Here is a 72,089-nt window from a genome sequence, read left to right on the forward strand (position 1 = left end):
TGTACACACTACAATATAACTTTTGGTGACAAAACTCTTCTGTGTTGCTGACAAAATAAAACCACCTCAATGAGAAACATGGAGAATTTTGTGGCAAACTTTTTTTGACGACGTGTCAGTGTAGACACTGTGCTTGGCTTTGTCACTGTAAATGGTTTCCAGGAGGTATCCCATAATTCTGATCCTGACCACTCTCATCAGCAGTTGGACCTCCACTGCCCTGCAGCCAGGTCAACAAACATCCACCCCTCCCCCTTTAAAAGCCAGGGGAATTTTTGAAAGCCACTTCCTGTTTGCTCTGCATGGAGAGAGATCATCACATTTTCCCAGCTGACCATGGCGGCTCCATTTGGCAAATGCTCTCCTTCTTGGACCATTGTGGAGCTGTTGGATCTGCTGAGTATATGGGGAGAGGAGGCTGTCTAGTCCCAGCTCTGCTGTAGTCATAGGAACTTAGATACCCACAGTCATATTTCTCTTGGGTTGGGTGAAAAGGGCTATTAATGGGACATGGTGCAGTACAAAGCAAAGATAAATAAACTGAAGCAGGCATACCTGAAGGCAAGGGAGGCAAACCACCGCTCCAGTGCAGCACCCAAGATGGAGATGGAAGCCATCTTTGGCGGCAACTCCACCTCCACCGCCAAGAGCCCTGTGGACACTTCAGGGGGCTGGAGGCAGCAGACAGTGGACCTAACCCTGAGGATGAAGTTGTGGATGAGGAGGTCAAGTTGGAGGGTGATGTGGTGCACATGGCAAGGCTATCAGGTGGCGCAGCAAATCAGGAACTCTACTTCACTCTGGAAAGGTCTAGCCAGTCACAGCAGTCCATCTCTGGTATGCATGATGCTGGAGAGGAGATCCCTGGTAAGTGACCTTTATGAGTTGATGCTGCTCAGTCATATGAGGTAGGGCTGTGCTTTTCTCTGTATATTCTAGAAGTGGGTGAAGGGATAGAAATGTACACAACTAGCTATGTTTGCATGTGCTTCACAGTCCCCTGTGCAGCTAGGCAGTGCGGCAGAACAGTGTGTTAATGCACAATGAGATTTCACAAGAATCCTCCAGAGAGATCTCTAGGAAACTTTCCGAAGGTTCCTTGGCAGAGCTGCTTTATTCCTTCCCCCATCGTAGGAACCCTGAGCCACTCTGGTCCCTGCACAAGGGATTGCTAAGAAGCATACAGGTGAGCAGCATAGGGACCAGGTCTGAAGCCACACATGTGCAGGAGATGCATGCTTGCATCCTTGCTTACCCTCAAGAGTGAGATATTGGCTTCAATGACACCCCCCCCCAGTCCCGCCTGTGTAAAATGGTAGCAGAATTTACAATATTGTCCCTACTCACCTTTGCTAATCCCCTGAAAACATCACCTACACCCCTTGCCCCATCTTGAATGACCACCCCCCCAACCTGGGCTGAACTCACCATGTTTCGGGTGTTCGCCGAGCTATGTGCTTGCCAAGGGTCAGTGAAAAAGTGTTTGTTATGTTACAAAAGACGTATTTTACTGTAATGATTCAATGCTGTGCATGAACTGACAAACATTCCTCTGTGTACTGCTTCTTGTGCTTCTGTGGATGTGGCCTTCAGGGGATCCCCCTATACACTAGTGAAGCGCCTTCACCAGATAAGGAAGCAACCAAGGCATTACAAGGAGGACATGTTCCAAGAGAAGAAAAGGAGTACTTGTGGCACCTTAGAGACTAACCAATTTATTTGAGCATAAGCTTTCGTGAGCTACAGCTCACTTCATCGGATGCTACAGCTCACTTCATCGGAAAGCTTATGCTCAAATAAATTGGTTAGTCTCTAAGGTGCCACAAGTACTCCTTTTCTTTTTGCGAATACAGACTAACATGGATGTTCCGAGAGGTGCTCCAATCCTCTGTGTCAGAAAAAAAGAGAACACAGGGAGTGGAGAGAAATGGAGAGGTGGGACAGAAAGGACAGTGAGGAGTGCATTCTCAAGTTGCATGAGAGGATGATAAAAGTGATGGAGGACACTGCAGTCAGAATGTGCTCCTCCTGCCGGCAGCTGATACAGATCTGTTTTCCATTCCCTCCCTAAACTCCTCCCACACATTCCTTGCAAATTCCCAGAACATCTCAGAATCCCATTCACTCCACCCGTTTGGACACCTTCCAAAACGATAGCTGGACTTACACACAGCTATGAGATCCTACACTGCCCTCCACTGCTACTTTCCTGTCCACCAAGCCTTTTGTGTGTGTTAACTGGTGTTTAATAAAAACAAATTCTCTGAAAGATAACCAATCTTTATTTTGTGTCCTACATATACTGATTGCTGCTGATAGTAAAACATACATGCAGTTTAATCATTTGCTTACTACAAATCCCACTCAGGAATCATCTCAAGTTTTAGGCAAAATAAGATAACAGAAATTAATGAAGTATGACTGAAGCATGCTCGTTATCAAAAAGCTGCCTCAAAGCCTCCCTGATTCCAATTGCCCCCCTTTGTGCCCCTTTAATAGCCCTGGTATCAGGCTGCTCAAAATCATTAGCTAGGTGATCTGCGTCAGCACTCCACCCCAGGGGAAAATTTCCACCCTTACCCTCAGAAAGATTATGGAGTGTGCAGCAGGCTGCTATGACCATGAAAATGTTTTCCTCATTTAGATCTAACCTGCCATAATGGTAGCGCCAGCACACTGTTAATCTGCCAAATGCACATTCCATGCTCATTCTGCACCATCTCAGCCTATTGTTGAAGCTCTCCTTGCTGCTATCCAGTTTCCCATGTAAGGCTTAATGAGCCATGGGAGTAAGGTGTGCTCTAGGTCTCCCAGGATCACTACGGACATTTCAACATCATAGAATCTCAGGGTTGGAAGGGATCTCAGAAGGTCATCTAGTCCAACCCCCTGCTTAAAGGAGAACCAATCACCAATTTTTGCCCCAGATCCCTAAATGGCACCCTCAAGGATCCCACCACTCAAGGATTGAACTCACAACCCTGGGTTTAGCAGGCCAGTGCTCAAACGACTGAGCTATCCCTCCCCCACTGGAATCCTCTGGTCTGGAATGGAAGTCCCTGCTTGGAGCTTTCTGTACAGGCCAGTGTTCCTGAAGATATGTGCATCATGCACCTTCCCAGACCACTCCACATTGATATCAGTGAAATGTTCACTGTGATCCACAAGCACCTGCAATACCATAGAAGTACCCCTTTCTATTGATGTACTCCATCAAAAGATGGTCTGGTGTTAAAATTGGGATATGTGTGCCATCTATCACCCCTCTGCAGTTAGGGAATCCCATTTCCACAAAGCCATCCACTATTTCACACACATTGCCAAGAGTCACAGGCCTTTGTAGCAGGATGCAATGAATGTCCAGGCATACTTGTGTTAATGAAGCCCCCACGGTCGACTACCTGATTCCAAACTGATTCGCGACTGACCGGTAGCAGTCTGCAGTCACCAGCTTCCACCCTGTTATCACCACATGCTTCTCCACTGAGAGGGCAGCTCTCATTTTGGTGTCCTTGTGGCGCAAGACTGGGGCGAGCTCTGCACACAGTGCCTGGAAGGTAGCTTTCCGCATCCAAAAGTTCTGTAGCCACAGCTTGTCATCCCAGATCTGAATGACAATGCGATCCCACCACTCAGTGCTTGTTTCCTGAGCCCCAAACCGACAGTCCATCATGTTTAGTTTCTCTGTGAATGCCAAAAGTAATCTGATGTTGTTTCTTTGCATGGCATACAGCAGGTTAGGCAACTCTGATTCCTGTTCAGACTGGGAGCTCATGATATGACCATCCCCAATGTGTTAATAACAGTTACCACAACAGTAGAGAGCAGTGCAGGATCCATCATTTCACACGGAGATGGCAGGGACACAGTAAACAGGGAATGTTGAAAAGTGCTGTGAAAAGCAGTTAGAAGACCATGGAATTCTGGGACAGAAAATAATGCATCATGGGATGTTCAGACTGCTCCAATGATGCGGGGCAATCAACTCCACCTTTCCACAAGTCCTAGCTGCAGAATGTGACAAGTCGCACAGTGGGATAGCTACCCATAGTGCACTGTTCTCAGTGTCAATGCTAGCGCACAAAGCGTGGATGTGCTCTGCTGACACCGGGAGCATATGTGAACATGCACTAGTCATGTAATTATAGCACTTTTGGATTGTCAACATAACTTTTGTTGACAAAACTCTGGAGTGTAGATAAGTCCAAATTCTGTAATAGTTTACAGTGATCTTTTGGTCAGTACTAGATCCTTGGAAAATAAATAAAGTAAAGGCTGCAACAGACCTAATGGTGCAATTATATGTAGCCCTCTTGACAGTCTTTGGGCAAAATTCCCACTGATTTCAGCAGAACCAGGATTTCACTCAATATCTCTAACAGAGGTGTGAACTGTTTTGTTCATCTCACTGGATTATTCACTAAAAGGCTTTGTCTTGACTAAGAAAACTGATTGCATTTAGGTGGGGTTTAGCTAACACATGCAAGCTAACCCTAGGTTATGTCTACATTACCGCCTATGTTGGCAAAATTTATGTTGCTCCGGGATGTGAATATTCCATCCCCCTAAATGACATACGTTACACTGACATATGAGCTAGTATGCCCACTGCTATGTCAGAGGGAGTGCTGCTCCTACCAACATAGCTTATGTAGCTCGCGGGTTGTGTTTTTTTATGCCAACAGGAGAGCTCTCTCCCATCGGCATAGGGCACAAACTCTCTCCCATCACCACACAAACTGCAGCACTGTAAGTGTAGACATGGCCATAGTCTAAACTCAACCTTATTCCTGGTCAAGACGAAGCCTAACTATTCACTGCTGATCATTTCAGCTGGAATATCTAGTTAATGTTCTTATTCCATAGTCACAAACTGTCTCCCTTGTCTTCTAAGAGCCCAAAGCTCTACCTCCAATCCACCTGCCAAACCTCCAGCTTTCCCACTGAATACATAGAATCATAGAATCATAGAATATCAGGGTTGGAAGGGATCTCAGGAGGTCATCTAGTCCAACCCCCTGCTCAAAGCAGGACCAATCCCCAACTAAATCATCCCAGCCAGGGTTTTGTCAAGCCTGACCTTAAAAATATCTAAGGAAGGAGATTCCACCACCTCCCTAGGTAACGCATTCCAGTGTTTCACCACCCTCCTAGTGAAAAAGTTTTTCCTAATATCCAACCTAAACCTCCCTCACTGCAACTTGAGACCATTACTCCATGTTCTGTCATCAGCTACCACTGAGAACAGTCTAGATGCATCCTCTTTGGAACCCCCTTTCAGGTAGTTGAAAGCAGCTATCAAATCCCCCCCATTCTTCTCTTCATCAGACTAAACAATCCCAGTTCCCTCAGCCTCTCCTCATAAGTCGTGTCTTCCAGTCCCCTAATCATTTTTGTTGCCCTACGCTGGACTCTTTCCAATTTTTCCACATCTTCTTGTAGTGTGGGACCCAAAACTGGACACAGTACTCCAGATGAGGCCTCACCAATGTTGACTAGAGGGGAACGATCACGTCCCTCGACCTGCTGGCAGTGCCCCTACATATAAATCCCAAAATGCCACTGGCCTTCTTGGCAACAAGGGCACACTGTTGACTCATATCCAGCTTCTCGTCCACTGTAACCCCTAGGTCCTTTTCTGCAGAACGGCTGCCTAGCCATTCGGTCCCTAGTCTGCAGCAGTGCATGGGATTCTTCCATCCTAAGTGCAGGACTCTGCACTTGTCCTTGTTGAACCTCATCACATTTCTTTTGGCCCAATCCTCTAATTTGTCTACGGCCCTCTGTATCCTATCCCTACCCTCCAGTGTATCTACCTCTCCTCCCAGTTTAGTGTCATCTGCAAACTTGCTGAGGGTGCAATCCACACCATCCTCCAGATCATTTGTGAAGATATTGAACAAAACCGGCCCCAGGACCGACCCTTGGGGCACTCCACTTGATACCGGCTGCCAACTAGACATGGAGCTATTGATCACTACCCGTTGTGCCCGACAATCTAGCCAGCTTTCTATCCACCTTATAGTCCATTCATCCAGCCCATACTTCTTTAACTTGCTGGCAAGAATACTGTGGGAGACCATGTCAAAAGCTTTGCTAAAGTCAAGGAACAACACGTCCACCACTTTCCCCTCATCCACAGAGCCAGTTATCTTGTCATACAAGGCAATTAGATTAGTCAGGCATGCCTTGCCCTTGGTGAATCCATGCTGACTGTTCCTGATCACTTTCCTCTCCCCTAAGTGCTTCAGAATTGATTCCTTGAGGACCTGCTCCATGATTTTTCCAGGGACTGAGGTGAGGCTGACTGGACTGTAGTTCCCAGGATCCTCCTTCTTCCCTTTTTTAAAGATGGGCACTACATTAGCCTTTTGCCATCCCCCGATTGCCATGAGTTTTCAAAGATAATGGCCAATGGCTTTGCAATCACAGCCGCCAACTCCTTTAGCACTCTCGGATGTAGCACATCCGGCCCCATGGATTTCTGCTCGTCCAGCTTTTCTGAATAGTCCCGAACCACTTCTTTCTCCACAGAGGGCTGGTCACCTCCTCCCCATGCTGTGCTGCCCAGTGCAGTAGTCTGGGAGCTGACCTTGTTCGTGAAGACAGAGGCAAAAAAAGCATGAGTACATTAGCTTTTTCCACATCCTCTGTCACTAGGTTGCCTCCCTCATTCAGTAAGGGGCCCACACTTTCCTTGACTTTCTTCTTGTTGCTAACATACCTGAAGAAACCCTTCTTGTTACTCTTAACATCTCTTGCTAGCTGCAACTCCAGGTGTGATTTGGCCTTCCTGATTTCACTCCTGCATGCCCGAGCAATATTTTTATACTCCTCCCTGGTCATTTGTCCAATCTTCCACTTCTTGTAAGCTTCTTTTTTGTGTTTAAGATCAGCAAGGATTTCACTGTTAAGCCAAGCTGGTCGCCTGCCATATTTGCTATTCTTTCTACACATCGGGATGGTTTGTCCCTGTAACCTCAATAAGGATTCTTTAAAATACAGCCAGCTCTCCTGGACTCCTTTCCCCCTCATGTTATTCTCCCAGGGGATCCTGCCCATCAGTTCCCTGAAGGAGTCAAAGTCTGCTTTTCTGAAGTCCAGGGTCCGTATTCTGCAGCTCTCCTTTCTTCCCTGTGTCAGGATCCTGAACTCAAATATCTCATGGTCACTGCCTCCCAGGTTCCCATCCACTTTAGCTTCCCCTATAATTCTTCCTGGTTTGTGAGCAGCAGGTCAAGAAGAGCTCTGCCTCTAGTTGGTTCCTCCAGCACTTGCACCAGGAAATTGTCTCCTACACTTTCCAAAAACTTCCTGGATTGCCTGTGCACCGCTGTATTGCTCTCCCAGCAGATATCAGGGTGATTGAAGTCTCCCATGAGAACCAGGGCCTGCGATCTAGTAACTTCCGTGAGTTGCCAGAAGAAAGCCTCGTCCACCTCATCCCCCGGTCCGGTGGTCTATAGCAGACTCCCACCATGACATCACCCTTGTTGCTCACACTTCTAAACTTAATCCAGAGACACTCAGGTTTTTCTGCAGTTTCATACTTGAGCTCTGAGCAGTCATACTGCTCCCTAACATACAGTGCAACTCCCCCATCTTTTCTGCCCTGCCTGTCCTTCCTGAACAGTTTATATCCATTATTGACAGTACTCCAGTCATGTGAGTTATCCCACCAAGTCTCTGTTATTCCAATCACATCATAATTCCTTGACTGTGCCAGGACTTCCAGTTCTCCCTGCTTGTTTCCCAGGCTTCTTGCATTTGTGTATAGGCACTTGAGATAACTCGCTGATCGTCTCTCTTTCTCAGTATGAGGCAGGAGCCCTGCCCTCTCATACACTCCTGCTCGTGCTTCCTCCCGATATCCCACTTCCCCACTTACCTCAGGGCTTTGGTCTCCTTCCCCCGGTGAACCTAGTTTAAAGCCCTCCTCACTAGGTTAGCCAGCCTGCTTGCGAAGATGCTCTTCCCTCTCTTCGTTAGGTGGAGCCCGTCTCTGCCTAGCACTCCTCCTTCTTGGAACACCATCCCATGGTCAAAGAATCCAAAGCCTTCTCTCCGACACCACCTGCGTAGCCATTCGTTGACTTCCATGATTCGACGGTCTCTACCCAGGCCTTTTCCTTCCACAGGGAGGATGGATGAGAAGACCACTTGTGCAATATCATTATGAGTTGCTGGTACAAAAATCTGCACTATAAAGAAAACTTTAAAAGTGCAGACAGCATAAAAATTGAATTTAATATCACGATAAGTAAAACATTGGCTGTTGTACTGATTATGTTACTCATTTTCACAGCCAATTAACAAAAATCTCCATTTTTAAAGTTTAAATGAACCTTTTGCAGACTTTCCAATGTGCAGTATTTATATTTATGTATTTATACACTTATTAATATTTATTTACTATTGAATTAGTGCTCCTGCGATGTACTTTACTTATAGCACTGGTAACTGAGTACTCTCTTTTTTAATCTATAGAACAAGTTCATCACAAGCATTGCCAATGCAAGCATACCCCACACAAGGGATACCAAGTGCCATACATTGATTGTGATACTAATGTATTTGCAACAGCCCTGTCATACCTACCTGCATCTAAGTGGATTCTCAAGCAACCTGCTGAGATGTGGGCAGACAGCAGATATTTGCCTTCAGTTATACCTTTCAGCTGCCTGAGACTGCTCTGGCCTCTCTGCTGCATCTCTTGTTGCGCCTCCTGCTGGATCCCAGCCAGGAAGGAGGAGCCAGGGGAACAACGTGAGAAGAACAGTACAGGCTCCTCAACCCACATAAAGCTGCACCAGGCTCCCTCAACACAACCTCTCAGCTATCTTAGGCACGTTAGGACAATCAACCCTTATTAAAGTATTACCAGTTTTGCATAATGGTAATGGCTATAGTTACTTGTCTATCAGGACCTGGACTGAGGCCTCCAGGCAAATAGTTATTTAAAATGTAAAGCAGAGTACTGATAATTGTAATTATTTTTCTATTTGATGAGTGTGATCCCCTATTCCTCAGTATTGTGCTATCTAAATATGTATATCATTAGTACATATGAAGTTAAGAGATTGTGTTGTATGGTTGTCACTAAAATATGCTGGAAGTTGGGGAATCACCCAGATATTAGATCTCCAGAAACAACACCAAGGGAGGTAACCAACACCTGTGCGGGTGTCGAGCAACCATTAATAGTCATTGTCCAGCAAAGGAATCACAATTCAATGTCTCACTTGCACAAGGCCACACCGGGGAATTGACTCAACCTTGCCTGGTGACTCAGCAATGCCCGCCACACATGCCTGGACTTGTGTTCTCCAAGCACATGGAATGAGGATATAAAATAGAGGGCAACAGATGCATCGTTGGTCCTATCTCTTCCCCCACCTTCGCTGCAGGCAACGAGAACACGCAAGATGAGGAGACTGGTCCCCAGATTAACAGGGAGAACCTGCGTATGAAATACTGTACCCGAACTGTAGTATCCAGTGGGGTGAGAAAAACTGCCTAGTCCAGATATTGCCTAGTCTATAAAGGTTGAAAATTTAGACTGCATGCTTATCTTTTATTTTCTTTTTGGTAACTACTCTGACTTTCTATCACTCATAATCACTTAAAATCCATCTTTTGTAATCAATAAACTTATTCTAATATTTATCCTTACCAGTGAGTTTGACTGAAGTGCTTGATAAATCTGCTCACTTTACAAAGGCTGGTGTACGTCACTTTCCATTGATGAGGTAGTGAACCAATTAATAATCTTACATTACTCAAGAAACGGTCTTAAGCAGTGCAAAATCATATAATCATAGAATCATAGAAGAGTAGGGTTGGAAGAGACCTCAGGATGTCATCTAGTCCAACCCCCTGCTCAAAGCAGGACCGAACCCAACTAAATCATCCCAGCCAGGGATTTGTCAAGCCAGGCCTTAAAAATCTCTAAGGATGGAGATTCCACCACCTCCCTAGGTAACCCATTCCAGTGCTTCACCCTCCCCCCCACCCCCAGTAAACTAGTTTTTCCTAATATCCAACCTAGACCTCCCCCACTGCAACTTGCTCCTTATTCTGTCATCTGCCACCACTAAGAACAGCCTAGCTCCATCCTCTTTGGAATCCCCCTTCAGGTAGTTGAAGGCTGTTATCAAAAGTTGAAGGCTGTTACCCTGAGTACAGTGCTGGGAGCTGGGGAGATCCAGCTGGTGCCTTTCTCTGTGTGATTCATGAGTGGCTCTGGGAGCATTCATGCAATGTGGCTGGATGTGGGGCTCCACATGCGATTGTACTGAGTGATAACAGCACCTGGAGAGTTTTGCTGCTTGTCACCAGTAAGGCATTGTCAGAGACAACCCAGATTAGTCAGTTAAGGTGGCACAGTGGTCCCACAGTCCCAGGTTACACCCCCGGGGATCCCATCACAATAAGTATAGCTAAATGTTCTATTCTTGTGATTGGATACAGCTGCTGAGGAAACTCAAGGGAGAGCCCATTATTAGTAAAAAGCCACATCTCGTACAAATGAGGGTTGCATTATTTAAAACTACACCCAGTCAGCTTTAACTTGCATGCCTGTTTTTTTTTCATTTGGTCACACTTTTCTTTCCACATAGTTAAGTCATTTCTACCACTTTTTGCATGTTTTATGTCCCTTTTTGAAGATGCTCACCACTGTGTATAACTATTACACTTCCCTCAAATGAATCCCAGTTATGGGAAGGTCACAATATTATTTTCTGAAAATGATATGGTAGAGCTGCCTAGCTTGTCTAAGTTATGCAAAATAGGAACAAATTTGAGTTTTGTGCTGAATAAATCAAATGAGAAAAGAGCCTTCATATGAGCTCTTGATGCAAAACAGCATCCATTCCATATCATGATTTTGGCAACTGTAATGAGATAAACATTGTTACTGCTAAATTGAAAATACCTCTTTTGGGGTTATTACAATGTGTGGTGTCGAAGCATATTCAAAAGAGGGTGGCAGGGATAGAAGGGCCTGCCAGCAGCAACATATATAAAGTATATAGTGTTGAGTGAGAAGGGGATACATTGACTCTCGTAAGCAGCACCAGTTGTCCCAAGTCTTCTTCAGTCACTGCAAAGGGCAATTTGATTCAGCTTTAAACAAAATATTAATGTCCCTCAGATACCAAAGGAAAATTCTGATTTTTTTTTAATTTACTACTTTGGGGGGAAATAACAGAAAACAATAGCTCATCAGTTTCTCACCCATTTCTGTCACCATGCTCATTGTTAGTAATAGTTTATTATTATTAGTAGTAGTAGTAGTATTTCAACTTCTAGTGTTATGATATCCACCTCACAGCATAGCTAAGAAGACATAGCCCCTCGTGGAATTGGTATCCCGGACCAGCACGAAACTTGTCATCAGCAGGCATCAGCAGGCATTCTTCCAGAGCACCTCAGCATGCAGGGGACATACCATGCTGCTACATCTCTTTAACAGGTACAGAATAAACATCCCCCGTGCCCGCAGTACTCCACTTGGTGGTGCAGGATCAGGGGTGAAGCTATGTCTCCACCTATTCTCTGTTCCTCCTTGCCTCCTTTGGGATGCTGTGTCCTCCACAGGAATAATTAAGGAGTGTCTCTGTGCTCCCTTGCAGTTTTGTCTGGCCTTTAAGAAGTTTACGCAAGGGAGGGAGAAACATAGCTCCAAATAATTTATTTGAATAATATTTGGCCTCGGACCCTTTCATGAGGAGTTCACTGTGAGCATTTTTAATAAAAAATTGAGTTGTGTTGGTTAGTTTGGATTGACTACATGGTGTATAGCATGTATATTCCATTACCTGGATGTATGATCATAACTCTTAGAATCAGGTTTCTGCTGAAAATAATCACATTTGTACATTCAAACTTCAATTTTTATTAATATCCCTTAATATCTACTTAACAATTTTGTTTCCATTAACATATTTATCAGTAGACTTGTTTGCTACAATATTCATGGAAAACTAACACAAAAAGGAGCATGAGTACAGCTGAAATAATATGAACAAATATTAATGAAGCAATTTTTTTCCCAATATTCATCCATCTCTAACTCAACACCAGCTTTGTGTAATGTATCTAAGAGATTTTAAAACTTTTTTCTTCACCTACATAATTTTCTAAAGCCTCAGCTCTGCTTATTTAGAGAAACCTTAGTATGACTAATATTCCAGATCAGTCTTTCTGCTCTTCAGTTCCTAGTTATTAACCATTCACATATATAGATTGGAGATGACAGGTTCCCAAAGTCTATGGAATTCTCTGTCCGCTGTCTTTTGATTGGTCAGTTCTACAACAGGGTATTCAAGAACGCTGATTTCTGTTTCATCAAGCTTTTCAAACACCTGTAGATAGCAAACAATTTTTGTTTTTTCGCAGAGCACCTTGGGAAGCTCTCATGAAAGGTGCTTGAAAAATGCGCATTGTGTTGTATCATTACAGAAAAAGCGCTTGCCCCTTTGCTCCCCACAGCTTCCAAAAACATATTTGTAGTGCACTAACATCCTGAACTGAGGGCTCTGCCTTTCAGCAAAAAGTACCACCTCAGCACAAGCAAGTCTAGTCAATAAGTTAATGGCATGAATCAATGAGAAAGATTTGGGAGAGATCTTAATTAAAGAAACAACTGCTGATACAAATTATGTTTCCAATGTATTGATATAACAGAGGGCATGAGGTTGAACAGAGATGAGTGCAGATCAATGCCTTTAACATTTGCATTCCTTTTCATCAGAAACTATCTCACCTCATACACAAATACACATCACTACCACCATCACTTCCAAAATGCCTTAGAGTTCCTTGTCTTTATTGTTTCCTCTAGCATTCCTTTGGAAGCTACAACAATTGCCTCACTTACAAGGTGAACGGAAGGTCTCTATGAGTAGATAAGAGAGTGCTCTTTTCTTTAAAGCTTTCTGACTGCTATCTGAATGCATTTTTAAAAACAATTATAAAGAGTTTGGCATCATCACTGTGACCTCCATAACCTCTGTGCTGTATAGGAGAGAAGTAATAATTAAGTGAAAGTTAGCAAAGTTGATGTATCCAGTTAAGAAACCACACTCTGACACACACATTGACAAAAAGTGAAGTGAGTGACTGAGTGTGTGCGAGAGAGACAGAAAGAGAAAAGGCATTCTCCAGTGGCTGAACAGCACAAACATCCAAAGTCAATAGCTGGATTTCCCAAGTGATTCAATCCGAGACCCAGTATAAAGAGACATCAATCTGTGATGTCAGCAATGCTCAGCATATAGCTAATGGAGCTTCAAAGAATCAATATTCAAAAGGGCCTTTTTTAATGCCTGAAAACCCACACTCCTGAGACATCTTCTGCTAGATGCAAAGAACATTTGATTTTAGTTAACCAGTTTTATCATTGCCATTCAGAATTTTAAAAGCAGATGACCATTTTGTTGTGCTTTGTTTTTAATTTGGGGGGGGGGGGTGGGAAGTGTTATTCCTAGGATGCTGAGGAAGAAGTAATCTAAACTTTAGCTCAGCTGGTAGCCATGTAATCCATCTTATTTTTCTGTCATGTTTTATAATGAACTCAAAAGCAATCCTAAACTGGTGACATAATAATCTAACGCTGTATAGTACTGATTCCAATGTCTCCAACACTATTCTGTTATTTCCCTGCATATGCAAATGGAAGACCTAAAGTAATAAAATAAAGAATATAATAATAAACAAGTGAAGCTAAGAGAGAGAACCACCTTTTTAAAACAATGTATTTTAAAAAAATCAATAACGATTAAAAGATTGAAAATCATCTTTCAGCAATCATCTTTCAACAAAATAGTAGTTTATTTTGATATAGTCTTTGTGTGTTTAATGTTTGCAAATCACTTCTAAAATATAGAGTGCTCCCAATGTGCTAAGTTTTTAGTATTAGTATTAAAATTGTTTTTAAATTATGCAAAATATAAAGCTAAAAAATTAGTATATGTCCAGTTTATCAGAGAATTGGTTTACACACTGAATTGTTTGTAAACCCAATAAATATACAGTAAAAGGATTTAAATATTAAGTAAGCTCATATTTCCAAATGTTCATTCAAAGGCTAGTAGAACTGGATAGGAAAGAACAGATTCCCCCTACTCTAATCAAGCTTCCCCATATCCTTCTCCCACAAGATATAAAAGAAAAACAAAACCAAGTCAAATTAAGTTGTTAAACGGTTTAAGGATTTGATCTCTTTTGCTGTTAATTTAAAGGGCTGAGCTGCAGCTCATTTCTTTTCATCTTCATAGCAAAGCACAGTGTGACCCCAAGGGTCACTGAGGATTATCTCTGTGTCTTTCCCATTCCATCTTACGTTATTAGTTTACGCTGCAAATGAGAACCTGATGTCAGAAATATGCCAAAAATTATTTATAAATATAGAAGAAGCCTGGGTGAAGTTGGATATAGGCCTCTGAGTTAGAGCACAAAGGTCTCAGCAGTAATTAGTAATTGTGGTATATACCGTAAGGTGGAAATTCTGCTCTTAAGATAAAAAATATATTGTTAAGATGCGGATAATGTACATGAAACACCATTTCTAAATGCCAAATGCAAAGCAAGTGTGAAATGTATCAGTGAACCTGTAAGCCAAAAATCTAACTACTTCAACAATACCTTCAAATAACGTGAGAAATTGCATCCAATTTTTTAAAAATTCATTCAAATTTAGTGTGACCCACTGAATACTTTTTTTAACCACATACCTTCTTAGAACCTCTCTATAAACATTTTCTTTCTTATAATTAAGATCTGAAGAGTTTTAACTTTACAACCCTATTGTAAACTACATATATTTGGTTTGCATATTGTGTGTTTCCTCTATATAGAAGGAAAGCAATAGTAGTTGTACGGGGACATGTAGCTAATTAATAGTCAATAAAGATCATGCCATACAACATCCTATCTCCACATTATCAAAGCAAAGTAGAAACAGCCTGTAATATTTATCATCAGATGAACAAGACAGAAAACAGCTAAGACACTATTTCACTTTCAAAATGTTTTGAACAGAACTTGAACATTGAAAAACAGCGGGACAAAAGGCAAATCAATTATGTAGCAACTGATCATAAGGGAAGAGAAAATATTCCCTGCCTGGGCAAAACCCACCAAACCAGCATCAGTAACATTTAATAGCTAGTGCATTTCGTAACAGAGCCTTAATATGAAAGATATAAATTCAGTTTCTCTATGCTCACCACACATTACTGGGCAGATGTGTTTGATAAATATGTTATGTTTATGTGATATTGCCCTATACTATATTACTCTAATAAATCATAAAGCATGAAGGTCACACATTTGAATAAAGTCATTGCCTTTGTAGCACATCTTCCTTTTTAACCTAGTCTGTAATGAAGTTAGAAGTTAATGAAGTGCTGTGACACACAGAGGACACACACACACACAACAGGGTTGATGATTAATGCAAATGCACCATAAGAGAGACGTCACATTCCCTATCTTTATTAATGTGAAAGACTTCTTAAGATCTGATGTTCCTTCAACAGCTACAGCAACAAAAAATATGGGGTGAATGGCTGGTTTAACTAAAATAAATTATATTTCTTCTCAACAAGGCTAAATTTACAAATCTACAAACTAGTTACATGTAAACCTTATTTAATTGTGCTTCTCTCTCCTCCCTAGCATCTACCTGAGGTCAATCTGCAAACAAAACTGGGTGGGAGAATTATGGATGTCCACAGTAATGACTTTCAGTCCTTTAAAACTGATTTTTGTCACGTTCTGAATCCTATGCAGTAGAGCAGTTGGTGACGTGTATCACTATTACTGAAACTGTTCTCTTAGCTGAAGTACTGTATGTCGCTTCACTGTATGGTGATATGTGAAATAGGTAACACTAACCTACACTGTATGATAATTTTAAAGAATATATTTTTTTATTTTATCTGGCATCATTTACTAGGTTTTTTGTGGGGAGTGTTGAAAACTAGATGAATGAATGAATGAATGAACGAACAAACAAACAATGAATAAATAAAAATCAAAGGCGAAAAGTAGGATTACAAAATTAAGACGAAAATATCATCATATCCTAAAACTAAAGAACATCTTTTAATGGAAAAAAAAACAGAAAATTCAGTGAAGCCCAATGGGGAACTCACAAGTGCTTAGATACTACAGTGATGCACAAAACATAAAATCTAAATCTATATACTGGATAGAGAGACAGATAGGTAGATGAACATACTTATGAATAGATGGATAGACAGGTAGATAAAGATAGATTTCAGAGTAGCAGCTGTGTTAGTCTGTATCCACAAAAAGAACAGGAGTACTTGTGGCACCTTCGAGACTAACAAATTTATTTGAGCATAAGCTTTCGTGGGCTACAGCCCACTTCACCCGATAAATAGAATGGAACATATAGTAAGAAGATATATATATACCCATACAGAGAACATGAAAAGGTGGACGTAGCCATACCAACTGTAAGAGGCTAATTAATTCAGATGAGCTATTATCAGCAGGAGAAAAAAGACTTTCATAGCGATAATCAAGATGGCCCATTTAGACAGTTGACAGTCTCTACGTAAAAGTCTCTACACAAAAGATGTAAATGTACATGGCAGAGGGGCATTGCTGGCACATGATGGCATATATCACTTTGATAGATGTGCATATATATATATATATATATATATATATATATATATATATATATATATATAATGTGATATATGCCATCATGTGCCAGCAATGCCTCTCTGCCATGTACATTGGCTAAACTGGACAGTCTCTATGTAAAAGAATAAATGGACACAAATCAGACGTCAAGAATTATAACATTCAAAAACCAGTCGGAGAACACTTCAATCTCTTTGGTCACTCGATTACAGACCTAAAGGTTGCAATTCTTCAATAAAAAAACTTCAAAAACAGACTCCAATGAGAGACTGCTGAATTGGAATTAATTTTCAAACTGGATACAATTAACTTAGGCTTGAATAAAGACTGGTAGTGGATGTGTCATTACACAAAGTAAAACTATTTCCCCATGTTTATTTCCCCCACCCCGACTGTTCCTCAGACGTTCTTGTCAACTGCTGGAAATGGCCCACCTTGATTATCACTACAAAAGGTTCCCCCCACCCCCGCTCTCCTGCTCGTAATAGCTCACCTTACCTGATCACTCTTGTTACAGTGCGTATGTTAACACCCATTGTTTCATGTTCTCTGTGTATATAAATCTCCCCACTGTATTTTCCTCTGCATGCATCCGATGAAGTGAGCTGTAGCTCATGAAAGCTTATGCTCAAATAAATTTGTTAGTCTCTAAGGTGCCACAAGTACTCCTTTTCTTTTTGCAGAACACATGGTAGAATTCCACGGTCAGCCCATCCATGCCCGGGGATTTATTGGTAGGCATGAGACAGAGGGCTTCCAAGAACTCAGCCAGAGTTAGAGGCAGCTCCAGCCAGTCCTGGTCGCCCACGTCATTGCCGGTGACCATAGCTGCCTGGGGTCACCCCTCCTGCATCAGTGTCTGAAGTTGTTTCTCCTCAGGTCCTGGGGGTGCCCCCCACCAATGTGCCCAGATGAGCGGACAGATCCCACAGCTGTTGTGAGTAGTTGCATGGGGCCTATGGAGTAGAGGGTGGCAGGGTCGTTGGTGGGCACTGCGATGGCCTTGCCTCAAGGGGAGTCCTCCCTTTCCCCTGTTGCCCTGACCTTGTCTTCCCCTGCCCTTCTGCCATCACCCTTGCCCCCGGCTCTGTTCCTGCTGGCCAGCCCTCTACTTCAGGGTGTTTGTGCAGGGGACGCGTCATAAGCAGAGGGCACTGGCCCAGCACCTCCCCCTCACTGAGGAGTGGGAGGAGGCTCCCTATAAGATCATGAAGGGGTCTGCTGGTGCCAGGCCTTCTGCCGCTTCCCTGCTGACACCCAGAGGTTGGATTTGGCCAGGGTCACAATGGCAGCAGAAGGGGGCAGTACCACCTCCCTTCTGGCGTCCCCTCCTGAGGGGGCCCCAGAAGGCACCCCCCTCACTCCTTTGCCATCTGTGTCTCCTGTTGGCGCCACAGTGCTTGCTGTCGAGGGGGACCCTGTAGAGGCAGGTGGTAATTTTGCCTCCATTTTTGAGGAGATGTAGACCCTAGGCTTGACCCCAATTATTCAGGGGGCAGATGACCCCCGTTGGAGGGCCTCAGTCTGGGCGGTTGTACTCAACCCCTTCATCCCCCTTTCCCGCTCTCACCTCCAAGCTGCCCCAGGGACCGACCATTTGCCCAGCTGCGAACAGCAATTTGTTTTAGGCCGCCGAGCCTGGTGTGGCCACAGCAATTTCTGAGCAGTTGGGCTTTGAGTCCCTGGGTGTTTCCATCTCTGAGGCGGGGCAGCAGCCCTTACTGTCACCTGTGCCCCCGATGCTGAAACTGTGGGCCCTGAGTCCATCGAGGCACCTGGGTCCAGCACCATAGGGGGACCCCTTTCTCTCTCTGCCCTTTTGGCCTCCCTTTTGGTCTTGTCAGGTCTATGCATCCCAATGGACTTGCCACCTGTGTCCCCGATCCTATCCCTGAGTCCTGCCCCATTCCTGTCCCCAATCTCATTCCCATCCCAGTTGTTGTCCTTGACCCTCTTTCCTCTCCCTCCCCTGCTGTTGTGACCCCTCCAGGTTGCCTTGTTCTCTTTTTTACGAAGACCCCTGGGAAGCAGTTTTTGTGTTTCCTTCTCCTGGCCCACATGGAGCTGCTGTCATCCCTCCGCCACTGTCCCCAGTGCTGGGGATTGAGATGGGCTGCGCAGTGCTGGTGGAATGGGCGCCGCACTGGGGGTCTGTCCCTTGCTCACCCATTTCATTTGGCCATGGGGCCACTAAGGGGACTCAACCGGAGGACGATCAGGGGTCTGTGACCCTGTCCCCCGCTGTGCTGAGAGACAAGCTGTGCTGTTTCTTGCTTGATACCCATGGTTCCAGGAACAGAGGTGCAGCTTGCTCTTCATCTTGTCCTCCAGACCATAAGGGCCATTTTGGAAGAGGGCAAAGGGACCGGGAAGCAGGATGTTGCAACCTACCAGCAGACCCCCTGCTTCCGTGACGCCCTGATGGCTCTCGGGGTTGGTCACAGTTTGCTGCTGGATCTAATGGGGACTGATAGCATTCCTGCCCATGAGGATCTTCCCCAGCCCTCATTATGTCACGGCCCACCTTTGCCACTTTGAACACCTAGGGCTGTAAGGGCAGGTCTCCACAGGTGTCAGGTGCTCTCCTTCCTTTGGGAAGGGGGGTACTCAGTCATCTTCCTGCAGGAGACCCACATGGACCCAGCTGCTGAGGCTGGAGTGGGAGGACGGGGCTGTATTTTAGCCACCTTTCAGCTCATCAGGCTGGGGTGTCTCCCCTGACCTACAGCCTGAGGTGCTGGTGATTGTCAAGGTCATGCTGGGTCTCCTGTTGCACTTCTGGGTTTGGGTGGAGGGGCTGATGTTGCACCTTGTCAACATCTATGCACTGGTATCTGGCCCCAAGCATGCATTTTTCTTCCAGTAGGCGTCTGCCTTCCTTGGCTCCTTAGATCCTCATGAGTGCCTGATCCTAGGCAGAGATTTCAGCTACATCCTTGAGTAGCTGGACCGCATGGGGACCGAGTCAAGACCAGCCTCTGCAGACATCCTCCGGGAGATTGTGGATCACCACTCCCACATGGATGTTTGGCACGACCACCATCCGTATGATGATTCTATGTTCACCTATGTCCGGGTGGAGAATAATTGGTCGTGCCACTCCCGGTTGTAATGCATTTACTTTTCCTGTCATCATCTTTCATGCACCCACTCCTCCAGCATTTGGCCGGCCCTGTTCTTGGACCACCATTTGGTGGCCGTGATGGCCTCTCTTACTCCAGAGAGGCTGGGGCTGGCCTACTGGCATTTTAACAATAGACTGCTGGAGGATGTGGGCTTTGTGAGTTTCAGCTGGCCTGGAGAGGGCAGAGGCATGCCTTTCCCTCAGCGCAGTGGTGGTGGGACTTGGGGAAGGTTTGCGCCCGGCACTTCTGTCGTAGCTGCACCTGGGAGGTGCCAATGGAGGGAGGTGGCAATAGAGCAGTTGGAATGGGAAGCCTTAGAGCTGGAGAGGCATCTGGCCTCCAGCCCTGGGGATACGTCCTTCTGGGGAGCATGCCAGGAGAAGCGGGAGGATCTCTGGGCCCTTCATGACCTTCGGGCCCAGGGTGCCTTTGTTTGATTCCACATCCATGTCCTTCAGGAGACGGATCACAGCTCTGGCTTCTTCTATGCCCTGGACAAAGGAGAGGGGCTAAAAAGCACATCTCCTGCCTTTTGGCAGGGGATGGCGCTCTCCTTACAGATCCAGTGGAGATGCGGGAGAGGGCCAGGGCCTTCTTCACTGGCCTTTTCTCCCCAGATCCAACCAATGCAGCCACCTGGGCACACACTCTGGGAAAGGGTCGGCCTCCAAGATGGTGGAGAGAACAACAGGAGAGGAAGGGGGCGGGGCGCAGCAGACAGAGGGGCTGCAGCAGGAGTGAGAGCTTCCACCACAGGTGGTGTCACCTTCTGGATGGGGCTCTTGCTCTTCTTCCTACCAACCAAATGCATTGCCCCGGAGATGGAGGCGGTAGAGTTCACAGCAGCAGCAGAGTCCCTACCTGTGCCTACTGCTGCTGGCACCTCAATGGCAGAGATGGTGAGTGACCCGGCAGCAGCAGCTGAGACAGCCACTATAGAGGTGGACAGGGGGACATGCTGTGTGGAGGGCAACAGGAGGAGCCAGAGAGGTCCCACTCTCAAAAACACCTGCCATGCAGGAGGAGGGACAGGAACAGCCACTAGGGAGGGAAACAAAAGGTGAGAGGGGGAGGGGAAGGAGGCCACTGCTCCTCCCCACTAGGCTGGAAATAGGGGAGTGGGGCACTGACAGAGAAGGACACACGAAACAAAGGGACACAAACTCCAGCACAAGACAGTAGAACTGGCTCCTCCGGGTGCTCTGGGGAGGAAAGAAACTAAACTTGGGTGCAAAGCAGCGAGAGAGACAACTAAAAAGAGGAAGGGAATCACAAGCGCTAAAGAAAGGGGCACTGGTACACAGGCAAGCAGGGCCAGATGGGAGGGGTGAACAGCAGGGGACAGGAAAGAAGGGAGGGGTGAGCCAACCACATGCTGGCGAATCAAACACAGGGAGGGCTCAAAAAAAAACAAACTATAAGAATGAGGGCAGGGCTAGCAACAAGCTAGCACCTTGAGACTAGGGTGGGGCAAGCAAACTAATAAGGGAGCAATAAAGAAAGAGGTCCCAAGGGAAGCAGGGCTGGGGAGAGGGAGCAAACAGAGCAGCCAAATGGGGGTAGACAGGGCAGGCAGCAGAGGGAAAGGGGGCAAACCACTACAAAGGGAGGGCTAGCAGGCAAGGTATGGGGGAAGGAAGCCCACCAGCCAAATGCAGCTAGGGGAGGGAGGACAGAACCAAGGGTGGGAAGAAGAAAAGTGCACCCATGATAACAAACCTTGTTTTCTGCTGGGAGAAGGCGAACAGCTGGGCCACAGAGTAGAAAATGGCCTCTAGTAGTGTTTGGGGTAGAGGAGGGGGCAGAAACAGTGGTGGTAGCTAAATGACAGGTTTCAGAGTAGCAGCCGTGTTAGTCTGTATTTGCAAAAAGAAAAGGAGTACTTGTGGCACCTTAGAGACTAACCAATTTATCTGAGCATAAGCTTTCGTGAGCTACAGCTCACTTCATTGGATACATCATACATCCGATGAAGTGAGCTGTAGCTCACAGAAGCTTATGCTCAAATAAATTGGTTAGTCTCTAAGGTGCCACAAGTACTCCTTTTCTGGTAGCTAAATGGAGAGAGATGGACTTGGGAGAAGGGCTCTGTGCACCTCCCCTGCCTCCCCACACCAACACCAACCACCACAGGAGCAAAAGTGCAAAAGCTCAGCATAGACTCCCCCCTCACAACAAACTTTGGCAACCCCAAACACTGCTCTATAACAGCTCTCCTCCCTAAGGGCAGCAGCAGCAGTGGCAGAGCACCAGGCCAGCAGCAACCCAAGAGTCAGGGGAGACCCCAAGCAAGACAGAAAACAGAGGAACCCCTTACTCCCCCTCCAAAGAGCAGGCCAGCAAGCCCCCTTCCCCACGCAAGGAGCAGGGCAACCAGCCAGTAAGGGAGTAGAAGGTGAGGGCCTAGCTCAGAGGGAAGCTGGAGCAAGCCCAGCAGCGTGTAGCCAGCACCCTATTCACAGAAGCTCCACACTCACACAAGAGTGGAAGAAGGCAGGCGTATAAGCCCCACACTAAGCAAGTCCCTTTTCCCCTGGTAACTGAACAGGGTTACTCCAGGTTAATTAGGACACCTGGGGCAAATCAAAGGCCTGCCAGAACCACTTAAAAGCTTCTCCTCCAGTCCTATAGGCATGTACAATAGGAGCTGTGGGGAACATGTGTGTTCCTGGAGAGCTGGACAGTGCAGACACTGACAAATGCAAGAGACAGACCTCACAGTACAGAGATGAAGAGCAGGGGAAATCCTGCCCACCAGGGTGTACAGCCCTGCTGGGCCCCAGAGGTTTGGGGAGAAGAGACTCTTGCAGAGGGGAGAGAGTGAACTGGGTACCTGGCCTGCCCCCACTATGCCTGGAGGAGCTACCAGAGACTAAGAGGCTCTCCTCCTTCTCCCCTGTCAGGGAGGCTGGGAGAAACTGCTGCTCATAGAAGGTAGGGACAGTAAACCCAGGGGTGTGGGGAAATTCCCAGGGAAAGAGAAATCCCCAGCCTGCTGCTAATCATAGAATCATAGAATATCAGGGTTGGAAGGGACCTCAGGAGGTCATCTAGTCCAACCCCCTGCTCAAAGCAGGACCAATCTCCAACTAAATCATCCCAGCCAGGGCTTTGTCAAGCCCGACCTTAAAAATATCTAAGGAAGGAGATTCCACCACCTCCCTAAGTAACAGATTCCAGTGTTTCACCACCCTCCTAGTGAAAAAGTTTTTCCTAATATCCAACCTAAACCTCCCCCACTGCAACTTGAGACCATTACTCCTTGTCCTGTCATCAGCTACCACTGAGAACAGTCTAGATGCATCCTCTTTGGAACCCCCCTTCAGGTAGTTGAAAGCAGCTATCAAATCCCCCCTCATTCTTCTCTTCTGCAGACTAAACAATCCCAGTTTCCTCAGCCTCTCCTCATAAGTCATGTTTCAGAGTAACAGCCGTGTTAGTCTGTATTCGCAAAAAGAAGAGGAGTACTTGTGGCACCTTAGAGACTAACCAATTTATTTGAGCATGAGCTTTCGTGAGCTACAGCTCACTTCATCGGATGCATACTGTGGAAACTGCAGAAGACATTATATACACAGAGACCATGAAACAATACCTCCTCCCACCCCACTCTCCTGCTGGTAATAGCTTATCTAAAGTGATCATCAAGTTGGGCCATTTCCAGCACAAATCCAGGTTTTCTCACCCTCCGCCCCCGCACACACAAACTCACTCTCCTGCTGGTAATAGCCCATCCAAAGTGACCACTCTCTTCACAATGTGTATGATAATCAAGGTGGGCCATTTCCAGCACAAATCCAGGTTCTCTCACCCCCTCACCCCCCTCCAAAAACCACACACACAAACTCACTCTCCTGCTGGTAATAGCCTATCCAAAGTGACCACTCTCCTTACAACGTGCATGAAAATCAAGGTGGGCCATTTCCAGCACAAATACAGGTTTTCTCACCCCCCGCCCCCCCCCAAAAACACACACGCACAAACTCACTCTCCTGCTGGTAATAGCTCATCCAAAGTGACCACTCTCCCTACAATGTGCATGATAATCAAGGTGGGCCATTTCCAGCACAAATCCAGGTTTTCTCACCCCCCCCCCACACACAAACTCACTCTCCTGCTGGTAATAGCTCATCCAAACTGACCACTCTCCTTACAATGTGTATGATAATCAAGGTAGGCCATCTCCAGCATAAATCCAAATTTAACCAGAATGTCTGGGGGAAAAAACAAGGGGAAATAGGCTACATTGCATAATGACTTAGCCACTCCCAGTCTCTATTTAAGCCTAAATTAATAGTATCCAATTTGCAAATGAATTCCAATTCAGCAGTTTCTCGCTGGAGTCTGGATTTGAAGTTTTTTTGTTGTAAGATAGCGACCTTCATGTCTGTAATTGCGTGACCAGAGAGATTGAAGTGTTCTCCGACTGGTTTATGAATGTTATAATTCTTGACATCTGATTTGTGTCCATTTATTCTTTTACGTAGAGACTGTCCAGTTTGACCAATGTACATGGCAGAGGGGCATTGCTGGCACATGATGGCATATATCACATTGGTGGATGTGCAGGTGAACGAGCCTCTGATAGTGTGGCTGATGTTATTAGGCCCTGTGATGGTGTCCCCTGAATAGATATGTGGGCACAGTTGGCAACGGGCTTTGTTGCAAGGATAGGTTCCTGGGTTAGTGGTTCTGTTGTGTGGTATGTGGTTGTTGGTGAGTATTTGCTTCAGGTTGGGGGGCTGTCTGTAGGCAAGGACTGGCCTGTCTCCCAAGATTTGTGAGAGTCATGTGTTCCAGTCCCCTAATCATTTTTGTTGTCCTCCGCTGGACTCTTTCCAATTTTCCCACATCCTTCTTGTAGAGTGGGGCCCACTGCTAGGAGGAAGTGTGGAACCCACTGAGGCGGAGAAGAAGCTCTGCCACAAATGCAAATCTTTAATGAAAAAAAACCCATAAAATACAAATGTAAGTTTGGGGGAAGAAGCTATGTAGAACATTAAGGCACTTAAAAGTGCCTAAGGGACTAAGATGCATAAGTCCCATTGGCTTTCAATGGAAACTGTGCTCAAACGTACCTTCAGCATTGGTGAAAGTCTTGACCTAAATTAATATGGTTATAATGGTCTTTCATAGATAACCAAATATTGGGGTTTTTTTGCTATCTTTTCCAATTATTCCTCTTAGTTAAGATTAGTTTGAACATCACGCCACGGTAGACAGCAACCAAGTCCCACCATATTTAGAATGAAAGATTATTTTGGCCATTAGGCTGTAATCCACTTCTTCATGTATTGATTAGGATCACCAACTCATCGAATGCTCCCAGTACCTACAAACTACATGAGGATAGAAAGCAAGTGCCCAGTGTTGATAATGCCTTATCATAAAATATCAGGGTTGGAAGGGACCTCAGGAGGTCATCTAGTCCAACCCCCTGCTCAAAGCAGGACCAATCCCCAATTTTTGCCCCAGATCCCTAAATGGCCCCCTCAAGGATTGATTGAACTCACAACCCTGGGTTTAGCAGGCCAATACTCAAACCACTGAGCTATCCTCCCCCCCCTTACATATGCTGTCTCTAATTGTGCAACTTTCCACTAGTATAGAGATCATGAGAGTTGTTGACATGCTCTGGTCTGCACATCCACCATTTGCTGTGCTTCACAAGACCAGCTTTGAATAAACCAATTTTTAACAATCTGTTAGTCTTTAAGGTGACACCAAACTCCTCATTGTTTAAGGTTTGAAAAGGCATTCAGGAGCCAAGTAGTATCTGTTTTAAATTTTAATTAGAGAAACACTTAAAAGAAAAAATGTCCTTTGTGTTTAGCCAAATAGTTACCCCATGTTGCTGTTAAATAGGCATACTCAGCTCTTTCCCTAATTTTCTTTTATACTAACCTCAATGCAATACAATTCCATGAGCTGAAATGCCATTTAATTCAGTAGGAGTTATGCAGGCTGAACAATTACAGATTATGCAGTAGAGAGCCTCAGTTTAGATCAGAGGAGAATTTTCCCTTACAATTTTCAGTGGAGATCGATGCAGTAGCAAGGTCCTGATTCTGATCTCACTCAGATCAGTTCTTCCCTGGTGCAATCCATTATCTTAAATGGCATTACTCCTGATTTACACTGCTGTAAGAACAGGTCTAATAGCTCTGTTATGATGGTCAATTGATTTCTGTCATCACTTGAAATCTCTGTACTTTCTGATTTAGGGCACAATGCTGCAGTCTAGATTCAGGCAAAACTCCCAATACCTTCACCAATAGTGTACCTATGTAAGGACAGAACAAAAGCTTCTTCTTTAAAGGGAAGACTCCTACACTACGAAATTAGGTCGAATTTAAAGAAGCCAATTTTTTAGAAAGCAATTTTATACAGTCGATTGTGTGTGTCCCCACTAAGCGCATTAAGTCGGCGGAGTGCATCTACAGTACCGAGGCTAGTGTCGACTTTCGGAGCATTGCACTTTGGGTAGGTATCCCACAGTTCCCGCAGCCTCCGCTGCCCATTGGAATTCTGGTTTAAGGTCCCAATGCCTGATGGGGCAAAAACATTGCCGTGGGTGGTTTGGGGTACATGTCGTCAGTCCCTCCTCCCTCCGTGAAAGCAACGGCAGACAATCGTTTCGTGCCTTTTTTCTGTGAGGGCACCATACTGCTTTCAGCAGACGGTGCAGTAGGTCTGCAAACCGTCGTCATCAAACGACTGCTTCCGCTGCCACTCTGCTCTCCTGCTCTCCTGATGCTATGAATCCACCTCGCAGGTTCTCTGTATGACCATCGTCATCCACTACTTCCACTGCCACTCTGCTCTCCTGCTCTCCTGGTGGTCTCACAGAGCCACTTCCGCTGCAGCTCTGTTTGGCTGCTCTTGTCTCGCCATACCATGGCAAGTGTGCAGCACGCTCAGCTGTTGTGTTCTGGCAGGAGACGGTGCAGTAGGTCTGCAAAACTGGTCATCCAACCACCACTTCCCCTGCAACTCTGCTCTCCTGCTCTCCTGCAGACGCCATACCACTGCAAGCATGGAGTCCACTCAGATCACCTTGCACATTATCATGCAGTATATGCAGAACCAGAACCTGCAAAAGCAGGCAAGGAGGTGATGGCAGCGCAGTGACGAGAGTGATGAGGAAATGGACACAGACTTCTCTCAAAGCACGGGCCCCGGCAATTTGGACATCCTGGTGGTAATGGGGCAGGCTCATGACATGGAACGCCAATTCTGGGCCCAGGAAACAAGCATAGAGTGGTGGGACCTCATAGTGTTGCAGGTCTGGAATGATTCCCAGTGGCTGCAAAACTTTCATATGCGTAAGGGCACTTTCATGGAACTTTGTGACTTGCTTTCCCCTGCCCTGAAGCGCAAGAATACCAAGATGAAAGCAGCCCTCAAAGTTCACAAGCGAGTGGTGATAGCCCTCTGGAAGCTTGCAATTCCAGAAAGCTACAGATCAGTCGGGAATCAATTTGGAGTGGGCAAATCTACTGTGGGGGCTGCTGTGATCCAAGTAGCCAATGCAATCACTGAGCTGCTGCTATCAAGGGTAGTGACTCTGGGAAATGTGCAGGTCATAGTGGATGGCTTTGCTGCAGTGGGATTTTCAAACAGTGGTGGGGAGATAGATGGAATGCATATCCCTATCTTGGGACTGAATCACCAAGGCAGCCAGTACATAAACCGAAAGGGGTATTTTTACAAGTTTACAAGAAGTGGAAGATTGGACAAATGACCAGGGAAGAGTATAAAAATATTGCTCGGGCATGCAGGAGTAAAATCAGGAAGGCCAAATCACACCTGGAGTTGCAGCTAGCAAGAGATGTTAAGAGTAACAAGAAGAGTTTCTTCAGGTATGTTAGCAACAAGAAGAAAGTCAAGGAAAGTGTGGGCCCCTTACTGAATGAGGGAGGCAACCTAGTGACAGAGGATGTGGAAAAAGCTAATGTACTCAATGCTTAATTTTTTGCCTCTGTCTTCACGAACAAGGTCAGCTCCCAGACTACTGCACTGGGCAGCACAGCATGGGGAGGAGGTGACCAGCCCTCTGTGGAGAAAGAAGTGCTTCAGGACTATTTAGAAAAGCTGGACGAGCACAAGTCCATGGGGCCGGATGTGCTACATCCGAGAGTGCTAAAGGAGTTGGCGGATGTGATTGCAGAGCCATTGGCCATTATCTTTGAAAACTCATAGGGATCAGGGGAAGTCCTGGACGACTGGAAAAAGGCTAATGTAGTGCCCATCTTTAAAAAAGGGAAGAAGGAGGATCCTGGGAGCTACAGGCCAATCAGCCTCACCTCAGTCCCTGGAAAAGTCATGGAGCAGGTCCTCAAGGAATCAATTCTGAAGCACTTAGAGGAGAGGAAAGTGATCAGGAACAGTCAGCATGGATTCACCGAGGGCAAGTCATGCCTGACTAATCTAATTGCCTTCTATGACGAGATAACTGGTTCTGTGGATGAAGGGAAAGTGGGGGACGTGTCGTTCCTTGACTTTAGCAAAGCTTTTGACACAATCTCCCACAGTATTCTTGCCAGCAAGTTAAAGAAGTATGGGCTGGATGAATGGACTATAAGGTGGATAGAAAGTTGGCTAGATTGTCAGGTTCAATGGGTAGTGATCAATGGCTCCATGTCTAGTTGGCAGCCGGTATCAAGTGGAGTGCCTCAAGGGTCAGTCCTCAGGCCGGTTTTGTTCAATATCTTCATAATGATCTGGAGGATGGTGTGGATTGCACCCTCAGCAAGTTTGCTGATGATACTAAACTGGGATGAGAGGTAGATACGCTGAAGGGTAGGGATAGGATACAGAGGGCCCTAGACAAATTAGAGGATTGGGCCAAAAGAAATGTGATGAGGTTCAACAAGGACAAGTGCAGAGTCCTGCACTTAGGACGGAAGAATCCCATGCACCGCTACAGACTAGGGATTGAATGGCTCGGCAGTAGTTCTGCAGAAAAGGACCTAGGGGTTACAGTGGACGAGAAGCTGGATATGAGTCAACAGTGTGCCCTTGTTGCCAAGAAGGCCAATGGCATTTTGGGGTGTATAAGTAGGAGCATTGCCAGCAGATCGTGGGACGTGATCGTTACCCTCTAATCGACAATGGTGAGGCCCCATCTGGAGTACTGTGTCCAGTTTTGGGCCCTACACTACAAGAAGGATGTGGAAAAATTGGAAAGAGTCCAGCGGAGGGCAACAAAAATGATTAGGGGTCTGGAACACATGACTTATGAGGAGAGGCTGATGGAACTGGGATTGTTTAGTCTGCAGAAGAGAAGAATGAGGGGGGATCTGATAGCTGCTTTCAACTATCTGAAAGGGGGTTCCAAAGAGGATGCATCTAGACTGCTCAGTGGTAGCTGATGACAGAACAAGGAGTAATGGTCTCAAGTTGCAGTGGGGGAGGTTTAGGTTGGATATTAGGAAAAACTTTTTCACTAGGAGGGTGGTGAAACACTGGCATGCGTTACCTAGGGAGGTGGTGGAATCTCCTTCCTTAGAAGTTTTTAAGGTCAGGCTTGACAAAGCCCTGTCTGAGATGATTTAAGCCTACCCCTTAATGCCATGGTTCACGAAGCCATACACAGGTACCCTGGACAGTAGTCAGAAGCTGTTCAACTATAGGCTGAGAAAATGCAGAATGGTGGTAGAATGTGCATCTGGACATTTAAAAGTGCACTGGTGCAGTTTACTGACTCGGTTAGACCTCAGTGAACCCAATATTTCCATTGTTATTACTCCTTGCTGTGTGCGCCACAATATCTGTGAGAGTAAGGGGAAGATGTTTATGGCAGGGTGGGAAGTTAAGGTAAATTGCCTGGCTGCTGATTATGTGCAGCCAGACACCAGGGCAGTTAGAAGAGCACAGCTGGGTGCGCTGCGCATCAGAGAAGCTTTGAAAACCAGTTTCATGGCTGACCAGGCTACGGTGTGACAGTTCTGTTTGTTTCTCCTTGATGAAAACCCGCCCCCTTGGTTTACTCTACTTCTCTGTAAGCCAACCGCCCTCCCCTCCCCGCTTCGATCACCGCTTGCAGAGGCAATAAAGTCACTGTTGTTTCAAATTCATGCATTCTTTATTAATTCATCACAAAAATAGGGGGATAACTGTCAATGTAGCCTGGGAGGGGTGGGGGAGGAGGGAAGCACCGGGTGGGGAAGGGGAGGAGGGGAGGAGGGAAGGACAAGGCTACACTGCACTTCAAAACTTATTGAATGCCAGCCTTCTGTTGCTTGGGCAGTCCTCTGGGGTGGAGTGGCGGGGTGCCCGGAGGGCCCCCCCTCCCCGGGTTCTTGGGCATCTGAGTGAGGAGTCTATGGAACCTGGGGAGGAGGGCGGTTGGTTACACAGGGACTGCAGTGGCAGTCTGCGCCTTTCCTGCACCTCAAACATACGCCGGAGCATATCAGTTTGATCGTCCAGTAGCCTCAGCATTGCATCCTGCCTCCTTTCATCATGCTGCCGCCACCTTTCCTCTTGATCCCTCCACCTCTCTTGTTGCTCCTGCCACTTGTCCTCTTGCACGTCCCTCCTGTCCTCACGTTCATTTTGTGCTTTCCTGGACTCTGCCATTGTCTGCCTCCATGCATTCTGCTGGACTCTTTCAGTTTGGGTGGACTGCATGAGCTCAGAGAACATTTCATCACGAGTGCAGTTTTTTCGCCTTCTTATCTCAGCTAACTTCTGGAATGGAGATGCTAGTCGCAGCATTGAAACATTTGCAGCTATGGGACGAAAAAAAGGGAAATTAAAATTGAAAAAGACACATTGGCCATTTAAAAGGAGGGGCTGACGTTTTCAGGTTAACGTGCAGCACAAACCCAACTAACCCCTACCCCAACACTCAATTCTCTGAGATGATTGCTTCACACCTCCACCTACAGCATGGCTAACAGCGGGAATGATTTCTTTTCAGCCACAGGCAAACAGCCCAGCAGGAACGGCCACCTCTGAATGTCCCCTTAATAAAATTCCCCTATTTCAATCAGGTGACCATGAATGATATCACTCTCCTGAGGATAACACAGAGAGATAAAGAATGGATGTTGCTTGAATGCCAGCAAACACCGGGACCACATTGCTTTCTTATGCAATGATTCCAGACTATGTGCTACTGGCCTGCCATAGTAAAGTGTCCTACCACGGAGGATGCAAATAAGGCTGCCCTCCCCAGAAACCTTTCGCAAAGGCTTTGGGAGTATCTCCAGGACAGCTTCATTGAGATGTCCCTGGAGGGTTTCCGCTCGATCCCCAGACACGTTAACAGACTTTTCCAGTAGCTGTACTGGCCACGAATGCATCCCAAGTCTTCAGGGCAAATTAATCATTAAACATGCTTGCTTTTAAATCATGTATTATATTTACAAAAGTACACTCACCAGAGGTGTCTTCTCCGCCTTCAAGGTCTGGGAGCCCGGGTTGGGAGGGTACTGTCTCCAGGGTGATAAACAATTCCTGGCTGTCAGGGAGAACAGTTTCTCCACTTGCCTGGTGTGTGCTATCTTCAACCTCCCCCTCCTCCTCATCTTCCTCATCCCCAAAATCGTCATCCCTGTTGCGTGAGACTCCCTTGCAGGAGTCCACATACAGGTGTGAGGTAGTTGTAGGGGCACCTCCTAGAATTGCATGCAGCTCATCATAGAAGCAGCATGTCTGGGGCTCTGACCCCAAGTGAGCATTTGCCTCTTGGGTTTTTTGGTAGGCTTGCCTGAGCTCCTTAAGTTTCATGTGGCACTGCTGTGGGTCTCTGTTATAGCCTCTCTCCTTCATGCCCGTGGAGATTTTTTCAAATATTTTGGCATTTTGTCTTTTGGAACGGAGTTCTGATATCTCGGATTCATCTCCCCACACAGCGATCAGATCCAGTACCTTCCGTTCGTTCCATGCTGGAGCTCTTTTGCAATTCTGGGACTCCATAGTCACCTCTGCTGATGAGATCTTCACGGTCACCTGTGCTGATCAGCTTGCCACGCTAGCCAAGCAGGAAATGAAATTCAAAAGTTTGCGGGGCTTTTCCTGTCTACCTGGCCAGTGCATCTGAGTTGAAAGTGCTGTCCAGAGCGGTCACAATGGAGCACTGTGGGATAGCTCTCGGAGGCCAATACCATTGAATTGCGTCCACACTAACCCAAATTCGACCCGGCGATGTCGATTTCAGCGCGAATCCCCTCGTCGGGGAGGAGTACAGAAATCAATTTTAACAGCCCATTAAGTCGACAAAAATGGATTTGTTGTGTGGACGGGTGCAGGGTTAAATCGATCTAACGCTGCTAAATTCAACCTAAACTCGTAGTGTAGACCAGGGCTCAGTCTTCAGGCCCAATCCCTGTTGTAGCAAATGGAACATTAATAATTGTAGTTACTGCACCTCTGTGGTCTTGGACATTCAGGGGCAGATCCTCAGCTGATGTAAATGTTCTTTCCATTGACTTCAGTGGAGCTCTGATAATTAACTCAGCTGAGGATCTGCCCCCTCTGTGTGGTAGATTTCTAAATATTTGCTATTTGGAAGTAGTTGCAGCTAGAACCGGGTTGCAGACTGTACCCATGAATGAAATGGGGCAAGATGTAGCTTGTAAATGAGGCCCTTTCTCACAGGAGCGCCATTTCAGATTTTGGTGGGGGAGGGGGCCAACTTAACCATGTTTCGAGGGGCTACTTAGGCACCTGAAAACGCTAGGTTTTTGTTGTTGTTGTTTTTTGCAGCTAACTTAGAAATTAGTTGACAGGAGCACTGTATCTGATCCCTATATAAAAAAAAGATAATTAAATAAATATTAGTCCCACTCAGCTTTAATAGTAACATGTTCTCACATCTTATGTCAAGTCATTTAAGGGACACTGGTTAGGTTTAAAATTGTAATGTATATTCTGACTTTGTTACTAACTCTTGAATACAACAATTAAAACAACTGTAGAAAAATCTAGATTACTTTCTGTCATTTTTTTACAGTTCACCAAGCGTGGAATAGATCTTTTAACTTTTGGAAACATTCTACTAGGGCAAGCCCCTGTGAGGTTATACTGCACCTGCCTGAGGCTCAAGGAAAGTTACCCCACTATAAATAATAGATTAGAAACTGACCTTAAACAGGAATGAAACTGGCACTTTCAAGTCACTTTTACAGTATTGCCAACCCCAAATTTTCAAAAATCATAAATCAGGATCACCAAAAATCATGAGATTGGCTTTCAAATTATGAGATTATGTAAAAATAATATATTTTGTGTTCTTTTTATTTCCCTTCTGCTTTTTGAGCCTTATGGGTGCATTGGGGTCTCATTTTGAAGCTTTCTCCACAGCCACAAGGGCTAGAAACTTCATTTTTCTTTAAGAATGCAGGCTGAAATCATCACATCTCCACTTGACTCCAGGAGTTGGGGCTTTAAGGAAAACAAAAATTAAGAGACTCATGACAAAATCATGAGAGTTAGCAACACTGCTTTCTCTGCTGTTTAAAGGCTAGTTACTTTCCTGAAGGCTCTTAAACACAACACCATTGTGACTGAGCTGCAGTTCTCACAGGACAATATTTAAAACCAAACACCAAGACATTTCCAGATTTTTAAGTTCAGAAAAAATTGAGACTTCTGAGCTATCTCAGGGCCACTGCAGGCAGCAAAGGAAAATAAACAGGCACAGGAGCTCAGGGCAGCTCTTCGTCTTGAAAGAAAGTTGGAGGGCCAAATCTTCTAGTCCTTAATCAAGTAAAACTTCTATTGCCATCAGTGCCTCCACTCACAGATATTGAAAAGTGCTCAATAATGATACACTTCATACTTAGATATCTGAGCTATCTCATCCAAGAGAAAGAGATTAGCCGTTGTGGGGTGCTCAGACACTATGGTGATGGGACCACGTAAGTGCCGCAAGTGGAGTGGGAACCTATACCGCTGCTCTCCCGTCCTTTCCCTGGGTTTGGCCCCTTCTTTTCACTTACGCCCCTCAAATCTCCCTCTTTTCTGAATGTAACCTTGGCTCAGAGGGTGTGGCACTATTTCTTCTGAGTCCCTTGCATTCTGTCTTCAACATCCCCCACCTCCACCCCCCCTACGTGGTGCCCTTGCTTTCTCACTGTGATAATTCATTTCATTTTTGTTGGCATTTGCAATAATTTGAAGTCATATCAGTAAACATTAAAAGGAATGCATCTGAAGAAGTGGGGTTTTTACCCATGAAAGCTTATGACCAAATACATCTGTTAGTCTTTAAGGTGCCACTGGACTCCTCATTGTTTTTGTGAATACAGACTAACACGGCTACCCCTCTGATATTAAAAGGAATGAATGGGTGACTATATTTGGGGAGCTCTAACATATTCCATTTCTGTTCTTCTAGGGCTAGATTATGGCCAGCCCTAATTTGTCTATGAAGTTGGAGAAGAGGAGAATAAGGAACTCTTTGTCTGCCCTCAGGCCTTCACTGAGCTCAGGAAAGGTGCTCTACCTTGAGAGCAACTCACCAAAAGTGGGGAGAGAGGGGTGGGAGTGTGTGTGCATGAACACCCACTCTTTCCACGTGGCAAATCTGAGGTTGTGACACATGAGATTGTTGGAGGAATATTCTGCACCTCTTAAAGGGGTGTCACAGATTGCAATCCAGCCAGCGTGCTAGAGAAGTTCTGGGAATACTCCTAGTGTTCACCTGGGGACGTGGGACTCCACAACACCCCTTACTATGGGCTTCAGCTGTGTGCCACACTCTGACCCTTAGTCCATGAGAAGTTACATTAGAGTCCCATCAAATCATAATTTCATTTTTTTTCCTTTTTGCTGGTTAGAAAGCCCTGAAGGTTGCTGTTGCAAACAGAGGGTCCAATCCTGGACCCCTTATTCTGGCAAAACTCCCACTGGAAGACTAGCAAACACAAATTTGATAAGCTGAAGCTAAGAAAGGTTAAGGGCTTGATTTTCAGAGTGCAGTTGAAATTGTAGGTGCTCAGCAGCTCTGTAGATCAGACTATAAATATTTTCCACAATGTCAGAAAGGGACTGAGTTGCAGAACCAAGAACCAGTCAGGATTTTTGTGCACTATGCTAAACAATGCAATCATCACAAAACTCATAACATGCCCAAAGGAACTGCACTGTTGGCTTTTGATTAAGGATTTCACAGAGTCCTTAATGACAATATTTTTTTTCATTGCTCAGTCTGCATATTGAGAATTGCTAGATCATATATACAAAAACAAAAAGTAAGGTGAAAAAAACTAAATACAAGAAAATAATGAAAGTCATTGAAATAACAGAAACTGGGTTTGTATATTTTCTACTTCTTCTCTTGAGCTCATTTTTTTAGATGGGAAGGATGCATAGAATTAAACCCATTTAATTACACCCATGTTTTAAATTAAAAAAAGTATATTTCATTATAACAGTAGGGCATAACAGGAAGTCCACTGCTGAGCAATTAATACACTTTGCAGGTGGCTAAAGAAACTTGTCCTATGGCCTTACACACTGTATCACTTACAAAGTACTGTAAGTGCAGATGGCCATACATGCCCTCCTTGTTTATTATAGGTCTCATTGAATTATAGAAATAATTCTCAGTATAGGATGCTTTAAAAATATGCATAAATGTAAGATTCCACAAAATTAAAATTGTTTTCCTATATTTATCTAAATATTTTAAATAAAATGTAGTAATTATTTAATATGAATTGAAAATTGCATTTAAGGCAATCATTCCCCCCCTTTCCTGTCAAATTACCACTTAGTCTATATGATGAATGGCTGAAATATTTTAAAATCAGCAAAATTCCTGGAACCTGCCCTAATCTGCCCTTTCAGTAAAGACTGTGAAGCACATGACTGTGCTATACATCCCAAAATATAGTGCAAAGGATAAAGGCTTGAAACACAGTCTGAAAGCAAGTGTCCTGGCTTCTCAACACATTTTACAACACATCTTCATTCCTCTTTTCAGACTGTATCTCTGCACCCTGCAGAAACATATGTATACAAATCACTGTTCCTATGTCAGTTCTATATTCACCTCACATACACATATGTGGTATGTAACATACATAGGTCCCAATCCTGCAACAGGACCTGGACTTCAGCAGAATTGCACAGATGAAAAACTGGCCCACATGAATTCCATTACAGGTCCTGGGCTGTGGATATTGACAAACACAGAAAGCCAAATTTTGGTGGGTGGTATACATAGGAGTGAAAAATCTGTGATTTACTACACAAAGTTAGACAGAAGTTGGCTACTTCTCTTTTGGCTCATTTTCCAGAAAGGCTACTCCACATAACTTTTGTGATGTTGTGGGATGTTGTCCAGAAATCAGGAAAAGTTGTAGATCTGTGTATACACAAACTCTACTTGAGTCATCAGTAGCTTCAGAAATATATACAACATCCTGTGCAAATTGGTCCTGTTCTTGGTAGATATAGACTGCATGAAAGAGCTGTGTTTGGGGCTAATTCCAGTGAGAACATGGGCCCTTTTTCAACATATCTATGTGTTTGTTTGTGAGACCATTATGCTTATTTCCAGGCATCTTTCTGAAAGTAGCCCATATAATGTAATTACATTTGTTTAAAAATTATCTCCAATAATAATTCTTTATGTATCTAAAACATGGAACATAAATAGATATGTGATCATTGCTTGCCTAAATGTGATAGAGTACCTCCTTCTCATTGTAATAATGAACTAAGATTACATTTGACTTTCATTTAATTAAGTATTCAAATGGGATGAAGTAGCCTGAAATACACATTAAAACATTTTCTGCCCAAGTAAACAAGAGGATAATGTGTATGGAACAGCAATAAAATAGATCAGTGGAACAGTGGATATAACATTGATTTTTAGTTTGCAACATTTGGAATTACAATTTATTTTTTTTCTGTCCTGAAAGCATTTGAGTATTTTTTCATGTTTTTAGAGTAGGTTAAAAGTAAATGTCTGCAATTAAATGTATATATTGTAGATACAAACAATCACACATTTTGAGAAGTGTAGTATAATGTCAGAAGCCTAAGGGTATGTCTACACTGCAATGTAAGCCCCGGGTTTGAACTCATGCTCAAGCCTAACCCCCTTTCTGTCTACACACAAAGTGTTTTAATCCAAGGCTGGGACCCAGGATCCCACAGGTGTGCCGTGTCTGAGCCTGAGTCAAGCCAGGACCCAGGGTTCAAACCCTATTCATTTTGCAGGAAGGGGGTGACCAAATGTCCCAATTTTATAGGGACAGTCCTGATTTGGGGGTCTTTTTCTTATATAGGCTCCCATTACCCCCCACCCCCGGTCCCAATTTTTCACATTTGCTGTCTGGTCACCCTATGCAGGGGACACACAAACCCACTGGACTCATGCCTTGGGAGTCCATCAAAAGTATCCCACAATCCCATGGGCCAACTTTCTTTGGACAGTCATGTTTTCCCACACTGCACAACAAACAAAGAACTAGAGCAGTTGCATTTTTGGAGGGTGCTAGGAAGTCTGGGACATGGGTGGTTGGACTTGGGCCCGCATAATACAGTATAGATGCTGAATCCTCAGGGTTCAATTATTCCTAAACTGGGGTTCATAGAATATCAGGGTTGGAAGGGGCCTTAGGAGGTCATCTAGTCTAATCCCTGCTCAAAGCAGGACCAATCCCCAATTTTTGCCCCAGATCCCTAAATGACCCCCTCAAGGATTGAACTCACAACCCTGGGTTTAGCAGGCCAATGCTTAAACCACTGAGCTATCGCTCCCCCTTACAAACAAAAGTAGATGCTCAAACCCTAGGTTAACAAACCCACGGACTGCTAACCCAAGTTCTACTAATCCTGGTTTTATATTGCAGTATAGACATATCCTTAGTGTCTCAGACCTGGTCTACACTGGGGCGGGGATCGATCTAAGATACGCAACTTCAGCTATGAGAATAGCATAGCTGAAGTCGACGTATCTTAGATTGATTTAGAATCACTTACTTTGCGTCATCGCAGCGCGGGATCGATGGCCACCACTCCCCGTCGACTCCGCTTCTGCCTCTCGCCCTGGTGGAGTTCCGGAGTTGACAGCAGAGCGATCGGGGATTGATTTATCGCATCTACACTAGACGTGATAAATCGATCCCCGATAAATCGATCACTACCCGCCGATCCGGCGGGTAGTATAGACATGGCCTCAGTGTAAGACACACCTTTGAAGTGTGCTTTATAATCCTTTTTTTTTTAACCAAAATTACTTGTTTAGGTATATCAGGGGTTGGCAACCTTTCAGAAGTGGTGTGTCGAGTCTTCATTTATTCACTCTAATTTAAGGTTTTGCGTGCCAATAATACATTTTAACATTATTAGAAGGTCTCTTTCTATACGTCTTTAATATATAACTAAACTATTGTTGTATGTAAAGTAAATAAGGTTTTTAAAATGTTTAAGAAGCTTCATTTAAAATTAAATTAAAATGCAGAGCCCTCCGGATCAGTGACCAGGACCCAGGCAGTGTGAGTGCCACTGAAAATCAGCTTGTGCACCGCCTTTTGCACACTTGCCATAGGTTGTCTACCCCTGAGGTATATAGATGGAAGAAATAACAAATACTGTTAAAACATTATGCTTTGGGTTATATGTTTCCCTCCCCCTTTTTGAAAGAGAAGATGAGGTACACTGAGACATTTTTAGTGAAAGAATATATGGTCAGACCCAAATAACCTGGTCAGTGTATCATCTTATCTCAGAGCACACAAAATATAGGTCTTACTGCTTAGACTGAAAAGCCTTTGGAGTGTCCTGAATGTGACATAGAGACATAAAAGGGTTTTAAGCAACTGAGCTTCAAGTAATAATTCACAAAGAGAATGCAGCACTCCAACTCCAAGGCTATAACAAGCATTTAACTAAGATAGATGTGAGTGCCTTTCTAGTGCTTTCTAAAGAATAAAATGGATACGATTCTTGTCATGTAGGCGAAGGCATGTTGCTGGAGTTTTTTTAAAATAGTTTTAGAACAGTGCTATTTCTCTCATTGACTTTGTAATGTTACTATGTGGCATTGTCTGAAAAGCAAAGTGATGCACCCCAAAGGCTGCTAAACAGAGTAACACATGATCAATTTTTGTAGAGCTCTATTTAGAAAAGTGTCACGTTTTTGGCCATGGAGGCTCCACAATGTTTCCTTCACTCAACATCTGTAGGGTCTGAAATAATTGGGAGTCAGCCAGGAAAACTTTTTGATGCCAAATCAGGATTAGACTCCAGGTTTTCAAAATACAGGTACCCCTGGAATAGTAAGGAAGAGGAAGTCACACCTCCTCAGCCTGTGTATAAAAGGTAAACCATGGTGATGACATAAATGGCCAAACTCTAAGCATACTCAGAGAATATGGCCTTGAAACATTATTCCTTATTAAATAAGTGCCACTCCTCTATCTTAATATGCATATTATCTTACTTTTCACATAAGAACAAAAATCACACAGTCTGTGATTTACCATTTTGGTCACAAGAGGCATTCTGGTTTTCAGGAAAAAAACATTGTTTCATGAGTTCTCATGGACCTCTGTGGATATGTCTACACTGCAGCAAAACACCCTCAGCTGGCCTGTGTCAGCTGACTTGGGCTTGCCTGTCTCAGGCTGAGGGGCTATAACACTGCAGTGCAGACATTCGAGCTCAGGCTACAGCCCGAGGGTCCCAGAGCCCAGGCTGTAGCCTGAGCCCAAATGTCTATACTACTATTTTATAGCCCTTCAACCCAAGCCCCATGAGCCCAAGTCAGCTGACATGAGCCAGCCACGGATGTTTTATTGCTGTATAGACATACCCTGTGTTTCAGGTGCCCTGCCTGCAGGATATGGGGCTGTATCTACAGTGTGCTAAAATAAATAAATGTACATAAAGAATTATTCTGTTCACATTTAAGTCAGTGACAAAGCTCAGAGTGACTTCTATTGAAGCAGGATTGGGTCCTCTGACCAAGATTTTAAAAAAGTAGGGGCCTAAAGTTAGGCTTCTAAAATGTGTTTAGACCCCTAAATTAGTGGCCTCCTTTTCCAAAGTGTGAGTGTCCAGCATCTCACATTTAGATGGAAGCTGCTAGGTACTCAATACTTTTAAAAAATCAGGACACTTATTTAGATGTTTAAATATAGATTTTGGGAGCCTAACTTTAGGCTCCTATTTCTGAAAATTTTGGCCTAGCTATTTAACAACTCAAGAGAAATTTGATGAATTCTGCATCTTAAATATAAGTAACTAATTTATAAATTAGATTTTTTTAAAAAAATCAAACTGATCAGCTTTTTTCTGTATTTGTTAAAGATTTTTGTGAATTTTGCAGTGAGTGAGGAGCAGATTCTGTTAGTGAAAACAAAATACTTCCCTGTAATTCTTGTTCTCTGAAGATATGCATTGGAGTGCAGTCCCAGTTAGTGTCGTTGTTCCTTGCATGAGACCAGACATAATTCATCAGGTATTTTGGTCCTCTGGTTCTCTCACAGGTGTACCTATCTCACACAAATTGCCAGAACCTACACAGGTACATGCACACTTCAGAGAACAAAAATTGTACCTAAGTAATTTTTTATTCTTTATAGCTGCTCATGCCATCCTTGGACACTAAATGAACAAAATAGTTAAAAAAATAAAATAGGCTGAAATTGTCTACAACGGAGAAAGAAAACATGTTCCTAAAGATGAAGAACAGCAGCAAATACATGTGTGTGCACACATAGAAGTAGGAATACTGTATTATATTGTTGGCCATCACTTTCTGAGACTTTGATAGATTCATAGATTCAAAGGCAAGACCAGTCCATTATGATCATCTCATCTGCCATCCTATAGAACAGAACCCCTAGAACTCCCCCAAAATAATTCCTTTTGAAAATATATTGAAAATACTACCTTGTTAAAAAACCCACCCAATACTGATTTAAAAATGGTCAGTGATGGAGAATTCACCATGACCCCCGTAAATAGTTCCAATGATTAATTATTCTCTTTAATTATTAAAAAAATATGGCTTATTTCATGTCTAAATTTGTCTAGCTTCAACTTCCAGTCTATTGGACTAAATTTTTTCCACGACTGATCTCTGCATAAAGGTGAGTTCAGATGTTTTCAAATGGGAGAGAGGAAAGTGGAAAAAATACGTATCCCCCTTTTCCAATAGCTCTAGCATCAAAATGTCTTGGTGTTGAAAGATGAAATTTGGTAGAAAAATATCCAGGACTATTAAGAACCTTTGAGTGTTCTAGTAAAAATTGGTCTTGATTTTTTTGTAAGTTATGAGCCTGCACATATTGAACTTCTTAAATGCACAGTACATTTTTAACAGTAGCAGCATTCTTAATAATCACATCACCTTGTGAAGGAAGGTAATTTGTTGTGCATGTATGTGTGGTAAATTAACTACATGCTTCCCTAGATTCGTGAGCCATTCAGTAGTCTTTAGGAGCAAGCTCAAAAACTGGATATGTACAAAATAAGTAAATGCTAATATATAGTAAACAAATAGGACAAATATATGAAATGGAATAATGAAATAAACTAAAATTTGTAACTCAGAAAAAGACTCTTGCTACTTGTATTTTGTATGTGCCTGGTACTGCAGTCCTTGCTGAGGGAAAATTCCCACTGACATGAGATCAAGCCCTATAATGGCACCAAATTCAGCACTTAATGTGAGAGTCTTCTGTAGTCAAAATCCAGAGGTCACCCCTAACATTTCAAAGGAGAATGCTACAGGGACACTGACAGAGAATCCATCCTGAGCAAACACTTTTTTTTAATGTGTCCTAGTACTGTACATGTTTAATGTCTCTGCAGCCTTAGAGTATTAAATCTCAAAATAAATCAAAGCTGTACATAGCACTGTTAAATATAAAAAGTTATTCACAGGATCTTTCATGGATTTTCTGGCCTTCAGACTCTGGACGTTGAGAAACATATACTATACTTTCCAAGCTGCGTAACTATCTTGTTAGCGATTAATTACCGAGATACTTTTGAATAAATAGGATGTAAAGAAATTCCTAACAAAAGCCTAATGCATCTCCAATGATGGAACCCTGTGCTATGCCTCAAATGAATATCCATTTCAATTTTTTTTGTTGTTGAAAGACAAGCAGATTATTCAAAATTATGGCAATCAGATACTGGCAGGGAAGAAAAATAGCGATATGCTGAACAGAAACCACTTAAATGCTGTGTGTCTTGATAATATAATATTTCCACAACTGTTTCTGTTTAAAACTAATAAAAATAAACATAAAACATTCCTTTCTCCTCCTATCAAATTCATTACTTTGAGCGACAAAATGACAAAATGATTAGCTGTTAATAAGGCCCTGGTTTAAAAGATTGACTGACATTGCATTACTCATTTAATTTCCGCTTCTCCTAGGTTTTTTTTTCCCCCTTCTAGCACAGAGGGAATTAATATTATCACATCAAAGCCTCCCTTTAAATGGGAGAGAAAAAATCATTTAAAAGGACACAGGCTGTGATTATTCAAACTAGGTTATTTGCACCTTGTATATATAACGATATCATGATACAACTTCATTTTGTTCAAATTGCTGTCAGTCACTAATAGAAGAAATTTGCTTCCATTTTATCAGCACTATTGTGTTCTGTCAGATTTGTGGGTGCAGGTTGGTGGGGGTGGAAGGTGGGCATTAAACATGAAATCTGATAAGAAGGATATGAACATGGAAAAAGTAATGCACTGAGTAAAGGGAGACTGATTGTAAGTCTAATGTTCACAATGCAAATTCTTTTTTCCTCCTCTTCTTTGTTTTCTTCCCTTTTTTCATATGTACTTAAACACAAACACACACATACACACAGGCAAGAGTGGTCCTCTGTGGAATATAAGACTTAACAATATGACTCTCTGCTGTGGTATTTTATTTCCTTTCACTTTGATTCCTGACAGATAAATTATACCAGGGATGATTTAACACCTAAAGATGTATGTCATATTCTATAAAATAGTTGTATCAGTGGGAAAAATTATGAGTGGCACAGCCCTTGGCCTAGCAGCAGCCAATGATCTATCAGCATTTAGGTCTTGGCAGATTGAGTTATTCCCCTCTCTAACTGTAACTGTATTAGGGTTTGCATGACAAACAGTCCACTTGTCAAATATTTATCCTTCCTCCTAAAAAAAAAAAAAATGACCAGGAGAAGGAGGGAAGATATAAGTTGTAAAGGACCAACCACAGCATGAAATATGAAACATAAATCACTGGGGTCAGGGAGAGCACAGAAACTTGGTTACTAAGGCTCCAGATGGATTAAATAACGTGCGTCCTGAGGGAGGGTGGGAAGGCAAGCAATAAAATAATAACAGAACAGAGTGCTCTTATGTCGAAAGGTTTGAAGACAAGCCTTGTTAATTCAGAATACAGCAGAGTTAAATTAGTCCAGGTCCCTGTGAAAAGCAGTGTTACATATTGTGCAGGAGAGATAAATTTTCACTCACTCTTTCAAATATACTGGCCGCTGACAGGTGACTGCTGTGAGTAGTTCATTAAAATGTCTAATTCATGGGAGATTTTCAAAATTTATAATGCTTCCTATGGACAGCAAGGTCAAGTTCAATGAGAAGGAAAAAGAGCAAAGTAACTAAAGGAATTATTCACTAATTACCTTTTAAACAAGTTAGCATTTTTTTGCTCAACAAATATTAACTCACTTTTAGTGTCTAGAGGTTTATAAACTTCAAGCAGGGAGGTAAATCAGAGCTAGCCCCACATCCCCACTTGCATCATACTTTGGTAGTAAGAATTTTGAACATGTAAGTGGAGACCTTGAAGTCATTAGCTTCCCTAGAAGCAGCATCAGGTCTTTAACAGGTGGAATTACAGTGATGGTACGTTTAATCAGGTTTAATTTACTGAGAAGACAAGAATATACATTAAAGCCTAATAATTATAAGTGGGTCTGATAGCATGCCTTTTCCAGACCTGAAGAAGAGCTCCATGTGGCTTGAAAGCTTGTCTCTCTGACCAACAGAAGTTGGTCCAATAAAAGATATTACCTCATCTACCTTGTGTCTCTAATGTCCTGGGACCAACACTGCATATTATTAAGGTTGCAGCAGTTTCCAGCAGCAGTTCCCAGCAGTTTCCAGCAGTTCCCACTATAAGCAGTTCCCACTATAAGCAGTTTCCAGCAGTTCCCACTATAAGATTCTGTTTCCAGTTGCTTACATTTCTGCCAAACTTTAATCATATGGGATGAAAATTTTCATTCAGAATGTCTGCCTCAGATTGAATAGTTCTTGAATTTTTTTGCCAAAATGGTTCAGCCATTTCTGACAACAATGCTAGGGAAAAATACAGTACTTTGGATAGAAATTTTTTTAGTGATCTTTCTCTGAGAAGCTTTAGCACCCTCATGCTTTGGGACTTGAAATTTGTCAGGGCATGGCCTTTATGTCAGAGATGTGCCTATAGTTTTCTTCTTGAATATCTGCCCAATTTTGGCCAAGTTATTAGCTTTTGAAAGTTGCAGTTCACACATAATCTGTAGAGACGTCTTAGATTTTAACAGCTAAATTTCCCAAAAATTCCACCTGCATTAGCATGCCCAAGCTCAGGACTGAGTAGGAGTTCCACTGCAATTGAAGCTCTAGGTGCAGGCTGTACCGGAACTTGAATCAGGCACCTGAACTGAGAACAAGGAGTTTGTTTATTGTACACTCTCAGTGACCCTCTGCTGTGTGCAGGCAGCATGGAAGAAGAAGCTGCCTGATTTGAATAACTCAGAGCAGGGACAAAAGCCACAACTGTGGGGTACGAAGCCTTGAAAGGGAAGACTAGAAATTTGTGGGAGACTGGGACTGGCTGAGCAAGGCAATTGGGACTGGGAGCCAAGGGGAGACTGCAACTGGTTAGACAAGGAAACTGAGGACAAGGAACAGAGGTGTTGGGGAGAACAGAGAATGGCTGGGCAAGGAGAATGGAACTGGGAGTACAGGGAATAAAGCAATTGGAAGTCTGGAAGGGTAGACTAGGACTTACTTGAATGAGAAGTCTGAGGAGTAGAGACTGGGACTGGACAGGAACTGAAGAGCCAAGGTGTGGAGAAGAGAGGCGCAAGGAAAGGTTGGAGGGGATGGGCAGAAGGGATCAAGCTTATGAGGAAAGGGCAGAACAGTCTAGAGTACACTGTCCTCCAAAGTCTGGAATTGAACCCAACATTTTTGAGTCTCATGATTCCTCTATTATCAGGAAATGTTTGTAAAACCTTCGGGTGAAGTGTTCCATCCCTCTCTAGTTTTGGCCCACATATAAGATGACAGCCTACTACGGCTATCAGTTACTCAGCTCATGCAGAACAGGTCTGTGTGGTGGATCTAAAGGTTCTAACACTGCTTATGACCCATGCAGGTATCAATATAATGGAATTTCTGATTTGTTTTGTTTTTCAATTTGCTTTTCTAAAACATCTAGGAAATTACACACAAAGACTACAGTAAAAAGAACATTATTAAGGTTGCAAAGTCAAGCACTCAAAAGTTAGGAAATACCAGAATTAAGGTTCACTTTATACAGGTAGACACACTTACTTCAGTGGAACTGCTTCTTGTGAGTAAAGGAAGGAGACTACTAAATTTATCTAAATACAGACTACTAAAATCATTAGAGCCAAAACCTTACCTCATGGGGTGAAAGATACTAGTATTTAGATTTTGTTTGAAAATGTGATTTCCATCCAAAGGGAAATCTCTACATTTCAAAGTGTTTTTTTATTCTGAATAAGAATGAAAAGTGAAAATTTCAATTTTTTGGCAAACTGAAAAGTCCATAAAGAATTTGATTTGGAACATGTTTCATTTTAATAACATAACATTGTTTTATTTCAATAATTTTGAAATGTAGTAATCTAATATAAATATAAAATATAGATTGTTGAAATATCTTTATGTAATATATTATAACAGTCTAATGGAATTAAAAATAACAAGACAGCTGAACTGAAACATTTTTACCTTATTGAAATGATTCTTTTCAACATTTTTGTATTGAAAATGTTATCAAAATCGACACACTCCTACAAAACATTTTACTTCAGATGAAAATGCATATTCCAATGGAAAACTATTCCACCAAAAAAATTTGACCAGCTCTACTAGGTTTGTTTTTTTTAATTTCCAGACTTATTCTAGCTCAATGTTTGTGTCAGGATTCGGTCCCCTTAAAATCTAGAGCTCAGAGTCTCCAACTTATGGCATCCTGAAATGCCACTTAAAAAGATGGATTTACACCTCTGTAATTTACAGGAAATAACAAGATGGCAACTCTAAAAATTACTCCTTTTTCATAAGAAAGGAAAAATATGTACTTACCTTACTTTCTGTTGATGTGGAGTTCTTAGATTCAGTGTATTTCAGAGTTTGTCACCAGTGTACATTTTAGCGCTGTGGAAACAGAGAGGTACAAGGGGAGTGAGGCAGGGGGGCCAGATTCTGATCTCAGTCACCACTGCTGAAACACAGAGGAACTCCAGTGAATTCATGCATTCAGTGGAGGTAATGACACTGAGCTATGTCAAAATGAATAATGTTTTCAAAGTGCCCATGTATGCACAAACAGCTTTTATGGCTAGATAGTGGTGAACAGTTTGTAACATGCTCAGTGCTGTTTGTAACATGCCATCTCATATTGCTGAATGAATGAACACAATGATTCATAAATATGATTTTTTTTTACCAAACATATTTTTCTGAGTTACAACAGACATCAGTGAGTTGAGGGAAAATGTTAAAATATGTCTTGAGAAATTTAGAATTTTTGTAAAGTTGCTTTCACAAACTTTTTGGGTAGGGTTGTTTTGGTTGGTTGGTGGGTTGGTTTTGTGATTTGGTTAGTTTTTTTTAAAATCTACTTCACACTATAAAAATGTGTTGTACTACGCCAGTGTCTTTATTTGAATAGTTGGAGGGGAGCAGGTTGGAATAACAGCTTCTATGTCTAAATGACTCTACATCTGAACCTAGCTTGTCAGGGTATATGCTTGCCAACGTTGATATATCAAAGAGGTCAGGTAAATAGAGCTGCCACATAAAGTGAGCAGGACAGGTGCAAACAGAAACTCTGAGCACTGAACTAGCAATGATTGGGAAAATGTGAAGTATATTCAAAAGTAGCTGTTTGATTTTCTGACTGTATTGGAGACAATTGTTGTTTATTTCTTGATCTGGATAATATTTTGTAAGGATCAAGCATGAGGTGAGTTAAAAACATACATTATTAGCATTAAAATGGAAATTATTAAGCACAAAGGGAGAGCATTTCAGAATGGGCAAATCTGCTTCCAGTCCCAAACCCTCATAATTAACTATAGAATCACAGGGTTGGAAGGGACCTCAGGAGGTCATCTAGTCCAACCCCCTGCTCAAAGCAGGACCAATCCCCAATTTTTGCCCCAGATCCCTAAATGGCCCCCTCAAGGATTGAGCTCGCAACCCTGGATTTAGCAGGCTAATGCTCCAACCACTGAGCTATCCCTCCCCACCTTGTGGTAGTGTGAGGCAAGATTAATCAGGGCTGGAGGCCAAGCTGCCACCTATTCAGCTCTGGCAAACCCCACCACCAGCTGGCACACAGCTGATTTATTTGGGGCTAAGGCCAGGTCACAGTCATGGGATAGCACAAGGTGATGTGGCACTGTCTATAAACCTATCGTGGCATGTCAGATTGTTGACTGGATCAAGAGCAGCATCTCCCTCTGTTCCTGTCTCTCAGCTTTTCCCTTGCTCCTCTGTCTTTATATACTGCCTTTCATCAGAGGATCCCAAAGCACTAATCAAAGGCAGTTAATGATTATTACAGATGGAGGCACACAAATATTGAGTGACTTGCCCAAGGCCATAGAGCAAATCAGTGACAAATCAGAAACAGAATCTAAATCTCCTGATTGCCTCCCAGTTGTGAGATCAATAGACTGTTCTGCACATATGGATGGCATTTCAAATTGTTTAGACTGCACACACTTGATTTTCCAGCTGAGGACTTTGATTATGTTGATATGTTATTGATTTTCACAATACGTTCTGCTGCTGATATTAAACATCTTTCTCCCATGCAGATAATAACATGGCTGGGTAGTTAGACTGCTGCCATAAAGCAAAATGATGTGAAGACATCTCTGCAAGTAAATATCCCACTAGATCTGAATTTATGTTCAGAGATTAAAACAGAGTAAGATGTTAGGACACTGAACTCAAATCATATCAGAGTCTGCACATGCCCGTAATAACTACTATTTCTTCCTCTGTCAGGGAATTAGCTGATTTTAGTCAACAACATCAACAACTAATCCTGACTGAAGAGATTTTTATTCAAAGAAATTATCACATCAGGATGGATCTTTTGTATAGTCTAGACACAATCAAGTTATAAGGCAATTTATACTGTGAAGTGGAAAGACATTCTGAATGGGCCCAGCTTAAAGAATACCTCAGAATACTTTTATTTTTAAAAACAAAGGCAACAAAGCTATAGGGAGAACTTTGTTCTTTAAAAACAAACATTCACTGTGCTGAGACTGATAAAATTTCACTACTATTAAGAGAGCTGTCCTCAGGTCATTGTTCAACATGCTTAGTCAGAAAGAAATCTGACAATGCATGATGTGCATCTGTTTTTATTTAGTGTCCCTTAACAGAAAGTAGACAAGGTCCGCATAGGAGGTTTAGAAGCCTGTGATTACTACCCCCGCCCGCTTCTTCTTTTCTCAACAAAAGGAACATTCTCTTTGTTACAAGGGGAAAAAAGGCAACCTATTTTTCCCCCTTGTTTTTTCTTTTGAGGTCAACGTTGCTTCAGAGTCCATCTATCACTTCTAATCCAGTTGTTTCCAGTATTCATTATATCACTTTCCAGTGCAAAAAATATCACCTTCTTTGACTCTATCTGTGAGTCCTACTACTCATCATGAAGAAATTCAGAGCTGTTGAATGATGATAGGGTATAGTAAATAAAAAAGTACCCGCAACAACAACAAAATAAAAAAAAAAGAAGTGGAGAAGAAGGTTTCTGAAGAATGTGAGAAAGATAAATAGGACTGATACTTTGTTTCATTGTCAGTAGCACTCTGGGGTTATTTGAAGCACTTATTTATGCACTGTAAGCAGAACAATACTGTAGAAGAAATGATTAAATACCAGCTCTCCTAGCAATAGACATCTCATTGTGCAGGCCTAGGCTTACCACTGGGTGGTTTTGATAAAGGCAATATGAGTTGATAACTGATACAGTTTGCCAGGGAGTCATCTGGGATGCTGACAGCTACTATGCTTTAATAAAATCATTAGAATGTAAATGTTTTTATTGCGAAATAAAGAGCCTCCAGCAAAGTTGACACTATCGGTGCTCCCTCCACTGAATGAAAGTACCGATTAGCATTCAAATGATATAATGATAGTCTGGTTATCTTTATTAAAATTTTTCAAATCGAGTCTTCATTTTGCATGATTGAGTTTTAAACAAATGCAATATTCAGTAGGCTGGTGAGCCAGTCTGAACACTCTTGAAATAATTAAAGTGTGCCTTTTATTTTTTTTTAAACATGTGTTTCATAAACAATGAATTGGATTTGCTACTTTAATATGACAATATCTAGTTAGCTTTGCATAAAATAAGGATGTCATAGTATAATTATTGAAAGTGTACAACTTTTAAACATATGTTTTATAAAGCTGAATTCAATTTTCTGAAATGCTATAATCCCAGCCAGCTACTGAAATATAATCAAAGGGTGATTTGATTGTTTAGATTAATTTCATGGACTATCTGTACCACATCATAATTGATGGCATATAGTACATTTTAATGTATTCACTTTAAACAGAAGCACTGCATTGATTTCTCCTAATGTATGCCACCAATTTTGTGCTTCAAAAATTTCCACTTGCAAGAAAATGAAATTGAGATCTAACAAAATACTCTAATCCTGTGAATCCATGCAATGGGTTTTTTAATCTAAACTAGCGAGAGGTTCCAAAATATCCAAGAAGTAAAGCTGCCAAGGAATCAATAAACTTATCCAAGCCCATAACATTGTTTTCCATAGTAAAATCAATCAATCAGTCAATCAATCAATAAATCAATTGATAAATATCTAAAAGTCCTTTGGGATTCTTTTTTTTTTCTTTTCAGTAGCTCTTTCAGTCTCGTTTACTTGGAACTAATCTTTCTCCTGGATTAACCATCCCAACAAAATATACAGTACTACAGATACCAATAAATGTGCACCGTTGTTAGCAAGTAAGCTTTGACTGGTCCTTGGTTATAAAGAAGAATCAATGACATAAATGTTCCTTACAAATGTGTGCCTGGGATAACTCGACTATTGATTCCAACATGAGACAGCGTCACAGCTGAATTGCTAAAAAAAAATCTGAATAGCTGGTAAATTGTTGTATCCATTGTTTAATGAAAAAACATGGACAGTATAGGTTCACTCTTAACTAAGGGCTTGTTTATGCTTACCAGGGGATCAAAGTGCAGCAATCGATGCATCGGTGGTCAATTTAGCAGGTATAGTGAAGACCCACTAAATCGACCGCAGATCGCTCCCCTGTCAACTCCTGTATGCCACCAGATTGAGAAGAGTAGTGGGAGTCGATGGGAGAGCATCTCCCTTCAACATTGCATAGTGTGTACCCTGCGGTAAGTAGATCTAAGCTACGTCGATTTGAGTTACGCTATTAACATAACTCAAATTGCATAGCTTAGATCAAATTTCCCCTGGAGTGCAGACAAGGCCTAAGAGTCTGTTATTACTGTGACTTGCTGATGTGATACTCAAAAGTTAAAAGATTCTGAAGAACAGGAGATTTCATTATTATATTTAACAGCAGGATTGCCAGTGTTGAGTATTATCTCTATATCATAAAGAATATGGTATGTTAATATTCCTTTTGAATTCTTTGCAACATAAGAAAGCTTGAATTTTTACTATAAGTGGGTATTTTTCCCTAGCCAAATGACTATGTGTAACACAATGATACACGGAAAGAAAGATATGCATTTATATTGTTTTCCCAGAGTCCACTTGCAAGAAGTTTAATAATTACAGTAGGGTTGAAATGTTAGAAACTTGCAGCAGTTTATAATCTTTAACTGAAAGTGGAAAAGTTATCAGCATTTGCATAAAGTGTCTTGGATTGTCTTGCCTTCTGCCTGACACGTTAATTTGCAACTTGCATACTTGAATGGACTGTAAATAAAAAGAGATTTCTAAAAGAAGAAATCGTATATTATTCATTTTCTTTGGCTAGAAATGCCAGAAAAGAGTATCTATTTGCAATCCACTGGTTAGTTGTCATATTTTATGAAGCGGTACGTTCTAATGATTGTGGGAGCTATAACGTGTGACTATTTCAAGAGGGAACTCTGTGCTTTTCTTCCAGTTCTGCTGAAATGAGGCAAGATTCATTAATTGGAAGAAATGGTATGGAATGGAAGAAGGTTTACAGCTGGCTGCCAAGGAGAGCAGACCCTTCCTCTGCTACAGCCTGAGGCCCATCTAGGAATTTGTGAGACAGAATAGCCCCCTAAGAATGTGGTTCAACCTGGTTACACCACATGTGCCTGTATTGTGGTTAGGCCTAATTAGATTGTAAGCAAGCTGTAACCAAATAACTCAATACGCAATAAAACTGCAAATCAATGCACTGATTTTTATTTGACTTCCCTGAAGTCTTATAATCAAGAGGTTGATTTTTAACAATTGTCACAGCTTGCTAATAGTGTGAGATCGGGGCAGAATATTCTAGAAATACTTCTTCTGCCTGATAGGTTCACAGTTTGTTTGTATTTTTTTTTGAGGGGGGGGTAACATGGAGCCAGATTCTGGACAGCACTTATTTGAGTGGACACGGTAACAGAAGGCAGTGAGAAACTTTCCTTGCCCTACTGCATCCCTGACAAAGGCTGGCCAGAATCACCTTGAAAAGTGCAGCCATAGCTCCACACGTTTCCCATCTCTCCTGAATATCTGTCGTGCTGTTTTGTGCCAGGGATGCTGGCACCTGAATAGCTCTTCTGCACAGCTGCAAAGATACATAATGATCCTAGGGCATAATTTGATTTGTCGTCACCTTTTCTAAGCACTATGGTGGAATATACTGACAGTACCCTAGAAGAAAATCATAGGGCCAAATTATGCTCTCAGTTACACCAAAGCAAATCTGGATTAGAGGTATGAGAAGTGGAGAATAGATTAACTGAATTTGGCCCATATTCTTTTTCTGTGCAATATGACAATATTTCCCCTCAGTAAAATTTAAAACAAAGACCATCGCCAAGAACACTTTACTTTGAGTACCTAGGACAACAGAGGTATTTTTTCATTTATTAATATTTTGTTATTTATTCTGCATTTGTCTGAGGAGTAGCTAGAAGATAGAGATTATGCTCTTATCATCTCTAGAACTATAGTATATGGTCTGGAACCAAATCCTGAGATCTGAACACTAAAATTCAGGGGATAGTGGCTACACTAGGTTGAAGCAAAACCTCAGACCCAAACAAGCAAGAACTCTGATAGTGTTCAAAATATGGATCCAAATCTAAATTAGAATTTTGGTCTCTCTCTATCCATTCTAAAGATATATTCCAGTGCATGACAGCACAGCTATCAGAAGCCCAGCTCCAATTGTGAGCATTTATGCATTCTCATTTTTCTTTGACTTTATTCTAAAAGGAATAAAAAAATAGGAAAAAAAATATTATGTTATCTATATCTTCCCCTGGCAGGCAAAAGGGAGAATGGGAAATATTCTGCTAAATTCTAAGGAAAACTTTCGGAGCATGAGATGTAAAAACGTCACCAAAGGAAATGAATGTTTAAAACTAGATTGGGAATTAAAAACTAGATGAGACAAAGCTCTAGAAAATGAACCTGACAGAATAATCATTCATGAGGGGCGGATAGGCTGGATGATATAATCAATCTTTTCTGTCTCTTACTTACATTATTCTGTCACTCTACAGTTCCACATATGTACTGTCCATAGTATGACACAATCTTATAAAGCTATAAAACAATAGCACTCATGGGCCAGGTTCAACCATTACATAAACCTTATGTGTTTTTTTGGTGTATGTCATGGCAGGATTTGGCTCCATATTTCAGGCTGATAAAAGAAGAAGGATAGTAGTTCAGGAAATGCTTCTGGAATTGCTTATAGCATTTCCAACAAAACTTATATTAGTTCTTTTGCTAAGGACACATGTATTTTGGGAATTTAAACCTCTGGGGGAAGTTTAGTCCTTGAGTATGGGGAAATATTGTTCTGGTAAGGAGGTGTACATGGGGGGATGTACTATGGTTCCATTGTTCAAAGACATGACTCAAGGTAATCTACTCCAAGTGTTATTTTACTAGGAATGGGTTTTGGAACTCTTTAATAGCATTTTTATATTTCAAAACTTTTAAAAGTTCCTGAAAAATTGTTACATTATTTGAAAATTTTCAATTGATCAATAAAATGATTCAAAACTTTTCCCTTCTTTTTAAAATTTTTCTTCTCCCCCCCCATCCCCCCACATCTCCCTTTCTGAGAACCATTCAAATAATTTCACTGAAAAATCAGAAAGATCCAGAAAAAAGTCTGAAGGAATTTAATATTTTTGGATTGGAAAACAATTCCAAGTTTTTGACAAGCCCTAAAAGAGAGATTTAGTTTTAACCTGGCTCTCAAGTGTGGCAGAGCATCCTGGTTTAGCTAGATATATGGGGCTGGAAAAAAGGCCATATGAGACTATTGTCTCCTATCACTTTGGGTATATAAGTCACCCCAAAGGGGATTGGATGCACATCGAGACATAGCTGTCCATCCCCTCTGTTACAACCTGAGGAGCTGGCTGGCTGTGTAGGAGGTAGCAGGTTGAAACATCTTAACAGCTGATGTGGCATGCACACTCCCTCACTGATGAACAGAGAGAAGGACTGCACCTCCTGAGGCATTGTTCCTCCTGGAGTTAACCCTAGGGAATGTGGCTCCTGCCCAACAACCAGTGCAGGCACAATCTGGTCTAGACAAGGAAACACAGGGCTCAGGATTACCAATCTTCAAAATTAGGCTTTACCAAATGTGCCATAAAGAAGAGCTGTATGAATAATGACAGGTTTCAGAGTAGCAGCCGTGTTAGTCTGTATCTGCAAAAAGAACAGGAGTACTTGTAGCACCTTAGAGACTAACAAATTTTCTAGAGCATAAGCTTTTGTGGGCTACAGCCCACTTCATCGGATGCATAGACTGGAACATATAGTAAGATATATATATAATATATATATATATATATATACACAGAGAAGTTGGAAGTTACCATACAAACTGTGAGAGGCTAATTAGTTAAGATGAGCTAGTATAGCTAATAACTAATTAGCCTCTCACAGTTTGTATTGTAACTTCCAACTTATCTGTATGTGATATGTACCACAAAAGCTTATGCTCTAGAAAATTTGTTAGTCTCTAAGATGCCACAAGTACTCCTGTTTTTTTTTGTGTGTGTGTGAATAATGGATTTCTCAGTTGCCTGGCAATTCTGAAAAATCACCAACAAAACAAACAAAAAAATCTTTTCAGGTCAAACAAACAAAAATCTAAATTTTCAGTGAATCACAAAGTCAAACAAAAGTTGCTGGGGTCAAACAAACTGTTTCATTTCAGCAAAATCCAAATGTTCCATTCCACTCTTAAACATTTTTGTTTTTATTTTTTTAATGAAATGAAAAGAAAATTTAAAACAAAATATCAGTTCAAACCAAGAAATCAAAATGTTTCAATTTGGGGGGATTTTTTTTCCCGTTGGTCTGTTTTGTTCTGGTTCCCCCCCCCCTTTTTTTTTTTGGTAAAATCATTTTGGCAAAACCATCATGAATTAGCAGAATGTTGCAGTATCACTGAGTCTGCAATTTTCTCTGAAAAAATATTTGGCTAAAAAATTTCACCCAACTCTACCATAAACTCTAATTAGAGCGAAAAAGGACTAATGGCAATGGGTTTGGAAGAGGGAAGAACCTTCAGATTAAGGAACTGTGTGTCCCACTACATCAGTGAATGCCATTCAAAAGGCAGATCAGGACTGCAGATGATATGTGTAAAAGTAATCTTTAGCACAGGTATTGATAACTCAGCAAGAGAAAGCTTCTCTCCTGGGGAGTTATTGCCTTCATAGGATGCTAGTGACAGTCTCTTACAAAGCTGTGGGGAAAAATTACCCACCACCACAACCCATGAAAAATCATGCTTTTGTAGGCAGGTAAAAAGCTAGATATATATATTTAATTCCCTCACATTTTTCTCAAATCAAATTTTCCAGGCAGAAAATTAATTCTTTCATATAGAACACTCACAAATCAAAATCTGGTAGCATTGTATAATGTCAGTCATGTTGAGACTTGTATAAGTTATTGTACACAATACCTACTCAAGGCACAGCACAGATTTTTTAAACCAGTGGCTAAGTTCCATCAGTTAGTCTAGTTAAGACAGAACATAAGAGCAAAAAGATGGCTTTCCATTTCTCGTTATAAAGCCAGATATTATATTATTGATTCAGAGAGAAAATGTGCTGAGCAAGTGCCCTATATAGACCTGAAAGAAGCCCTAGGGACAGTTTATGTGATATAATATGTACACAGTTCAAGAGCTATAGCAGATGCTGCTCTAACAGACAGGAAAAATGTTAAAGAGACAAGATTGGTGAGGTAATATCTTTTATTGGACCAACTTCTGTTGGTGAGAGAGACAGGCTTTTGAGCCACACAGAGCTCTTCTTCATGTCTGGGAAAAGTACTTCCAGCATCATAGCAAAACGCAAAGGGGAAGAGATTTTTTAGCATAAATAGTTAGCACATATTGTAAGGGACATTCAGCGAAAAGTTGCCCATTAACACCTCTGCAGATATTGGACAAAAGAGGGGTTAGTGGGCTACTGAATGTTGTAATAAGCCATATATCCAGTGTCTCTCTTTAGACCATGATTTTTAATGTCTAGCAGAGTAATGAATTTCAGCTTTCAGGCTCATCTTTCGAAAGTGTTGTGCAGGTTTCCTTTGAGGATGAGGCCTGAAAGGTCAGAGATTGAGTGATCACTTTGTGAAAGTGTTCACATGCAGGTGATAGGATGTTTTTGTCTTTTATCTTTTTTCTGTAGGGTTTCAGCATCTATAATTGTCTGACCACTACATACAACTCCAAATATCCTGAACCACTCTGCAGATGGACTTAAGAGAAACTGAGGAACCACTTACCGCACCTCACATATTCCGGAAGGGACCACCTCAAACAAGAAATCATGACATGCTCCCACACACTGGAGGAAAAAAAATGAGGAAAGTTACATGGAAATCATGCAAGAAATCCAAAACAAATATTAAAAAAACCCTTCATATCTGCCACTGAACACAAAAACAAAAAATGGAACCAACTACAACTACTCCACAACCCACAAAATGGCACTTCCGGTAGAAACCATGGCACCAGTACCCACTCTATGAACACTAAACAACATCTGAACATCATCAATTTATCAAGATTATCCCTCACTGGAGCTGAAGTATGTCTACACTACGAAATTAGGTTGATTTTATAGAAGTCAATTTTTAGAAAGCGATTTTATATAGTCGATTGTGTGTGTCCCCAATAAGCACAGTAAGTCGGTGGAGTGCATCCACAGTATTGTGGCTAGCATTGACTTTCAGAGCGGTGCACTGTGGGTAGCTATCCCACAGTTCCCGCAGTCTCCGCCGCCCATTGGAATTCTGGATTGAGTTCCCAATGCCTGATGGGGCAAAAGCATTGTTGAGGGTGATTCTGGGTAAATGTCGTCAGTCACCCCCCCCCCCCGCCGTGAAAGCGATGGCAGACAATCATTTCACGCCCTTTTTCCTCGATTGCCCATGCAGACGCCATAGCACTGCAAGCATGGAGCCTGCTCAGATCACCACTGCAGTTGTGAGCATTGTAAACACCTTGTGCATTATCCTGCAGTATGTGCAGAACCTGCAAAAGCAGGCGAGGAGGTGATGATAGCGCGATCACGATAGTGATGAGGACATGGACACAGATTTCTCTCAAAGCACAGACCCAGCAGCTGTTCAATGCAAGAAGCCACTGGGGATGGTGTAGCCGTGATCAGAGGAGAGCAGAGCAGGATCTAAAGCCTGCAGTAGGGGGCAGGAATCCCAATCTCCAATCTCAGGGGCTGCAGAAAGAGTTGTCTTTCCTGACTAGGTGTCAAAGAGTTGGACATTGTTATAGCAAGCCCTAGACCAAGGATTCAGCAGGGGCAGTTTGAGAGCCCTGCACTCCTGGGGAAGTTTCACTCTGAGCCCCTAGCACTATACAAGAAGCTCCAGGTGTTTTCCCACTCTTTTTTCCCCTCTGTCCCGTTCCCCCACTTTCTTTACCTCCCTTCTCCCTATCTCTTACTCTCTGTAAGAATCATACAAGGACCATGGTTAAAAAGTGAAAGGAAAAGTCAGTGAAACCAATATTGCAATTGTTATTGCTGCTTGCTGTGTGCTCCACAATATCTGTAAGAGTAAGGGGAAGACGTTTAAGGAGGGGTGGGAGGCTGAGGCAAATCACCTGGTGACCAATTACACACAGCCAGACACCAGGGCCATTAGAAGAGCAAAGCTGGGCGCGGTGCGCATTAGAGAAGCTTTGAAAACCAGTTTCATGATTGGCCAGGCTACTGTGTGACAGTTCTGTTTGTTTCTCCTTGATGAAAACCCGCCCCCTTGGTTCACTCTACTTCCCTGTAAGCCAACCGCCCTCCCCTCCCCCCTTCGATCACCGCTTGCAGAGGCAATAAAGTCATTATTGTTTCAAAATCATGCATTCTTTATTAATTCATCACACAAATAGGGGGAAAACTTGTGAGGTAGCCCGGGAGGGGTGGGTGAGGAGGGAAGCACTGCGTGGGGTGGTGGATGAGGGTAGGAGGGAAGGACAAGGCTACACTACAGTTCAAAATGTATTGAATGCCAGCCTTCTGTTGCTTGGGCAATCCTCTGGGGTGGAGTGGCTGGGTGCCTGGAGCCTCCCTCACCCGCGTTCTTGGGAGTCTTGGTGAGGAGGATATGGAACTTGGAGAGGAGGACAGGCGGTTATACAGGGGCTGCAGTGGTGGTCTGTGCTCCTGCTGCCTTTCCTGCAGCTCCACCAGATGCCTAAGCATGTCCGTTTGCTCCCCCATTAGCCTCAGCATTACATCCTGCCTCCTCTCATCATGTTCCTGCCTCCTCTCATCACGCTCATTTAACACAGGTGTCGGCAACCTGCGGCACACCTGCAGATTTTTGTTCCATTCACCCAGGCTGGCAGCAGGCTAAGCAGGGCCAGCAGCTGGAACCGCAGACCGGCAGCGGGATCAGCAGCTCAGCCCGCTGCCGGTCTGGTGTTCCGGCTGCCAGCTCCTGCCAGCCGGGGTCCTGGCCGCCAGCCCCACTCAGCCCAGCCCGGGTTTCGTCCATGCCCTTGGAGATTTTGGCATATATATTGGCATTTCGTCTTTTGAAATGGAGTTCTGCCTGCATGGATTCTTCTCCCTATACAGCAATCAGATCCAGTACCTCCCGTTACATCCATGCTGATGAGCTCACCATGCTGGCCAAACAGGAAATGAAATTCAAAAATTCCCAGGGCTTTTCCTGACTATCTGGCTAGTGCATCTGAGTTGAAAGTGTTGTCCGGAGCAGTCACAATGGAGCATTCTGGGATAGCTCCCAGAGGCCAATACCGTCGAATTGCTTCCACAGTACCTCAAATCCGGAACAGCAATGTCGATTTTAGTGCTACTCCCCTTGCCGAGGTGGAGTACAGAAACCGGTTTTAAGAGCCCTTTAAGTCGGTAAAACTGGGTTGGTTGTGTGGACGGATTTAGTTTTAATTTGATCTAACACGGCTAAATTCGACATAATCACGTACTGTAGACCAGGCCTGAGAGACTGAACTTCTGCCCCATCACAGAACTTGGTATCATACTAACATGTGAAGAACTAGAAGAATTTTTCCGCTGTCTTCACCTCAAAGAATTCTTTAACAACAATGAAGACAAAACTCACAATTACCATGTCCCCACCAACAGCCATAAGAAAAAAGAATCATCTGACTAGACATCGCAAAGCAGAAAAAAACACACTCTTGATCATTACATTGATTGCTTCAGTAAAAAAAATGACTGCAAAATCCTTAACAAATATCACATTCACCATAATCCTTCAATGCCCAGAGGACAACCATACAGTTTCTGAAATCTAACCATCAGAAAGTGATCAAATCAGCAGACAAAGGGGGTGCCATGGAAGTCCTCAACCGTGATGACTATGTTAACAAGGCCAACAGACAACTATCCGACACCACCAACTATAAAGAACCCAAAGAAGATCCCACACCACAATTTACTTAGGAAGTTAAGGATATTAGAAAATCCTTCCCCAGAAAACTACAAGAGAAACTCTACAAAATCATCCCCCACAAACTTACCTGAGGGACCTTCTGCATTCTTCCCAAGAAGGGAACCCAAGCAAACCTATCATATCTGGCCACAGCACTTTTACTGAAGGAAAGTCAGAACTCATAGAAAACATCTTCAAACCACTCACCGTACAAAGGACCAGCTTCCTCCAGGACACAACTGACTTCCTGCACAAACTCCTCAATATTAACAGACTACCTCAGAACACCATCCTTGCCACTATGGCACCTCCCTATACACCGACATCCCTCACAATGACAGCATAGCTGCCTGCCTCAAATATTTACAGGACAATGGACAACACTAAACTCATCCATTTCATCCTCACCCCTAACAATTTTACATTCAACAACAAACATTTTGTCCAAACCATGGGCAGAGCCATGGATACTGGGATGGCTCCTCAATATGCCAACCTCTTCATGGGCCACCTTGAAGAAGAATTTCTGGACATATGCTCCATGAAACCAATGATATACCTGAGATACATCAATGATATTTTCATCCTCTTAACAGGTGACTTAAACGCCCTCATAGATTTCCACACAACTTCAACAAGCACCACCCATCCATTACACTGTCTCTGGAACATTCCCACACTAGCATCAATTTCCTGGACACCACAATCAGCTTCAGCAATGGAACCATATACAAGAAACCCATGTATCACCACACCTACCTTCATAGACGCAGTAACCGCCTCAACCACACCAAGAAATCTGTTTTTATATAGCCAGGCACCCAGATACTACAGAATATGCTCCAAGGAGACAGTCTGGGTTACATTAACGCATTCAAAACCACCTTCACCCATAGCTGCCACACCCCAGGCTTGAAGTGGTTGCCATCATATACAGGATTTACAGTTTGGTTCAATGGTTCTCAGTGCCCCCACTATAGAAATTGTCCCAGCACCCCTGCCTTCACCAGGCAAGGACACTCCATCGGAGAAGTAGATTGCATCATGGAATGAGACACTGAAATGTCATGAGAGAACCTGCTTCAATACAGAAATAAACTGCCTTCTGACCACACACCCCTAATTGTCACCTATCAACTAACAGTGGAGCCCATAAGGGGTATTGTTACCTGGGGTTCCCCCAAACACAAAGCTCTTGGTAACTTTACTCTCCACAAAGTGGTATCAGAACAGACCAAGGGAGACATAGAACTTTTGACTGCTATATGGCTGACACAAATAAATCAAAACCATGTGCTTTCACTTAAAGCCATCATTTTATTTGTCTCCAGCACTCTCACTAGAGTGCCTTTACTGGAAGTCACAGCTTTGTTTAGTCTCAAGCACATACAAACACAATAGGTTATAGAGTACCCCAAACTGATAATTACCTCTCAGGATTACCCCTCAGGAATTTGGAGTGGTATTCAGATGATTCAGCTGCAGATTTCCAGTGGCCAGCCTTTCATCTGTGGCTAGAGATCCTTCCAATGTGTCCACAAAGTGATCCGCTTGACCTAGACCCATCATTCTCCTCTCATGCCCACAAAGTTACAAAGACATTTCAATCAAATGTGTTACATAGTTGACCAAACAAAATCACCTGTTAGGCAAAATCAGGAGTTACAAAAACATGTAACTAAAAATAATTGTTAAGCAAGCAGTTTTGAGCTGTTAGTCTGGCAGTTGTATTTCCCCATAATGACTCTCCTAAAATATATCCAGACCACCTGTTTTTCACAGACATTTGCCCCACCATGTCAGAGAGGATGTAAAGTCAAGCTTACTTCATGCTGCCTACCCCTCACGGCTTGCCTTAGTTATGCTAAAGTTCCTGCAAAGGCGTACTAAATAGCTAAATGCAATGAGAAGAATAATTGGTAGTCCATTCCAATAACTGGCAGTGGCCTGGGCACCTGTCCGGTTGCTAAAATGCCCCTCTATGGTATCATCAAACAACTGCAGCCCATATTCGATGGGGACCCGTCCTGAAAGAAATCTTTTTTGAAACCCCACTTCTGGCCTTCAAACAACCTCTCCAAACTCTTCAATCTTGTCATTAGAAGCAAGCTCCCCAAAGACCAGGATTCACCAACTCAGAGCAGCATCAGACCCTGACAGAACAACAGATGCAAAACCTGCAGACATATCTCCACTGCTAATATGATCAATACTTTACTGTCCACAACACATCTTTCAAGATCCATGAATCCTACTCATGCCTATCACAACACGTGATATTGCTAACCAGTGCACTATATTTCCCAATAATAACTATGTGGGTGAAATTAAGCAATCAGTATGTTCTCAAATGAACTCAGACAGGAAAATGATATAAGACAAAAACATCCTATCACCTGTGGACAAACACTTTTCACAAAGCAATCACTCTATATCTGACCTTTTAGTCTTCATCCTCAAAGGAAACCTCCACAACACTTTCAAAAAACAAGTTTAGGAACTTAAATGTATTACTCTGCTAAACGCTAAAAATCATGGACTGAACAGAGACACCGGATTTATGGTGTATTACAACAATTTATAACCCAACACCCTCTTTTTGGCCTGTGATTGCAGAGGTGTTAACAGGCCACTCTACATTGAATGATCTCTTACTATATGTGCTATCTGTTTATGCAAAACAATCTGTTCCCACCTTGTATTTTGCTGTGACGCTGGGAGTACCTTTCCCAGACTTGAAGAAGAGCTCGTGCAGCACAAAAGCTTGTCTGTCTCACCAGCAGAAGTTGGTCCAATAAAAGATATTACCTCACCCACCTTGTCGCTCTAATGTCCTGGGACTAGCACGGCTACAACTACACTGCATAAAGGAAAAATGTTATTTTTTTTAAAGCAACCTGGTTACATCTAGCCATTGAGAGTTATAAAGGAACACAGCCAACTGGTTTTGAGAAATAGGTCAGGGACGAGTGAGGTCTGAAGTAAGTGAAGAGCAGGGAACTGTATGTGTAGTTGGACAGGTTATAGCCAGGATTATAACACCTAAAGATATGAGTAGAAGAGATAAGAGCACCTTTACAGCCTCCTGACATCTTCATGTTCACTCAACTCTGTAAGGTGCATATTTCTACTTCTTTGTCTCTGTGTGTGGAGGACAGTATGGAAGTAAGGAAATTATACAGAAAAGGGGATTACTTCAGTGTGCGCATGTGTGTGCGCACACATGGTGGGGATGAAATAATAAGAGAGAGAGAGAACTGAGGAGGAGGAGATGCTGCTTTTTGAGGGGAAGGAAAGTTGGATGCATGAGCATGCTGCCCTTTTGGGGCAGCTTGTGTAAGAAGTTCTATGTAGATTGGGACTTTGGGGGAGCTAATGTGTCTGTTTGTGACCAGATAGAGAGGAGGAACCTGCACGATTGAGTGTATTCTGAGGAATTCCACATATATTTCCATAGATGCTGGAGCGAAAGGTCTTGGGGGTTCTACTGCACCACTGGCTTGAAGTGGTTTCCATCATATATTGGGTTTATAGTTTTGTTCAATGGCTCTCAGCATCCCCACTATCCAAATTGTTCCAGCACCCTTGTGTATTTGTGCACTTGCTTGATGTTGAGGAGAAAGCTGCAGTGTATGTGCTGATTTTGTGGTTGATGAAGAAGTGTATGTGAGAGTGTATGTTGAGGAAGACATGGGAATGAGAGTGAGAGAAGATAAAAAGTGGGGAGAGTACAGAGTGATACATAGATTTCAAAGCCAGAAGGGACTATTGTGTTCATCTATACCTCCAGTAAAATACAGGCCATAGAACTTCCCCAAAATAACTACTTTTGAATGACAGGATATCTGTTTAAAAAATCCAGTCTTGATTTAATAGTTGCCAGTGATAAAGAATCCACCACAGCCCTTGGTAAATTGTTCCAATCATTAATTACTCTCCCTATTACAAATTTGTGCCTTATTTCCAGTCTGAATTTGTCTAGCTTCAGCATCCAGACATTGGATCGTGTTATATCTTCTCTGCTGGATTGAAGAGCTTATTATCAAATATCTGTTCTCCATGTAGGTACTTATAGACTGTGATCAAGTCACCCCCTAACCTTAAACTACACAGATTAAGCTCCTTGAGTCTATCAGTATAGTTTTCTAACCTTTTAATCATTCTCAAGGCACTTCTCTGAACCCTTTCCAATTTATCAGCATCCTTGAATTGAGGACCACAGAACTGGACACAGTATTCCAACAGTTGTTGCACCAGTGAAACTGGGCTACATGAGAGAGACACTGACAGGGAGTGATAAAGGGAGAGGAAAGAGACACTGAACACTCAGGGGAAGGAGGAAGAGATGATAGCATAAGGAAACAGAGCTGAGGGAAGGGAATCACAATTATTTCACAATGTAGAAAAATAATATTGAGGAGGAAATAGTCTGAAAAAGAGAAAAAATAATAAGATACACAGTAAAGGGAAGAAAAAAAATAAAGTATTACAAGAAAGACAAGGAAGACCGAGTATATTTTGAAAAGATTTTGTTAATAGAGTGGGTAGATGCAAAATGATACAAAAATAAGCAGATTTTATTTTTTTTCTAAAAGATGGACTGTAATATACTTTGGGTCAAAAATTTGCCTGGAACCAGCTATGTCACTATTCTGACTCACTCCTGATTTTCTCTTTATGTTGATCAAAATTGACTGTCTTGGTTTCCCGCTGGATTTTTTTCTCTAGATGCTTTCAGTGGGGCTTTCTTGGGTATAAAGTGAGAGCAGAATTTGGTCCAGTAATGCACTGTATAGCACTACCAATAAAACTATGGTGAAATTTGTTTCTTGTATTTTTAGAGGAAATTTTTTGCACGGACATTAATCTCAAGGAAGCAAACACATGTGCATGCACTGTTCAAATATGAACACCCGCACACAGTATGGATAAATTTGAACACCTGCTTACACAGCTGGTAGTGCTCAAAACTGCGTGCTTCGTTGATCATGTGCATAGCATTGTCTATCCACAAATAGAGGCCACTTTTTAAAAATCTGACCTAACATAATTGCAATGTAACTAGATTATAGGTTTCATTCCCATCTTCTGCCCCGCCCCCTGCCCCCCGCCCATCATCTTCTCCCTTCTGACTCACAGTGAGAAGTTGGATACAACAAAATCCTCTTTTTTGCTTTCTTTGAAAGAAAATATCTACATTGGATTAATGCTGGCTGCTGAAAGAGCCTATTTACAGTTGTTCAGAGCAGTATCTGCACAATTTAGCTGGATTACTGATGTTTGAGGCTGTGTCTGCCAGATGGTGGCCAGACCCAACCAATTATCAAACTCTCTCATCCTGTGCCTGGACTTGCTGTGTGTATATTCTGCACATCATGGTAGCATGACTCAAAACAGTACTTTTGTAGTCTAAAAATAGCAGCATTGCCAGGTGAACCAAACCAGCTTTCTAGGTTTGCCTTAACTTAAACTTGTTCTTTGTTGTGGTTTGTCTGGCTGTTAAAATGAACCTTGTAGTGCTCAATCTGTTTCACTCATTGATTATTAAGTCCTAAAACTGCTCTCCTTATTCTGGAAAAAACTGCTATTTAGGGTAATGGGAAGTTTCCCTAAGCAATGATGTCAAGACTGGGCTTCATTCTGCCTATGAGTGGTGTTTTTACTGGATATAAACATGAGAAAGAGCAAGCAATGAAAAACATTTACTCACATATATTTTTCTTTTTTCTTTTAAAATATACAGTAGTAAGCAGAAAAAGAGTTTTCTCCAAAGATACAGTAAGGATCATGAGCCTAGGCAACCAAAGAATCCTCAACACATAGAGGTTTGCCGGTGACATCTGTCACAAACCAAACTGAACAGAAAAATCAGTTTAATTATTTCCATTTGTGGTCTGGGCTATGGAGAGTCCTGTAGGCTGATTTGTACTTAATATTTGGCCTAGTACTTAGGATCTGGAAAACAAATAACAGGCTCCGGCCTTTTGTAGATTTTAGAACAGGCAGTAATGGAGGGTTGGGTATTGGGGTGAAGGGATGCAAAAATTTTTAAAAAATTGTATATGAGGATCTGAAAATCTTTCCCAACTCCTGTCTGAAAATGGGCATGGACCCATTCATAACACCTTATTAAAATATTCACTTTACATTGATTGATTCTCTTTCAGTGAACATTAATATTTTCTACTACATCATTCATTGCATTGTGTATCAGTGCCTTATAAATGTTTAAATGAATAAAATAAAATAAATGGGCCAAATTCTCTGGTTTCGCTGATCTACACTTAGCACAGGACCGGGGCTGATGGGAAAGCAAATGTAAGTCACTTTTTTAGCTCCTTGATTCCAGGGCAAAATGGGAATCACTGCAGTCTTCATGAAATTAGAGCACTCTGAAGGCTGCTCTGATTTATGGCCTACTGTACATAGCCCCAACAGACTATTCCTGCAACCAAAGATAGCCAAAGCACAAAAGCACTCCAGTCATGCCCCTCTTCGCCAGACTGTTACCAAGAAAGGAGGTGACCCAACCCTACACCCGACATAATTCCCATTAAGCAAGGGGAAGAGACAGCTAGCCAGATAAGCCATTATTTTGTGCTTGAGGAGTGCACAAAGTAGTCTCAGTGAGACCTCTTCTATTTGAACCCTTTGAAATATCTGTCACTTGCTAGCTCACTTTTGTAGCTTTGTGAAACCCACCAGATTTTAGGCTGGTCCAAATTATGTGGTTTCGTGACCCCATAGTTTTGCTTTGACTTTAGGGAGGGTGCAAATGAACCTAGAAACTCAAAATGAAACTCAAATTATATTGATGAATATCATCACATCAGTTGTGAAATGCCAATGAGTTTCTATACTTTTGCTGTTACACTGAAGGGTTATACTGGTTTCATGGGTTAAAAAAATGTTCTGGCATAAAACCTGATAAACCAGCTCAGATTAACCTCTTTTTAAAAGTTAAATATTTATTAATTTTAAATAATTGGTGCAAAATAACAATGACAGGAAGAGACTACAAAAAAGTCATCTAGAGAAATGTTAAAACTTGGTGATATCAAAAAGATCCAATGAAAGGTTTTTCAAACCTTAGCTAGATTTGTTGATATTTTGCTGGTTTCAGATTTTTACTATGAAAGTGTTGTACAGCCTTACTTGTTTCTCCTGCTCCTCTTTCTCTCATTGTTTGTCAGGACATAGGACACTATGTGTAGAGGCACTCTACCTGGCATGTAGGACTATTTTTATTAACGTATATAGACCGTTTGTATAAACAATGTTGTGAAGAATTATATTCTGAAAAGTCAAAATTAGGACTGGTTGATCTAAAATATTTCACCCAAAACTTGGACTGAGTGTGACTCAAACCTAAAACTTTTCTGAAGTTTAAAAAGTTTGGTTAACTTTTTATTATTACTTTTATCATCCATTTTTGGCTACAGCCAAACCAGCAATTCAAAACAGAAAGAATGCTTACGTGGGTAACCAAACTTGCCTAGATCCAAACTCTGACTGAAATCCTGGCCCCAGTAAATCAGTGGGTGCTTTGCCACTCACTTAATGGGGCTAGCATTTCATTCTGGGGCTGGAGCCTGGGCTCTGGGACCTTCCCACCTCACAGGGCCAGTGGTGGGTTTTTAATTGCAGAGTGACATACTTTGGGTCTGACAGACAGGAGCAAGGGTATCTTGTGCAGTGGTGTAAAGGGGGCTCTCATACCCCCTTACTCCCCTCAGCACATGCATAGTGCACACACGTGTAATCCCGAGTGCAGGTTGATTCTTTAGGGCTAGCTTTCTTTCACCCTGAGAAAAAACCTTGTTCCTTGAATAATGACATTGATTTAAATAGGATTACTCGTGGAGTACAATACTACTCATCATGGGGTGGGGAGGGGCAGAGTTGGGCCTTTACAAATTGCCAGAGTATATTCAGCAAGCTCCGAGTACTCATCTGCCTTCATGGGCAGAAAAAAATGTGATTGTGACAAATTTTGCTAACAGTTCTGTGTCCAGAGCGTGTTCATCTGAAAGGCCACTTGAGTATCCAAATGAAAATGCAGTTCTGTTTTGACTAGAGAGATTTGAGCCTGCTATCATCTGTACCTTAAAGTCAAAAATGGTGGTGTGGCAGGGAAAATTAGCAAAGGACATTAAACAAGTACATCAAGGGTAGTGAAATTTTTCTTCAAGAGTAAAACAAATGACAAGCACCGCAGGAAATTTATAAATGCCTCAGGAGCCTTGCTGAGGGTTATTGAGCCTCTCTTCTTTCACCTTTACACGTTGTCATAAATATAAAGGGAAGGCTAACCACCTTTATAAAATCCCTCCTGGCCAGAGGCAAAACCCTTTCACTTGTAAAGAGTTAAGAAGCTAAGGTAACCTCGCTGGCACCTGACCCAAAATGACCAATGAGAGGACAGATTCTTTCAAATCTGGAAGGGGTGGGACAAAGGGTTGGTCTCTCTGTGTGATGCTTTTGCCGGGAACAGATCAGGAATGCAGCCTTACAACTCCTGTTAAGTTAGTAAGTGATCTAGCTAGAAATGCGTTAGATTTCCTTTTGTTTCATGGCTGGTAAAATAAGCTGTGCTGGATGGAATGTATTTTCCCGTTTTTGTGTCTTTTTGTAACTTAAGGTTTTGCCTAGAGGGATTCTCTATGTTTCGAATCTGATTACCCTGTAATGTATTTACCATCCTGATTTTACAGAGGCGATTCTTTTACCTTTTCTTTAATTAAAATTCTTCTTTTAAGAACCTGATTGATTTTTCATTGTTCTTAAGATCCAAGGGTTTGGGGCTGTGTTCACCTGTACAAATTGGTGAGGATTCTTATCAAGCCTTCCCCAGGAAAGGGGGTGTAGGGCTTCGCGGGATATTCTGGGGGAAGACGTCTCCAAGTGGTCTCTTTCCCTGTTCTTTGTTTAAAATGCTTGGTGATGGCAGCGTACAGACCAAGGACAAGGCAAAGTTTGTACCTTGGGGAAGTTTTTAACCTAAGCTGGTAAGAATAAGCTTAGGGGGTCTTTCATGCAGGTCCCCACATCTGTACCCTAGAGTTCAGAGTGGGGAAGGAACCTTGACACACATGGAAATAAAAGGGCCTATTTGTTTCAATTGGAATTGTAGAGGTATGTTTTACAACACTGAATGAATTACCTGACCCCTTGTTGGTGGATGCAGACGTGGATACTTCCATGTTTGAATGTATTTCAATTTCATGATCAGCTTTTTGGCCAAACTTCAGAAGTGACCACAATCACTGAATACGAAAAGGGACACACATTGGCAGAAAAACAGAGTGTAATAGACCTGCTCATATTATGCTCAAGGGGACTCTAGGGACCAGCCAATCCTTGCAAGAAGAATAGTGTGAGTTAGATGGGGCCCAGGAAGATTAATCACCACTATGATGCAGATTTAGTGCATTAGGTGAAAAGATAAATGTGTAAAACATTGTGTCAAAATCCATGGTGTGGCCCACACGGTAATTCAGGGTCAGTAATTGAACTTCACTCTAATTATCCTGGGGAGATAATATTAACTTATAGTAGAGTGTGAAAGAGAGAGTCCATAATTCATCACTCGATGGGGCTGCTCATTGCATTGTGTTATTGAAATATGATGGCCCCATTCTTATCCTGTCATAATGACAACTGATGTGCTTATTTTCTTTCTCTGCGCCTCCAGGGGATGATGAAATAGTAAGCAAACATTCTTTCTGCGGAAAGAGCAGCTCTTTATCACACTGGCTTCAGCTCTGAAAAAGCCCTTACAAAACTCAGAAACAATTTCCAGAACCTGCTCCAGATACCTCCCCTTACAGTGTAGTTGATCACAGCCTTTTTCTTTCATCAGCTGACGTTTCTCCTTCTCCAAGATAACAGACCGTTCTATATTTATTTTCCTTTTTCCTAAATTTCCTAAAATTCCATTTCCATTTGTTTCAGAGTAACAGCCGTGTTAGTCTGTATTCGCAAAAAGAAAAGGAGTACTTGTGGCACCTTAGAGACTAACCAATTTATTTGAGCATAAGCTCAGCTGTAGCTCACGAAAGCTTATGCTCAGATAAATTGGTTAGTCTCTAAGGCGCCACAAGTACTCCTTTTCTATTTCCATTTGTAATTTTTTAAGAAATAAACTTCCAAAGAAATTTAGTTGTAGCAGTTTTTCTCATACAGTAGCTATGAGTTCCAAGCAGCTATGTATCCATTTTGCAGCAGTTTGTTTTTCTTTTCTAAGTAACTCACATTTATTTTCTTTACTTTTTCTTCATATAGATTCATGCTTGCCAGCTTGCTTCATAAGTATCAAATATTGTATTAGACAGTCAACAAGCAGAATTTACTTTCAGCCAGTAGCAAGAACTTTTTGAAATCCACCAAATACAGACTAGGTCAGTCATTTTCTTTACTGTTTAAGTCTGAGGACAAATTTTAATTGATCACAATTTTTTAGCATTTACAGCTATACAGACTCTTGGACCTGAATTATAAAAGAACTCAAAATAGCATTCGAGTTTGAACGCTGTCTGTCTTCTAACAGTAATTTGCTTAAACTATGTTCATGTTAGTGAACTCTCGTTGCAAACATTTTTTCTAACTGCATATCTAAGAAATGTATTATGCATTTGGTTATGGTGAATTTCAGCTGCAAGTCTAGTTCATTGGAACAGATCATATGACAGAAGAAAGTCATAGGATATTTCTTTTGTACCCTTGATTGGCTGATCCTATCTCATTTGATCAGAAAATTCAGCAAAGCTCTGCAGAAGCCATTTCCACATGGTGCTGATAACTGTGTGTTTGTATATAATTCCAGCAAGCAATGGCCTAATGCATTTTGATTTTCTGTAATTTCCTCAGTTAGGCTCTGTACTGGGGCCTTACTGGGAACTCTCTCTTTATTTTATATTTCAGTTCCCATACAGTATTATATCCCAAATTTATATGGGAAAATTTCCTTGAAATCTGAAGGCCTAATTACTGTAGTCAACAGAAAGACTCCGATTTATTTCAATGGACTTAGGAAAAAGAACAAGGTTTTTTTTTTTGCTACCACAGAAATAGGAGAAACCTGGTTCATTCCAATGTGAACCTCTACAGACTTCAGGGCCTATGAACCAGTGCAAATTAGATCTCACACAGCAATGTATGAACCTTGTTAGAAATGAACACACACAAGATCAACAACTGTACATTTGCAATTGGCTTCAATGGGAGTAGGGTTGGACCCAAAGGAAGCTCTAAATATAATTGGAGAATATTAATCTAAACACTGACAGGCATCATGACCACTTACTGCAAAATGCTAGTTATGTTTTCATTTCTGATGGTGATTTAAGTTAAATTTAATTGTTGGCATCCTCTAACATCAGTGGTTTATGATCGAATATGACTGAATTAATTCATAGTTACAGGATTAAAAAAATCCATGAGAAGTTATTTCTTTAAAGACATCTTTCAGTTTATACTTAAGAATCTGATCATACAACAAAGATAGGGAAACAAATTACAGGGAATATTTGACCAGAAACACATGGGGTAAACAGAACAGTACATGCAGGTAGCATATAGCAGTAGCACGAGAATTAACACTGAAAGTATAAATGAAGGGTCAGAAAATGACTTTTTGATATTTATATCAGTTGGACACAGGCAGACCATATGCTAAGGTTTATTATTCATACAAATACTATTGTCTGGTGACTAGCCAAATTATTTTCAGATGGCTTAACATTAACCTATACTGCACATAAAAATATTTTTAATACTAGAAAACTCAATTCATCCCTATATGCAAAATATATTTGATTAACCATCTGAAGGTTTAGAATATCTTTATTCCCCTAGTGTGCCTATATGGAAGATTATTTTTATATACACTATACAATTTTTTTTTCATTTATTATGTTTTCATGAGGATATTAAATTATGTTTCAAAGAGCTTTTTGCCACTTTATTTTCTAATATGTAATACTTGATTATGTACATGTAAAATTCTGTATTACATTTAAAACAGTATATTGAGGTCGTAGATAGCTACCACCATGTGTAAAAGAGCATCTTGGCTCCCACAATCCATACTTTCCTACAGGAATTTTATACTCGAGATGTGAGAGAAGGAGAAATATGGGTAGATTTCCCCAAGGTTTTCCTAAGACTTCATATTATTAAATTCAAATCCAAATATAATGGAACTTTTATAAAGCATAAAATAATCAGGTGTAGCCTTATGTCAAGTAAAAATGTTTAGTGTTAATTAAGCCACTGATCTGTACGAATGGCTATGTTCATCATCTTAGATTCCAACTATCTTCTAAAATAAGTGTGTGTCAATGGGTATCATCCCTCTCTGATATTTCAAAAGTCCTACAGACATCACAAAAAAGTAAAAAGAAGAAGATGGTATGCAACAAAAGCAGTATTTTTCTCCAGTCCCAAAAGCCTAATCAGCTTCATCTTTTTTTAAATGGTTACATTTACATTTACTGACTCCTGTGTACAAGGCATAATGTCAAGAAATCCATTTGCTCTTTAATAAAACGTATCATAATGTCTAAATGCTTGATTTATAGACAGGTCCCTTGTCACCTTGACTGCCTGAACCATTTTATTTACTGCTGGAGTTCCAAGACAGGTCATGATATTTACACTAGGTCAGAATAATAATGTCACTTGGTTCACGTTTTCTGACAATAGTCTATTTGTCTCATTTAAATAATGAACATGACTGGTGGAAATTGAAGACTGAAATCATAACATGCAAAGGAAAGTAAAAATACAACTGTGCAGGATATTAAACAAAATGTTGACATGAATTATGACCCACCTGCTCCAATTTGCTCATCATCTATTTTTTAATTAACCTTTCTA

At 42.2% G+C, this 72,089-nt stretch overlaps 1 long non-coding RNA gene across 1 annotated transcript; it reads right to left on the minus strand.

Annotated features, from left to right (window-relative positions):
- Positions 1-32,088: 32,088 nt before the first annotated feature.
- Positions 32,089-56,074, minus strand: LOC141981570 (uncharacterized). The gene is made up of 3 exons (XR_012637832.1): positions 56,058-56,074; positions 46,135-46,206; positions 32,089-32,148 (listed from the first exon to the last, which is right to left on the minus strand). It is a non-coding gene; the product is annotated as an uncharacterized LOC141981570 (long non-coding RNA).
- Between the last annotated feature and the right edge of the window lie 16,015 nt (positions 56,075-72,089).

This window comes from Natator depressus, chromosome 2, assembly GCF_965152275.1.
Source record: "Natator depressus isolate rNatDep1 chromosome 2, rNatDep2.hap1, whole genome shotgun sequence".
Taxonomy (NCBI): Eukaryota; Metazoa; Chordata; order Testudines; family Cheloniidae; genus Natator; species Natator depressus.